Source organism: Ictalurus furcatus, chromosome 6 (assembly GCF_023375685.1).
Source record: "Ictalurus furcatus strain D&B chromosome 6, Billie_1.0, whole genome shotgun sequence".
In the NCBI taxonomy this organism is placed as follows: domain Eukaryota; kingdom Metazoa; phylum Chordata; class Actinopteri; order Siluriformes; family Ictaluridae; genus Ictalurus; species Ictalurus furcatus.
In genome coordinates, this window is record NC_071260.1 from 4596889 (window position 1) to 4668977 (window position 72089).

Sequence of the window (72089 nt, forward strand, 5' to 3'; positions counted from 1 at the left end):
CTCACTCCACTAATATTTGTTCAGTTAATTTCTGGATATATCTATCTAGAGTGCGCTACCGCTCTGTGTGTGTGTTTTTTTTTTTTTTTAAAGTAGCTAGTTACTGGAAAAGCTGTTTTATTTTGAGAATAGCTAAGCTATTTGCATGTTACTAAAAGCTTGTAGAGTCACTAGTTGTAGCTAGCTACTTCCCAGCACTGCAAGGGCGTTTCTAGGTTGTTAATTCAGCCTTTAGTGCTAATTTTATCCAAATGAAATTAGTGACGAAGAAAAAGAAAAAAAAAAAGAACGTGAATAAGTCGAAGGAACAAGGTGATCTTGGAAGAAGAAGAAGAAAAAAAATCAACAATAAATTGCTCGTGTGCTTATAAAAACACTAATTAGACAAGAATGATAGCATTTAGAGCACACCACGTTTCTGCCCTGCTGCGCCTAAAACCCCTAAATTCAAATAATCTGCTCATGATCAGCTTTTAGTAAGTTAGGTATTAGAGTGGAAAAATCACCAAACCGTGACTGCAGACACTCATTCAGCTAAATTCATTTTAATCCTACACACAGCACTGGGACTCACAAATCAGATGCACATTTGCCAGATTGGATTTTCTGTTGCCAACCTTTCATGGTCTAAAACCAGCCCAAACAGTTACTTTGCCAAATTAGATCCATCAGCCCAAGGCCATTTTTTTTTTTTTTCTTTTCAGCTCAGTGTGATTAAAATGAGCCAGAGTGGGCAGGGAATTACTGAATCTGGCAACACTGATCAGTTTTCCAATAACAGGAACTCATCTGGTCTTCAGAAAGAGCCTAGTGAGGACAGATGTACATGCAGTGGTGTGAAAAATATTAGCATCATGGAGAAAAAAATACATTCTGGTGTGAAGCTTTTTTTTTTTAAAAAAAAAAAAAACTAAGACCAATAGAGTTGGCTGTTTATTTCCCTGTGAAAGAGTCTCCACATTTATATGAAGCAGAAATGGAGACAAAAACATAAATGAACTTAGCGACTTACACAAGCCTAGGGTTTAAGTACAATCTTTGTGGCAGATTTAAACCCATAGGATTGAATGCTCTGTCCACTAGGGGGCATATCAGAGTGAAAATATCCCTCACTAGTACCAGAATATCATCTTTGACCATGACCTCTGATTTCGGACAAGATAAACAGTAAAATTGGTGGAATTTGAGAAGGCTCTGATAATGTGTATCTTCAAAGAATGGCAGAAACAGCAGCACTGGGACAAATGTAGATGGTTATCAGGTTATTAATCCAATTTCACTGCGTTAATGGAGTGCTGTTTCAAATACTGCCCCTACTGATTACACTGGAATTGCAATATGTGCATAAATTGGGTTGTTGGTTTTTTTTGAGAAATGCACAAATCACATCACAAATGTTCTGTACGGTAGCCATCTTGCATATGTGCATTAAAATCAAGTATAATCTTGGGGGAGAGATTAAGATAGGTGTTTGGCACAGGATGTAGAATTAGAGTTATGGTCTAGAGTTATGAGTTTAGGATGAGGTTTTGGGGTTTTGATTGCATTACCGTGGTTTAGATCTGGACTTTTGGTTTAGGAGTGGGTTTTATTATTGGAATTAGGGTTTAAGGTTGGAGTTAGGGTCTAGGGTTGGGGTTTATGGTTGGAATAAGGATTTAGGGTTGTGGTTTAAGGTTGGGGTTTTGTAGGGTTTTAGGGGTGGGGTTTATGACTGGAGTTAGAGTTAGGGTGGGGTTTATGATTGGAGTTGCGGGGGGCATGGTGGCCTAGTGGTTAGCACATTTGCCTCACTCCTCCAGGGATGGGGGCTTGATTTTGCCGTGTGTGCACGGAGTTTGCATTCTCTCCCTGTGCTTTGGGGTTTCCTTTAGGTAGTCCGGCTTAGAATTAGGATTGGGGTTTATGATTGGAGTTAGAGTTTATAGTGGGGATTAGGATTGGGTTTGGGGTTTATGATTGGAGTTAGAGTTTACAGTGGGGATTAGGATTGGGTTTGGGGTTTATGATTGGAGTTAGAGTTTACAGTGGGGATTAGGATTGGGTTTGGGGTTTATGATTGGAGTTAGAGTTTATAGTGGGGATTAGGATTGGGTTTGGGGTTTATGATTGGAGTTAGAGTTTACAGTGGGGATTAGGATTGGGTTTGGGGTTTATGATTGGAGTTAGAGTTTACAGTGGGGATTAGGATTGGGTTTGGGGTTTATGATTGGAGTTAGAGTTTATAGTGGGGATTAGGATTGGGTTTGATGATTGGAGTTAGAGTTTACAGTGGGGATTAAGATTGGAGTTCAAGTTTATGGTGAGGTTTAGAATTAGGATTTATGATTGGAGTTAGAGTTTACAGTGGGGATTAGGATTGCGTTTGGGGTTTATGATTGGAGTTAGAGTTTACAGTGGGGATTAGGATTGCGTTTGGGGTTTATGATTGGAGTTAGAGTTTACAGTGGGGATTAGGATTGCGTTTGGGGTTTATGATTGGAGTTAGAGTTTACAGTGGGGATTAGGATTGGGGCTTATGATTGGAGTTAGAGTTTACAGTGGGGATTACGATTGGAGTTCAAGTTTATGGTGAGGTTTAGAATTGGGTTTGGGGTTTATGATTGGAGTTACAGTTTATGGTGAGGTTTGTGATTTGGTTTTGGGTTTATGATTCACAAGAATGTGTGTGTCCCCATCAAAAAATGCACCCCTGCCATTGATTTCAGTGGAAGCGATGCATACACCGACAGTTCACACCAATTAATCTGAAAAAATAAATAAATAACAAAGATGAACTTTTGTCTGAATGTACCTGTACATGTACCTGCATCAGGCTTCAGGAAACAGCCTGGGTGATTCATACACGTCAAGTTTAAAGAAGATGGAGGAAAAACTGATTGTGGTTCACGGCTCTCGTTCAGAGCAAAAATCCCATAAGTGCAGCTCACAGCAAGACACTTTTTCATACCACTGTAATTCAGATCTCTCCATTAACCCAGCATGAGTTAATCCAAAATCCCACCAACAAAGTCAGTGATGAATAGCGTCATTACCGTAACGCACAGCTCTCTTGTGAGGGACGGGCCAAGGACGTGAAGGACGGCACACAAACTCTCTCTCTCCCTCTCACACACACACACACATCAATCCATCCATCTTCACTGCAGCCTGGAAAAATAACCAAGTTAGACTACTTATATTCAAGAACCAGTGAGCTGAATTCTGCTCTACATTACATCATGTGACTAGAAATAAAGATTTGTGGTGACCTTTAACACATAATGGATGGCAGTCCAGTGCAGGGCTCACACACACACACACACACCAAGCTCAAGATCAAACCAGGGACCCTGGAGCCATGAGGAGGCAATGATATCATTCACAGGTAGATTTCCTCAGTCTACCTGAAGCCAGGATTAACAGCAGACCATGTGGATCTGAAAAATCCAGTTGTCTGAATAATGAGAAGTTTTGAAAAAAGCTCGCGGTATTGTGTAACATGCACTCACTTACTTTCAGTAAGCTCTTTATTCTGAACAGGGTTGTGGTGGATCCAGAGTCTATCCAGGGAAAGGTGGGTTCACTCATTTCAGAAGTCAACAACAGAATTTTATATCAACAATGTGGCTTTAGAGAAATCACACAGCAAGGAATAAACTGATAACATATCATTTACAAAGCAAACAAAATCAAATATAAAGATGCAGTCACTCGAGGGTTTTTCACAACCTACCAACCTTAGAAATCTGCTTGCAGCCGTCGATAGCTTCCTTTTTCTGCCCAGTTCAGGTATTCCATATCTTTCTACCCCTAGCCTGTTCAGGTATTCCATATCTTTCTACCCCTAGCCTGTTCAGGTATTCCATATCTTTCTGCCCCTAGCCTGTTCAGGTATTCCATGTGTTCCAGCTCAAGCACACCTGGTACAACTAATGAAGCCCTTGATTAGTCAAATCAGGTGTGCTTGCGACAACACCTGTTTTGCATATTTGTGCTGTTGTGAGGGATTCTATTCAGGGGGTTGAATCATTTTGAAACTGGGGAAGTCCTTATAAGTCGCGTTTTCCGTTGAATTTTTTGGCAACCACTTGAAGCATGCGTTGTGTTGAACCATTTCAGCTGCTTTTGTTCAATTTGTTCATTGCAAACTACTGAAAGTCTGTACATTTTCACAATAAACCTCATTTGCAATGGGGGTTGATTCATTTTGATTGCAGCTGTATATATGTATTTAGTGTGTGCGCTGCATATAGAGGCCACATGCATGGATTACTCAGATGACATGCCCGGGCGGAAAATCAGTCCCACTCCGGCCCTGGCTGCTGACGCTGCTGACATTTCTACCTCTGGGTTTCTTCCAGTGTTTCCAGGTTCAGCGTGGTAACCTTGTCCAGTTTAGGCCACACCCACGTCAGGTTTAAACCTGAATACAGACATAGATACTTGATAGTTGCACTAAACAGCTTAGCTTAGAGAGCCTCCGGGATTTGTCGTCCATGTTGTCACCGCTTTAAACAAATCTCCGTTGACTTAATAAAAACGATGGGGATATCATGAGAAACAGGATGCTTTCAGCATCATTCTTTCCTCAGTGGAACATCCTGCTTTCTCAAGAACTCTATGAGCACCGTGTTCATTTAGTATACAGCAGGTCCTCCCTACACATCTCTATCCGTCCATCAGTCTTCGTGAAGCGACATCTGGTTCGCAACAACTGCATAGTTTAAGTTGGAGTTACATGCAAATTGAGCCTTCAAACCACAGCAGGCATACTGAATAGGGTTGTGTCCTAAATAGAGCTTGGAAAAAGAAGTGTGAACTGTGAGACAGACACACACACACATTGTCACATGGCTGTGAACGGCTGAGTCCTGTTTCCAAAAGAGTCTCCTGCTAATGGAGTGCTACATTCAGCACTGGGATGATAAATTCTCAACACAACTAGACAAAAAGTAGATGCTAAGTTCTCAACAAAAAGAAAATGAATCAGCAGCTCACAGTGACGCGAGTGACGGATGGGTTTGTGCTTGACCGATGATGAGGCAAACCGGATTTCTCTTTTTTTTTTCGATGAGTAGTCCGAGTCCTCCAATCCTGAGGTAAATAATTCTCTCTCACCTGATAAACTGTACAATGGACTTCAACACAGAACCTGTTTAAAAGGTGCAGTGAGATTATAAACAGGATTAGTGCAGATTAAACATGTTTACTTAGATTTCTTCCATCCATTTATTCTGTCTCCACTCCACCATATTCCATCCTTTTTATTCAGTTATATTAGTTTATCATCCATCAATCTTTCTACCGGTTCGATCAGTTCATCTTCCATCCATTATTACATTCTATTTTTGGTTACATCAGTTTATCATCCATCCACCCACCTATAATCCCACCCTTTTTTGTTCTATCAGTTTGTTATGCATCCATTCATATATTTCCCCACTTCCATCAGTTTATCATCCAACCATAATTCTATCTTTTTTCAGTCGGATCAGTTTATTGTCCATCCATCCATCATTTTTCAAGGTCCAACAGTTTATTACCCATCCCTCCTTTTCAGTTCTATCAGTGTCTTAATCATCCATCCATTCATCCATCTATTCATCCATCCTTTTGTCAGCTCCGTCAGTTTATTATACATCCATCCTTTTCAGTTCTATCAGTTTCTCTTCCGTCCATCTTTTTGTCAGTATATCATCTATCCATACTTTGTTTTGACGGGTTTTCCCCGTCATTCCATCGTTGTTTTCAATCAGTTTATCATCCGTCGATCCTGTATTCCGTTCTATCAGTTTATCATCCGTCTACCCTTTCACCTTTAACTACTTATATACTGAAAACTCCATCCTTCTACCCATTATAAATTCCACTGTTACATCCATCCAGTCACATCCTTCTATTCATCTAGACATCCTTCCTTCAACTCCTTCATTCTTTTACCCATTCACCCATCTACTCAGTCTTCAGTTTATCAACCCACTGATCTTTGCTCTATCAATTTATGATCCATTCTCCCAGCCATCAATTTTCTACCCTATCCATTTTCATCCATTCTCCCACCAAACCATCCTGCCATTCGTCTCGCACTCACATCCATCCCATACATTTCATGTTCAGCGTTGTACTTTATGTTCTACTTTCCCATCCATCCAGCTCCATTCTCAATTTATAGTCCATCCACCCATCCATCATTCGCGCTCCCATCCATCCATCCAGTCACAGTTTTATTCTCCAATCCATCCGTCTTTCCACAAATCTTCCATATATTCTCCACTCTACCAGTCTATTCTAGGTAAACGAAAACATACGTCTCAAGCTCCTGCCCAAATGTACATAAACTGCTCAAACACGCGTTGCAACACAATTCAACAAATAAATACTGTAAATAAAATGGACACCGACTAGCAGCTTTGCTATGGTGTAACAGCATCTCCACCGCGCCGTCGTGGATTATTTTCCTCTAACTGCATGGCCTCAAGTGTTTTACTCCTTATTTAATTAACACATTTGACTAAAAGATTACAATTTGCTCGTAGTGCCTTTTTAACAGACGGATTTAGTGATTCGTCATGAACGGTACGTGTGTATACAATTTGCACATCTGTACAATGGACACTACACAAGTGAGCATTAGCTAGCTGCTGTTACGACAAGCTTGGGCTCTCAACATTCAAATAAGTGTTCTGAAAATGCTCAAATAAATCAGTGTGAACTGGGAGCATGACATCGGTCTCCATGATGAATAAAAACCACCTTGTTAAGGGTAGGACATGTGCATAAATTGTGGCTTAGGTCAGCACAGACCTCCAAGGGGTAGAAGAGATCAGACTACATCATTATCCTGCATCCATTAGTGAGATAGCAATGCAGAGATCAGCCCAACTACCAAGAGCTTCCTAACCAGTGTGTCAAACACTTCTCGGTAGGTAACATTTCTATACAGATGATCAATTACACACAAAAAAAGTTTCCATTTTATGTTACATGTTTCATTTATATTCAGTGTAACGTTGCAGCTACAAATGACTCCATTATTCCATTTCCATCTACCAATTATCATAACCTCTTCAATCCATCTATTCATTTATCCTAAACTCTCATCTATCCGTCAATTAAATTAACACGAACTCTTCCAGTTGATTTTATCGTAAACTCTTAAATACATTTATTAATTTCTTGTGCTCTATTCCATCCACCTATTCATTTATTGTAAACATTCCCATTCATCCGTCCTTCCTTCCATTTACCATCCTCTGACAACTCTTCCACTTATCACCTATTCTCCTGGTCATCCCTCCATTCATCATCCACTCTTCCATCCATCCTCCCCCCATTCTCATACTTCAAACCATCATGCACTCTTCCATTAATTCCTCCTTCCATCCATTTATCATCCTGATTCATCTGATCCATGGAACAGAAATCCTGCTTCCTATTCCTTCCTCCATCTATCCAGCATTACATCTATTCATCACCAACTCCTCCATCCATCTATTCCCAATTTACCCATCATTCTCATATCGATCATTTAAAAATAAATAAATAAATCACCCTCTCTCACATACATCCAACTATCCACTGATCTCCCATCTCACCATCCTTTCCAATTGGCTCCAGCACACGTCGTTTACGGTGTACAGGTTTATGTCTCCTTGGAGGATCAATCACGTCTGTTTACCCATAATTCCCTCCGTTAAGTGAATGACTCGAGTAGGCGATCATTCTTATTTTCCTGCTGGCACACGTTACACTTATTTTATGCACTTTATACTCCGTATTGCACACAAATTTCACCATGGACATCAAGAGCGTCTACTCCTCAATTTATCTTTGAATTTTGTCGGAGCTCTAAAAACGAGGCAGACGCTGGTACGGCGTAAAAGGAAAAAGAAAAAAAGAAAAAAAAACAAAACAGAGGAACCTTTTCATCTGCAGTATTTACTGTCATAAACTCTGAAACCAAATAGGGACACTGAAAACGACTTCCACTGGTTCAATGAAGTCTATTTACCTGACTACCCATCAATCCACAGTGCCTCTGCTCTCTTATCCACATCCAGCACTCTAACTAGCCGGTGATCGGCTGCTGCGTGATCACAAAGGACAATCTACAGCCGACTACAAAGGCAGGACGCGTTTCTAGGATAGGCGTTCACCGTTTACCCTCCGAGAAGTGAACGAGGGCTTTATTAAAGAATGGCGGCGTTCTTTCCGAGCTCCTGGAGGGCAGAAAGGACACATCAGCGTCAGCGCTCGTCAGATTAGAAGCGACAGCGTCGGTTTGTGTGTCGTTTTCTTTACAGAATGAATAAGAAAAGGAGAGACGGGCTGTCTGGCAGGCTGAACGTTACATTTCCTGTCACAAAGCAAGCGAATAAACAAACCGATATTTAACGGAAAATTACAACCTTCTGCAATTATGGAATTAAGTCTGTCTCGTTCAGGATGATGTATTTATTTATTTTTTTTTAAATAAGAAAAATTCCAAACAAACGAATGAAAAAGGACAGGATTGACACTTCAACGTGTCAATCATGTAAAATGTGCAATAAAATGAAGCATTTAAGGATGTAACTGCCCGCTCTGTTGTACTGTAGGGGGCATTTATTTATTTCACCGGCAAGGTTTGGCTCCACGTGACCCTTTAGATGGACGAGTCCTCAGAAATCAGTACTCTATAAACTGACTCACCGTTATCTTTTATTGAAATGTTTCCGTCTTGGTGGGTGTGGTCTTTTCCCGGATGGCGCCGCCCCCATCTGCAGGGATCGAGGGCTCACTGAATGGTTTGTGCGCTCGTATTTATGTTCATACCCACATTCGATGGAACGTGAAACCTTTACGTGTGGAATCTAACTCCCCAAAAGTTACCCAAGTTGCAGGTTTAGCTCATTCATAAATCTTTAAATTGGTTTCATATTTTGCAGGTAGCCTATAGGTAAACCCCAGCAAGGACGTGTGCAAGGACGTGATCGTTTGCTGTTTATTCTGCTCTACGTGTAAACGTTGCTGGTGAGACTCGACATATTAACGAATCCAGTGCACGTTTCAAATTGAAGACGGAAGCTAGTCGTTTGATCGATTATTTTAATGGTCATATAAACACAAAACATTTTTAGGGAACTCAAAATACAAAATGTCCTCCAGGTTACAAACAAACACTTTCCTCCCATTTCTACAGTCCAGTGGGAATCTAAAACCATCCGTATTTCCCACAATGCACTGCTACTTTGCGAAGAGACACTGCATTTCGTGGTCCAAAGTTAAGGTTGCGACGTAATAATTCTGATTTTTCTCGTGCCGTGGGCTATCTGTGTCGCCTGGGTGATCTCTCTACACTCCTGTCCTCTCTCCTCCTGGAGCCTCTGTACCGGCTCTCCTTGTCCTCCCGCTCCACTCCGTTCCTGTACGAATCTTTGGAGGAAACGTCCTTGCTGCTTCTCTCAGGCGATTTTGACTTTGACCTCGCTTTCACTCGGCTGCGTCGGCAATCTCGGTCTCTCTGCGAGTCACTTCTGGTGTCCTTGTTTTTGCGCGAGTCCTCGGTCTCTCTGTTTTTGTACTGCCGGTCCTTGCGTTCTCCCCGGTCAGGAGAGTCCTTTCGCAAGCGTTCTCGCGCAACAGGAGAGTCCTTTCGCAAGCGGTCCCGCGCAACAGGAGAGTCCTTTCGCAAGCGGTCCCGCGCAACAGGAGAGTCCTTTCGCAAGCGGTCCCGCGCAACAGGAGAGTCCTTTCGCAAGCGGTCCCGCGCAACAGGAGAGTCCTTTCGCAAGCGTTCGCGCGCAACAGGAGAGTCCTTTCGCAAGCGTTCTCGTGCAACAGGAGAGTCCTTTCGCAAGCGTTCTCGCGCAACAGGAGAGTCCTTTCGCAAGCGTTCGCGCGCAACAGGAGAGTCCTTTCGCAAGCGTTCGCGCGCAACAGGAGAGTCCTTTCGCAAGCGTTCTCGCGCAACAGGAGTGCCACTTCGCCTGCGCTCTCTCACACCGGGGGAGTCTCTTCTCCCTCGTACGTCAGGCGAGACCCTTCTCCCGCGCTCTCGCACATTAAGAGCAACTTTCGCTGCACGCTCTCCACGGTATGGCTTTCCTGTGTGCGAGAGAATTAGCAAGTCAACTGCAGTGTATCTTACATCCATTACTGAGCAACTTACATCATCATTAGCTGGAGGCTAATGCTCAGTCAGGAAATCTTTGTGTGTATGTGAGTGTGTGACCTGATGTCCATTTAGACAACAACATACCATTAACAAGAACAAAAAAAACCAAAAAAAAACAATTAAAGCAATTACAGACGTCTGTGCAAGTTTGGTTTTACGCAAAGTGCACGCACGCACTCTTACTGCCTTCCAAATTCCCTTCACTGTATTTTAAAGCTCTAAAGAACTGAGCGCCTGACAGGCTGTAAATGACGAGGAGGAAATGATGAGTGTATGAGCTCAGTTTTCCTGTTTCTCTGGAAACTGATCTGTCGTTTGCTGCAGCTTTTCTCCTACAGAGCTGTGAAAAAGCAATTTCTTCTGTTTTTGTGTACATCTCGTTCAATTGTTTCAGCAAGTAAAACAAAACCTAAGATAAAACAAAGGCAACCCGAGTAAACACAAAATACAGTTTTCGAACGATGTAATTTATTGAAGCAAAAACGTTATCCAATACCAACTGGGCCTGTGTGAAAATGTATTTGCCCCCGTAGTTACTAATTCCCCAAATCTATGAAACTGCATTCATAATGGGGTTCAGCTGGACTAGACGCAACCAGGCCTGATTACTGCAAACCCTGTTCAATCACATCAACACTTAAATAGAACTTTTTTAACACACCCGGTAACACACTATGGAAAGATTTTAAGAAATTTCCGAATTGATGAGGAAGAAGGTGATTGAAATACATCAGTCTGGGAAGGGTTACAAAGCTATTTCAAAGGCTCTGGGACGCCAAAGGACCACAGCGAGAGCCGTTATCTCCAAATGGAAAAACTCAGCACAGTAGTGAACCTTGCCGGAAGTGGCCGACCTTCCAAAATTCCTCCAAGAGCACAGCAACTACTCATCCAGGAAGTCACAAAAGAGCCGAGGACAACATCAAAGGACCTACAGGCCTCTCTTTCATCAATAAAGGTCACTGTTCATGACTCCACTATCAGAAAGACACTGGGTTAAAATGGCATCCGTGGAAGAGTGGCGAGGTGAAAACCACTGCTAACCCGGAAGAACATGAAAGCTCGTCTGACTCTCAAACCTTTTGGGAGAATGTTCTGTGGATTGATGAATTGAAAGTGGAAGTGTTTGGAAGACACTGGTCTCGTTACATCCGGCGTAAACCAAACACAGAATTCCACAAAAAGAACATCATATCTACAGTCGAGCATGGTGGAGGTAGTGTGATGGTGTGGGGATGCTTTGCTGCTTCAGGGTCTGGGCAACTTGAAATAATTGAGGGAACCTTGAATTCTGCTCTCGATCAGAAAATCTAAAGGAGAATGTCTGGTCTTCAGTCCGTAATTTGAAACTCAAGTGCAACTGAACTATGCAGCAAGACAACGATCCAAAACATAGTCCTAGGTAGGGTTGTCAAAAGTACCAGTACTTCGGTTCCAAGTCAATAGTAAAAAAGTTGACAGTTCCAGATTTTCGGGTCAACCCGGTAATGACGCGCTGCCTGACAGGTGGTCAGTCAGGAACTTCTCATGAGTGCACCGTGGAACAAGAAGACATTGGAAAAACATTTCTACTCTTGTCTGGATAACTCTAGTAGCTTTAATAATGATGTACTTCAAGTACACAGAATGGCATTTTTAAAAACACATTTTAAATTGATAAATAACTATTAATAAAATAGTGTGTTGTTCAATTAGCATGTTTTTGTGTTTTGCTTCGATAACGAAATTGGTACAGAGTACCGTGGATTTTTACTGGTACCGACTACTGAAATTTTGGTACCGTGATAACCCTAGTCCTAGAAGCAAGTGAAAGACTTCTCTCCAGTTATCGAAAGAGTTTGGTTGCAGTTATTGCTGCTAAAGTTGGCACAACCAGATTTTTAAGCTTAAGGGGGCAATTCATTTTTCACATGGGTGATAAGTGTTGGATAACTTTTTACTTCATTATAATAAATAAATAAAAACGGTATAGTGTGTTTACTCAGGTTGTCTTTGTTTTACGTTGTTTCTTTTGAAGATGTAAAACTATTTAGTACGAGATATACACAAAAACAGGATGGAGACAAATACTATTTCTTAGCACTGTATGTATTTTAGATAGATACATAGATAGATAGATACATAGATAGATAGATAGATAGAGGTAGTGTACTGAGAGAGGGACTAGGGATGAGAGTGTACGGAGAGAGGGACTAGGGATGAGAGTGTACTGAGAGAGGGACTAGGGATGAAATAGTGTACTGAGAGGGGTACTAGGGATGAGATAGTGTACTGAGAGAGGGACTAGGGATGAGATAGTGTACTGAGAGAGGTACTAGGGATGAGATAGTGTACTGAGAGAGGTACTAGGGATGAGATAGTGTACTGAGAGGGGTACTAGGGATGAGATAGTGTACTGAAAGAGGGACTAGGGATGAGATAGTGTACTGAGAGAGGGACTAAGGATGAGAGAGTGTACTGAGAGACAGACTAAGGATGAAATAGTGTACTGAGAGAGGGACTAGGGATGAGAGAGTGTACTGAGAGACGGACTAAGGATGAAATAGTGTACTGAGAGAGGGACTAGGGATGAGAGTGTACTGAGAGAGGGACTAGGGATGAGAGTGTACTGAGAGAGGGGTACTAGGGATGAGATAGTGTACTGAGAGAGGGGTACTAGGGATGAGATAGTATACTGAGAGGGGTACTAGGGATGAGATAGTGTACTGAGAGAGGGACTAAGGATGAGAGAGTGTACTGAGAGACAGACTAAGGATGAAATAGTGTACTGAGAGAGGGACTAGGGATGAGAGAGTGTACTGAGAGAGGTACTAGGGATGAGAGTGTACTGAGAGAGGGACTAGGGATGAGAGTGTACTGAGAGAGGGACTAGGGATGAGAGTGTACTGAGAGAGGGACTAGGGATGAGAGTGTACTGAGAGAGGGACTAGGGATGAGAGTGTACTGAGAGAGGGACTAGGGATGAGAGTGTACTGAGAGAGGGACTAGGGATGAGAGTGTACTGAGAGAGGGACTAGGGATGAGAGTGTACTGAGAGAGGGACTAGGGATGAGAGAGTGTACTGAGAGACGGACTAAGGATGAAATAGTGTACTGAGAGAGGGACTAGGGATGAGAGTGTACTGAGAGAGGGACTAGGGATGAGAGTGTACTGAGAGAGGGACTAGGGATGAGAGTGTACTGAGAGAGGGGTACTAGGGATGAGATAGTGTACTGAGAGAGGGGTACTAGGGATGAGATAGTGTACTGAGAGAGGGGTACTAGGGATGAGATAGTATACTGAGAGGGGTACTAGGGATGAGATAGTGTACTGAGAGAGGGACTAAGGATGAGAGAGTGTACTGAGAGACAGACTAAGGATGAAATAGTGTACTGAGAGAGGGACTAGGGATGAGAGAGTGTACTGAGAGAGGTACTAGGGATGAGAGTGTACTGAGAGAGGGACTAGGGATGAGAGTGTACTGAGAGAGGTACTAGGGATGAGAGTGTACTGAGAGAGGGACTAGGGATGAGAGTGTACTGAGAGAGGGACTAGGGATGAGAGTGTACTGAGAGAGGGACTAGGGATGAGAGAGTGTACTGAGAGAGGGACTAGGGATGAGAGTGTACTGAGAGAGGGACTAGGGATGAGAGTGTACTGAGAGAGGGACTAGGGATGAGAGTGTACTGAGAGAGGGGTACTAGGGATGAGATAGTGTACTGAGAGAGGGGTACTAGGGATGAGATAGTGTACTGAGAGAGGGGTACTAGGGATGAGATAGTGTACTGAGAGAGGGACTAAGGATGAGAGAGTGTACTGAGAGACAGACTAAGGATGAAATAGTGTACTGAGAGAGGGACTAGGGATGAGAGAGTGTACTGAGAGAGGTACTAGGGATGAGAGTGTACTGAGAGAGGGACTAGGGATGAGAGTGTACTGAGAGAGGTACTAGGGATGAGAGTGTACTGAGAGAGGGACTAGGGATGAGAGTGTACTGAGAGAGGGACTAGGGATGAGAGTGTACTGAGAGAGGGACTAGGGATGAGAGAGTGTACTGAGAGAGGGACTAGGGATGAGAGTGTACTGAGAGAGGGACTAGGGATGAGAGTGTACTGAGAGAGGGACTAGGGATGAGAGTGTACTGAGAGAGGGGTACTAGGGATGAGATAGTGTACTGAGAGAGGGGTACTAGGGATGAGATAGTGTACTGAGAGAGGGGTACTAGGGATGAGATAGTGTACTGAGAGAGGGACTAAGGATGAGAGAGTGTACTGAGAGACAGACTAAGGATGAAATAGTGTACTGAGAGAGGGACTAGGGATGAGAGAGTGTACTGAGAGAGGTACTAGGGATGAGAGTGTACTGAGAGAGGGACTAGGGATGAGAGTGTACTGAGAGAGGTACTAGGGATGAGAGTGTACTGAGAGAGGGACTAGGGATGAGAGTGTACTGAGAGAGGGACTAGGGATGAGAGTGTACTGAGAGAGGGACTAGGGATGAGAGAGTGTACTGAGAGAGGGACTAGGGATGAGAGTGTACTGAGAGAGGGACTAGGGATGAGAGAGTGTACTGAGAGAGGGACTAGGGATGAGATAGTGTACTGAGAGAGGGCCTAGGGATGAGATAGTGTACTGAGAGAGGGCCTAGGGATGAGAGAGTACTGAGAGAGGGCCTAGGAATGAGGTAGTGTACCGAGAGAGGGACTAGGGATGAGATAGTGTACCGAGAGAGGGACTAGGGATGAGATAGTGTACCGAGAGAGGGACTAGGGATGAGATAGTGTACCGAGAGAGGGACTAGGGATGAGATAGTGTACCGAGAGAGGGACTAGGGATGAGATAGTGTACCGAGAGAGGGACTAGGGATGAGATAGTGTACCGAGAGAGGGACTAGGGATGAGAGTGTATTGAGAGAGGTACTAGGGATGAGATAGTGTACTGAGAGAGGGACTAGGGATGAGATAGTGTACTGAGAGAGGGACTAGGGATGAGATAGTGTACTGAGAGGGGTACTAGGGATGAGATAGTGTACCGAGAGAGGGACTAGGCATGAGATAGTGTACTGAGAGGGGTACTAGGGATGAGGTAGTGTACTGAGAGAGGGACTAGGGATGAGATAGTGTACCGAGAGACGGACTAGGGATGAGATAGTGTACCGAGAGAGGGACTAGGGATGAGATAGTGTACTGAGAGAGGGACTAGGGATGAGATAGTGTACTGAGAGGGGTACTAGGGATGAGATAGTGTACTGAGAGAGGGACTAGGGATGAGATAGTCTACTGACAGAGGGACTAAGGATGAGATAGTCTACTGACAGAGGGACTAAGGATGAGGTAGTCTACTCAGAGAGGCACTAGTGTACTGATGGATGAGATACTGTATTATAAGTGGGACTAGTGTGTACCTGAAGATCCGGAACTGCTGGAGTCTGAGTCACTGGAGGAATCCGAGTCACTGCTGTCACTGCCCGAGGATGAGGAATCTGATGATGAGGACGAGGAGGAGGAGGAAGAGTCAGATGACTCGACATCCTGGTTCTGGGTCATGATCATCTTAGGGGCATTCTTCAGATGCTCTCTTAACTCATCTCTGTTAGAAAGAGAGGGGGGATGGGGGACGGTTGGTTAGCCAACAGTAGGCGTGATCCAGAACCAGAACCACGGTTGGTTAGCCAACAGTGTACCAGAACCCATGGGTCGCTATAGGTTAAATGACAGACCATGATATTCAAAATGCTTTAATAAGACACATAAAAACCCCTACAGATCTGTGTAAATATTTTTTTTAATCCGTGTTTAAATGTTGTCTGAACCTTAAACAGCAGCTGAGTTTTGTTCTGCCTCGTGCTCGTTAATGTTTATTTTTACATATTTAAAATGCTTTGGAAATTCCATCCCCTCACAGCATGCTCATAAGCCATTAACAGATGATGCATTCATAATCCAAAACACCTGACCTCTCCTCATAAAGCATTCATAAAGGCATCATTAGAGGAGTTATTCATATTTTGTAAAAAATGTGCAGTATTGGTATTTACTCATTACCACATACAAATTTTTTTAAATTACTTATTTTTATTTTTCCATAAAATGAATTCTCACTATCTTGACAAACGGTTTAGTCTACAGTCTATTACACCTTATGTAACAGTTGTGTACGAGTCCCTCGGTTGTCCTCAGTGTGAAAAGATGGCGCTCGACATCATACAGCCACGGTTAAGATTTAGCAGATTCTGCAAGGGGTGTGCAAACTTTTAGGCACAACTGTAAGTGTCCAGCCGCCAACGTTCTCGATTATTTATTTCGCTCTTGTTGGTTTGGATACAAGGCTATTTCTTCTCCAGGTTCATTTAAAAGACCCACCATCGTTCTAATTGAAATCCACTGCGCCGTCACTTGGCTTATTAACACGTTATATATCAGGCTACATGTTTGCATGGCAAGTCATGACCTTTAATCCGAGCAGTTAAACAGCGACTTTATTTCTCCCATTCTAAGCTTGACATTTGAATAGAACCGCCCTGTAAAAGGTTACCATTACGCCGGTACAGAGAGATGGAATATCTGCACGTGGCCTAACAGAGAAAAGGGTCGCTTCTTACGTGAGTCCGCCCAGGCCGATGGAGGTGAAGAAATTGATGGCGAATCTCGTGTTCCTCGGGTTGTCGCGAGGGAACAGGCCTTCGAAGAACGGCTGCAGGGTCCTGCAGACGAAACGGCGCCGTTTATACACTTATCGTTTACGTGTAGCGTCTGTGTGTGTGTTTCTGAGCAGAGCACGTCTAGCGCACAAATCCATCTGGGGGGCGGCAACTCACGTGTCCTTGAGTCTCTCGTTGAGCTTCGGAAGCCCCATGTAAGCGCACAGCTCCTGGAAGAGGATCTTGACGAAAATACGACTGGAGGACGTCGTCGTCTCCTCGCTCATTCGCATGCACTCTAGAACCTGAGGGGAATTACAGACCAGTCCAAAGCAAAGCATTAAAAATAAATACATTTAAAATAAATAAATATATAAATTAGTATTCGCCTCGGTATAGCAACCGAAAAATTGCTTTCTTTCTCCAAGGCAATTAATTACGATTTAAAAAAAAAAAAAAAACCCTGTTAAAGGCTTCTATACTGAGCACAATAGCGTCTTTGTGACTAAGCGCCGAGTCGTTTAGTCATCTCGAAGGGATTCGATTGATTATCAGGCAGGAAAAAACGATCGCCGCTCCACTCACGCTCCACGGGACGGAGTCTGTATAGAGGAGGTGCGCGAACATTCTAGCCACGTTGCGCAGCTTGTTGGTCTCCAGCCTGTGAATGGTGTCGTACTGCTCCTGGAAGATGGCCTCGAAGCTCTCCATGTAGTCCTTCTTCAACAAGCAGAACCTCTGCAGAGATCAACAACACAGACATGGAGAGACTGAGAGCAGGCAACAAAAACCGACAACGAGAGGAATCATCGCAGGTTGGAGGAAAGAACAGGCGGACGGACGGCAAGACGCGGACAAAGAAGTGAAACACGAACCAGGGCGGTGTGCGTAATAAACAATCTGCACGTCTCGTACGTGATAAAACACTCGCCCCCAGGCAATGACTTTCTAACAGCTTTGTTTTCAAAAGCGGTTTAAATCCCCTGGATGCAGCGGAGAAATAAACTCACCAAGTAGCAACTGGAAGGCATAAATAAATTCTGATGGAAGAAAAGGGGGGGTGTTGTTTATTTATTCCCCCCCCCCAACAGAATGATTCAAGATTCTGGCTTTTTTAAAGAGAGTGTACTTTTAATCTTTCCGGAAATGGAAATCGTTTTGCTGTAGGGGGTCTGTGCAGAACCTTTAAAGCTTAGTTCACACTGCACAGACACACACACACACACACACACACACAGACAGACAGGTTCAGAACGCTGGGAAACACAACCGTCAGACACCAACGAACTGTTTTACGGACAGTCAGACTGGTTTAAAAACGGATGGTCCTTTTACACCACGGTCCAAATTTTACCGCAACTAGTCGTTTCTTTACACGTCGTTCTCCGCCTGAAAGACAGAAGAGGGCGTGGGTGAAGCCTTGGTTGGCGCGACGTGAGAGACGGGGCACTCGCTTAAATTCATGCAGGGATCTGCACACAGAGGACGCGTGGAGCTTTCAGAATTCGGCTCGCTTTGCCCCCAGGCACTTCCGACGACATCTTAAGGTAGGCTTAAGCTGAGCTAAGCGAAGTCTACTTTTACGCGAATCTAAGCGGGGAAACATTTTGCCGATTACAACCAAAACACAAGAGTAGATGATCCTCACCTGGGGTCAAAATTAACCATTTTATTTAAATAAACAACGCCGACGCGTAATTTTTCCTCTTCTTCGCGATCGGTCCAGAAATCTGCCGTTTTAACGAGAACAACCGGCTTTCGCTTCTATGGAGTTTTCAGGGACGCTTGCCTCGTCGTCATGCCGACGCCAACAGACGCCGACAGGGTTAACTGCGTCTGTCGGTGCAGTGAGAACTAGGCTTACGGGTTCACCCAGAAAGAAAGAACACAGTGGGTTCTAGATTCGGCTTTCTAGGAGTTGTATATGGACATACACCGACGGACAGAAAGATGAAAAGACATACAGCAAGAAGGACAAAATATAGATGGGAGGGAAACAGACAGATACGGTGGTGCTTGAAAGTTTGCGAACCCTTAAATATGACCTAAACCATTATCAGATTTTCCACACAAGCCCTAAAAGTAGACGAAGAGAACCCAATTAAACAAATGAGACGAAAATATTATATTGGGTCGTTTATTTATTGAGGAAAACGATCCGATATTACATATACGCGAGTGGCAAAAGTATGTGAACCTCTAGGATTGGCAGTTTCAATTGAAGGCGAAATTAGAGCCATGTGAATTCAATCAATGGGATGAGAATCAGGTGCGAGTGAGTGAGCGCCCCGTTTTATTTAAAGAGTCCGAGCTTCACAACACGCGTCTGTTGGAAGTGTATCACGGTACGAATAAAGCAGATTTCTGAGGACCTCGTTAACAGGGCTGTTGATGCTCATCAGGCTGGAAAAGGCTACAAAACCATCTCTCAAGAGTTTGGACGCCACCAATTAAACTCTCGCGAACAGTTAAGACTTAGCTTTTGTGACACCAAGTTTCCCATTGGGGATCAATAAAAGTACTCTCCATCTCGATCTAAAAATGGCAGGTAGGTAAACCAACAAACAAACATGGGATGAAGATATGAGCCTCACCCCAGCCAGAAGACCAAAGAACTTCTCGTAGGTTCTCTGCTGGGCGCAGCAGTCCAGGATCATGTTACACAGCTCCTTCTGCAGAGACAAGGAAACACTGATGAGAACCGTTATTACATACACACACACACACACACACACCACCCAAATCCCTCAGAGATCAACACCAACCTGACACCGAACAACGGGACACAGATGTTATGACAGTGCGGGATCTCTGTTCCGTTCATATCCAGATGTCAGAAAAATCAATAAAATATAATAAAACTGTATCCAGCCTTATGGAACATACTCGGTGCGGGATCAACCGAGCTTTACGGATACCACTCTGGTAAAAGCACTGTTTTTTTCTCCCACCTTCCATCGTTTAATGATCACATCACCGCTCGATTTATTTTAGACGCAAATTCAAAACTCGGGGTTGCGGAGGTGGTAAGCTTGGCAGACGTCTCCTGCTCCCACGACACGTCCGCTCGCTCGTCGCCACGACAACGCCGTCGGCTAATCGATTCCTCAACACCGCACAGCAGTGGGAATCTACATCACGCCATCCGTCACCACATCAGATGCCGAGGAATTCACTCCAGCGCTGGACGAGTGAGTCGATGAAACATTCAGACGCCGAGGACGCACGTCCTGAAGACGGATGTAGATGAGGATCAACGTGACGGCTTATAAAGACCACAGACACAAACCCGACTGCGTAACGGCACCGAGTCAATGAGACCGGACCTGCTTTCTGCTCTTGTAGAGGTTGTGTCATCGTTCTGGGGGGGTTGGAATCGTGCTGATCGTGAATCATTGTGTTGTTTGACTATTATACATTTCCAATCCCACACAGCGACACACAAACACGAGTCAATATTAAAATGTAATAATACACACTCAGTTTTAACCTCCTGCAGAAGTCGATCATATCTGAAGGAAGTTCTTTCAGGTTTAGAAGATTTTTTGATTTTATCCTCACTGCCATCTGCTTTTAACCTACACAACAATCCAACGTACATATATTACATCTGTATACATATGTCTTTCTCTTATTTGCCTAATTTTTTTTTACGTGACTTCTAAGTAGAAACACTTCCGACGTCTAAAAGAGGACACGGTAATTAATAAAAGCATCACGGCTTACGTTATTTTACCCGTTTCTCTGGCCCACTCGGAGAGCCCGGTTAATTAAATCATCCCTGAACACACTGAAGCTGGTGTGAGAGATTAAATGGCTGGGTTTTACCTCAGGTCACTGATTCCCTCATTAACCGCCCTAATGCTCCATCCGGCTCTACGAACTGCAGGCATGTGGACGTAAAAAAAGAGGATATCTGCCTCAGGGAGGAGAAGGGGGGGCGGGGGGGAATCTCCAAGATGACAGAACAGAGCTCGGATTTAACGTCTAAAACGTGGTACCCTTAATGCATATAATACTAATCTCCAAATGATTGGTTTTTTTTTCTTCTGTTGTGAAATGAAATTCAGTATATTTAAATATTCAAAACTCAAACATTATTTCCCCATACACCCCCCCCCCCCGACAAAAAGCCAAAAGCAAAAGGATGACGCACACTGGGCCTGAAATAGTTTACATTTTAAATATGAACTGTATCTGATGATGAGGACCGCTGATACAGAAAGACAGAAAAAGACGTCATTTGGGATCACTGGGGTCTGGAGAGAGTACGGCAGCAAGGAAGGAAGGAAGGACAGAAAGGTGAAAAGGATTAGAAGAAAGAAGAAAGGCAGCAAGGAAAAGAGAAAGGAAGGAAGCAATAAAGGGAGGAAGACAGGAAGGAAGGAAGGGTAGAAGCAAGTGAGCAAAGAAGGAAACAAGGAAGGAAGGACGGAAGGAAGTGAGGCGGGAAGGAAGGACAGAAAGGGGAAAAAGATTAGAAGAAAGTAGCCAGGCAGCAAGGAAAAGAGAAAGGAAGGAAGCAATAAAGGGAGGAAGGAAGGAACAAAGGGTGGCAGGAAGCAATAAAGAGAGGAAGATAGGAAGGAAGGAAGGGAAGAAGCAAGTGAGCAAAGAAGGACGGAAGGAAGTGAGGAGGGAAGGAAAGAAGGAAGGAAGGAAATGAAGAAGCAGGGAAGGAAGGACAGAAATCGAAAAGGGATGAGTAGAGACAAGCAAGGCAGCAAGGAAAGGAGGGAGGAAGGAAGGAAGGAAGGAAGGAAGGAAGTGAGGAAGGAAAGGAAGAAGCAGGGAAGGAAGGACAGAAAGGGGAAAAAGGATGAGCAGAAAGATGCAAGGCAGCGAGGAAGGGAGGAAGGAAGGAACAAACAACTGGAGGAAGTAAGAGGGGGCACAAGAAAGGAAGGAAGGGAATGAAGGATGCAAGAAAGAAAGGAAGGATGAGAGGAAGGGAGGAAGGAAGGAAGGGAAGATGCAAGTAAGAAAAGAAGAAAGAATGAATGAAAGAAAGGACAAACTACAGACAGAAAGAGTACCAAAGACAGAAGGAGAGCGATCCAGACATCAAAGAAAGAGTAAAAGAAGAGAAAGTGTGTGTGCGCGAGCAGACAGAACACCACCAGCTGCTCCACTTGTCGTCATTAGTGTGTTTAACAGCTTCATAAGTGAGCAGCATTCGTCACTTTATCCCCCGCCCCCCACACACACCCCATTTCATTCTCTCCCCTGAACTCCAAGACGAACGGCCCATGAGGACCGAGCCCTAAAGCGGACCCATCACGCCGAGAGGATCGGTGAGAGCTCGGGAAACCACGACTGCCCCTCGTCTTAAATCCTCCGACGGAAACACCTTTCATCATCAAACTGGGCTCAATTCGCACGAAACCTCTTCACAGCACTCACATCTAGAACTTTTACTTATTTGTAAACAACCTGTATTTTCCTTCATGTACTTCGTTCTTACGAACACACACACTCGATCTGTTCATCGTGATATAAACACCTGAATAAAGAAGAAATGATCGAATAATAAAAACGTCCTAGGGCACATGAATTTAGATTTTTCATCATCATCATCATCATCATTATTATTATTATTATTATTGAATGAACAATTCATTTGGTTTCTTCAGATGATGAAGGCTCGGCATTTGGAAATGAAAGTTTGCTTCATAAGCCTGAAACAAAACTGAAAACGACTCATTATTTGTTTCAGTCTAAACACTGAAAAGCCGCTCAATTAAAACAGTGGAGAGTCACTGCTACACTCGACTGCGCTCAAATTGGAGCTCGTATCTTTTGAGCACAGGCGCCTTGACCTCTGAACTTACCCTGAGGACCAACACGGCGTGCGCTTAATGTAAGAAGCAGGTGCAGGAACCCGCACTACACCACATCGTGTCCGTCAGTGACCGGGAAAAACCCTCACATCGATAACTCCTAGCATCCTGTAGGAAACGTTCACAATCATCCCCTATAGAGTGAGGACGTGAGGACATATGAATGCTGGGTAAACATTCCACGTTAGTGGTTTTCCCTTTTCCAAATTTCCATCTTCAGGCATAAGACAACAGCGTATTTTGGATTGTCACATCGCGCACGATATGATCCGGCTGTGCGTGATCGCACACCGTCAGGATCGGTGTCCCGGAGCAGAGGTTTCCGACCGCCGAGCCCGAGATCGGCGCGGAGGCCGTGTGTCTCGATCGCACAGTGACCTGACGCGTCACATGACAGCTTAATGAGCCAGTGAAATTTATAACCCACTTCCTCACGAAACCCTTCATCAATCACATCATCATGACAGGAAATGCTGTTCAAATGCACAGCGCACTTCAACTGACACAGCTGGGAAATAAGCGTGTTCCCCTACTCAACCTCTGTCAAGAGAATCACGAGTGTTAGAACATGAAGGGTTTCGCTCAAACACGCAGAATACCCACTTTTAAGCAATTCTGGTAATTAATGACTTTTAAAATGAGCCCAATTCGAAATTTTCACCTTGTTCTCTGTTAGGTTTATTTAAGCGCAGGCGTGTGCACGGACACGTGTACATTCATGGGTGTAAAGATACCTATTGAGGTTTTAACAGTAAAGTGTGAAACATAAATAATAAAAAAATAATTATTCGTAAAATTATTTTTTCATTATTTATGTTTCCACATAAATTGAAAATGCCCATTTCCACCATCAGGGTAATAATTAAGAAGTTCCATGTTATGAATCGACCTGGAATTGGACGCGTGTCTATATCGTCTCGACACACTGTGAAGAGGACGGTTCGAGTGGCCAAAAAATCTCCAAGGAGATTGGGGTCAGAAAGTCTCCAAAACTACAATCTGAAGTCACCTACATCACCACAAGTTGTTTGGAAGGGTTTCACTAAAAAAGGTCTCTACTCTCATCCAAAAACAAACTCGAGCGTCTTCAGTTTGCCAGACACTACTGGAACTTCAAATGGGATCGGGTTCTATGGTCTAGAGGTGGTTTTGGCACACAGAGAGGCAGCCATATGGAAAAGTTCCTCATGCCCACGGTTAAATATGGAGGGGGATCTTTAATGTTTCGGGGCAGTTTTTCTGCCAGAGGACCTGGACATTTTGTTAGGATACATGGCATCATGGACTCTATCAAATATCAACAGATATTAAATGAAAACCTGACTGCCTCTGCCAGAAAGCTTCAAATGGGCCGTGGTTGGATCTTCCAGCAGGACAATGATCCAAAACATCATCAAAATCAACACAAAAATGGTTTACTGACCACAAAATCAAGGTCCTGCCATGACCATCCCAGTCCCCTGACCTGAACCCCATAGAAAACCTGTGGGGTGAACTGAAGAGGAGAGTCCACCAGCGTGGACCTTGAAACGTGAAGGATCTGGAGAGATTCTGTATGGAGGAACGGTCTCAGATCCCTCACCATGTATTCTCCAACCTCATCAGGCATCATAGGAGAAGACGGTCCTCTTGGCAAAGGGAGGTAGTACAAAGTATTAGCTAAATAATTTTGTACACCTATATTCAAGAAATATTTTTTTAAATAAACTTGTATTGTGTTTGCAATTGTTTGAAATCCATTTTAACCACAGCTCAAAAAGTTAAAAAATAAAGCCAATTTTTCACAGCCTTCTTTGCTCATATTTACCAAGGGTGCCAATATTAGTGGAGGAGTAGCTGACGAACTTCGAGATGTTCACGAGCAGTCTCGTGATTCAATCTGCAAAACGTTCGCAAAACAAACGACGTGTCCTTGATCAGCAGCTCAGGCTTCTTAACGCTAAACCTGGTCTTGAAAACTCTCCTATACGTCATGTTTGTATTCTCGTAATGTGACTGTGTGGAACTATAACGTTAAACACGGGAATATTAATGAAGCGATTGATTAGCGCCCCCTAGTGTCCAACAGCGTGTTTAAAATGGCACTACATTCATGAATTCATTACAGAATATCGAGTATTTAAGCAGACACCAGCGCTTTATCACAGTGAAATTCTCACACAGTGGGCTGTATTATATCCGCGAGTTATACTGCACACCCTCACACACACACACACACACACACACACACTCTCTCTCTCTCTCACTGTGTGTGTCTCTCTCACAAGCTGTTAACCCGTTCTATCTATTTATAGCCGCGTTCTTCCACATGATCCCCCGCTTACTTTGCCCTTTGGCTATGTATAGCGAATTCTCCTTTTTATCTTCCTGTGAATGTCAAGTACTCAAAACGGAGGCTAATTTTACTCTTAACGCTTTTAGCATTAATTTGTCACTTCTACTCAAGTTTGTCTATAAAACTGGTGATTAAATTCATGACATCATGTATTACCGCAGAAGAAAAGAACACCGCTGCTCCTGAAAACAAAGCTCACGGAAAGGAGTCTCCAGTGTCAGTGTTATTAACCATCCATCCATCCATCTTCTATACCGCTTCTTATCCTTTTCAGGGTCACGGGGAACCTGGAGTCTATCCCAGGGAGCATCGGGCACAAGGCGGGGTACACCCTGGATAGGGTGCCAGTCCATCACAGGGCACAATCACATACACACTCACACACCCATTCATACACTACGGACACTTTGGACACGCCAATCTCTGTCAGCCATGCGTTTGGACTGGGGGAGGAAACCGGAGTATCCGGAGGAAACCCCCGCAGCACGGGGAGAACATGCAAACTCCGCACACACAGGACCACGGTGGGAATCAAACCCCCGACCCTGGAGGTGTGAGGCGAACGTGCTAACCACTAAGCCACCGTGCACCCGGAGTTATTAACAGAACAGTTAAAAAATTGCAACTACTGTTGTATAACAGGAAGAGGGGAAAAAAAAAAAAACACTTCGGGATGTGATTACTTACTTTAAACATAGCAGGTTGGAAATATATATATATATATATATATATATATGACGCTGACACTACCATTTAAACGATGTTTACGGAAAACTCAAGATTCCCAGATTCAAGAAAGTCGTCTCCAAAACAGCGAGCTCATGTGGCACAAACGTAAGCCGTAGTATTAAATCATGAAGATCTAAAGCAGCGGCACGTGGATGTAAAGCAGACCGCACGCTCTGCTCGTCCTCTCTGCACTTTAGAAACCAGATGGAACACTAAACTGGGTCTGAATTCCCCGAGCAGCTTCAGGACCAATCGTCTATAAGCCACTTCTGGAGGAAAGCATGAGATCAGTTATAGTGCAGGAAAAGAGGAAACACCCAGAGCTGAGGATAAATGCTTGGGGTTTCTCCCCCGATCAGTGGCTGCGAAACACAGATATTAAGACAACTAAAGCACTCCTGAGAGTCTGCCGAGATTTAAAAATAGATAATGGAGACTAAAAGGATTTGGCGATCAGGAAAACGTACCGTCTGGCTCTCCGGGAAATCCATCTTGATCAGCTTGTGAGCGCATTCCTCAAAGTCCAAGCTGTGAGAATAGAAAGGAAAACACACCACAATGCACTAAACAGTAGGGCTGGGCGATATATATACATAAAATCGATAGAATATCCATATCGTGATGAATGATATTTCTACGAGATGCACTTTTCTGAAATATCGTTGGTATGGGGGTGATTTATTTTCATTTTTAAAAACGTTTTCAATTATATAAATTGGTACTGAACGGATGCCATCGATTTGACGTAATATTTTCTTTTTTTTTTTTTTTTTTTTTTTACAACTTAATCATTGTCTATGTAGGCATTAAAGAAAAGCATCATCAAACTCAGTTTAACGTTTTGATTCATTTTACTACTGGTTTGCAGACAGATTGTTAAGCAGATTAAATATCGTGATACGCATCGTGTATCGTAGAAATGTCCTCAAGTATCACGATATACGATCGTTTTGCCGTATCGCCCAGCCCTACTAAACAGCACCAATTCATATAAAAAGTGATTCCTATTTTAAGTAGCACCTGAAATTATATATATATATATATATATATATATGAAATATATATATATATATATATATATATATATATATATATATATATATATATATATATATATTTGAATATATATATATATATATATATATATATATATATATATATATATATATATATGAATATATATTTGAATATATATATATATAATTTTTCAGGAAAACAAACTGATGTATGAACATCTGTATTGTGCACACGTATATCAGAGTATCTTATATACGACTGTAAAAATAAAAACATTCGCTAGATGGACGTCAGAGCCAAAACATCCCTGACTGTCTGGCTTCCAAGTCGAACTGTAACGTTTAAGGGTTTCATGCACAGTGACGTTAAATTGAAGCTCCGTTTCCCTTTAACGCATCCTGCTGTCGTCAAGACTCCTTACTCACCTCCGAAAACCCAAAACATATTTACTAAATCTAGAAGATCCGGAAGAGCGGCATGCTAAACTGACCTTTTGGAAGGTTTCGAGGTTTTTCAAATTGAAACTAACTGTAAAACAAGAGAACCTGTAAGTGTTCTAGAATGGTACATACGTATACGATCGGAGACGCAACTTTAGTTTGTCGGCACCCATCTTGCGTACGCGTGATACGTGCAGTTAAAAGCAAGTGTAGTTGAACTTTATTGGATTTACAGACCAAGCGCTAAACTAACAGCAGCAGCCTATAGAAGGAGGGAACGCCAATATTTGCGACGCACAGCATCTGTGCTCGTTTTCTGAATTAAGGCAGAATTAAGGCATCATGTCGTCTATGGGTCCTTATTTTCTATTCCATCTCAGAGAAGCCACTCTCATGCACTGCATTATTCTTGCTTTTCTTTAAGCAGCACACGCTTTAATGCCACACTCGCCCACTCCAACATCCTGTTTTATGAGTTTTAAAAAAAAAAAAAAAAAAAACGAAATGGGACACTATCTTTAGCTTTAGGGACTTCATAGCCTGCAGCTATGCGAATGCTCCTCATTTCCATACATACATATTCATGAGCTTTTTATGGCATTTTCAGGCATTCATCTATGGCAGATTGGTTACAGTGTAATTTTTAGACAGTAATCTGTGTCAGATTAGTTACCGTGGCATTTTTAGATGGTAATCTATGTCAGATTAGTTACGGTGGCATTTTTAGGTGGTAATCTATGTAAGGATTAGTTACGGTGTAATTTTTAGGAGGTAATCTATGTCAGATTAGTTACGGTGTAATTTTTAGGCGGTAATATATGTCAGATTAGGGGGTGATCTGTCAGATTAGTTACGGTGGCATTTTTGGGCGGTAATCTATGTCAGATTAGTTATGGTGTAATTTTTAGGAGGTAATCTATGTCATCTTAGTTATGGTGTAATTTTTAGTCGGTAATCTATGTCAGATTAGTTATGGTGTAATTTTTAGGAGGTAATCTATGTCAGATTAGTTACGGTGTAATTTTTAGGCGGTAATATATGTCAGATTAGGGGGTGATCCGTCAGATTAGTTACGGTGGCATTTTTAGTCGGTAATCTATGTCAGATTAGTTACGGTGTAATTTTTAGGAGGTAATCTATGCCAGATTAGTTACGGTGTAATTTTTAGGAGGTAATCTATGTCAGATTAGTTACGGTGTAATTTTTAGGAGGTAATCTATGTCAGATTATTTACAGTGTAATTTTTAGGCGGTAATCGGTCAGATTAGTTACGGTGTAATTTTTAGGAGGTAATCTATGTCAGATTAGCTTCGGTTTAATTTTTAGGCAGTAATCTATGTCAGATTAATTACGGTGTAATTTTTAGGCGGTAATATATGTCAGATTAATTACGGTGGCATTTTTAGTCGGTAATCTATGTCAGATTAGTTTCGGTGTAATTTTTAGGAGGTAATCTATGTCAGATTAGTTTCGGTGTAATTTTTAGGCGGTAATATATGTCAGATTAGGGAGTGATCTGTCAGATTAGTTACGGTGGCATTTTTAGGCGGTAATCTATGTCATTAGTTACGGTGGCATTTTTAGGCGGTAATCTATGTCATTAGTTATGGTGGCATTTTTAGGCGGTAATCTATGTCATTAGTTACGGTGGCATTTTTAGTCGGTAATCTATGTCAGATTAGTTACGGTGGCATTTTTAGTCGGTAATCTAAGTCAGATTAGTTACGGTGGCATTTTTAGTCGGTAATCTATGTCAGATTAGTTATGGTGGCATTTTTAGTCGGTAATCTATGTCAGATTAGTTATGGTGGCATTTTTAGTCGGTAATCTATGTCAGATTAGTTATGGTGGCATTTTTAGTCGGTAATCTATGTCAGATTAGTTATGGTGGCATTTTTAGTCGGTAATCTATGTCAGATTAGTTACGGTGGCATTTTTAGGCGGTAATCTATGTCAGATTAGTTACGGTGGCATTTTTAGTCGGTAATCTATGTCAGATTAGTTACGGTGGCATTTTTAGTCGGTAATCTATGTCAGATTAGTTACGGTGGCATTTTTAGTCGGTAATCTATGTCAGATTAGTTATGGTGGCATTTTTAGGCGGTAATCTATGTCAGATTAGGCGGTGATCTCATGCACTTATCCGCATTTTCTCATGCACTGCGTTATCTTTTTTTTTCTTTAATCGGCACATGCCTTAATGCCACACTCGCCCACACTAACATCCTGCTTTATGTGTGTTTTTTTTTTAATAAGACAGTATACTTATCTTTAGCGACTTTATAGCCTGCAGCTATTGGAATGCTCCTCATTTCCATACATACATATTCATTAGCTTATTTCGGTCACCACACGGTTAAAATAAGATCCTTAGAGTGTATGAGACCTACAAGTGAGAGACTGCTGAAGAGAGAACAGATGTTTCACTGGTTTTGGCAACGAAACCACTTCATGCTGAGGGACATCAAGACACAACAGCCCTCCTGTCTGTCTCTGTCTCTCTCTCTCTCTCTCTCCCTCGCTGTTGTCACCACAGGTCTGTAAAAGTTACTAGGCAATCAATGAGCTGGCAAATTCCACCTCCCAAACACAAAACGCAGGCACAGGAGACATTTTCCTGACTAAAACCCATTCTGTAATTACAGAGTGCATGCTAAAAGCCACGCAGGCCACATCTCTAGCGTTCACTAAACAGTTCAGTACTTTTCATCACTCAAATGTGGCCAAGAACTACCTTTTTCTTTCTTTTTTTCCTTTTTTTTAAAAAGATGTCGTCATTTGATTGCTATTAACTGAACAACTGTAAACGCAGAGAACCAATCAGACTGCAAGCTTTAAGATTCTGCAGCTGGTGGTGAGAAAAGTGTGCAAAAAAAGATGCATCTCATCTGTTGCATTCGTTAGAAGACTGGAATCAAACCCCTGCGCGGCAATACTGTACGCGTAAGGAATAACACGCAGCGCGTTACGGTTACAGAAAATTAAATCGACACATTGAGAGTGACCAATCAGAATCGAGAACTTGACAGTGCTGTGGTGGAAGTCTATAACAGGATATTCCTTATGGAAAAAGTCCCTTCCACTGGACAGATTAAGGACGCCAGCAGTCTCACAGTTCGTACCAGACGTTCAGTAAAACTCAGCCTGGACACGTGTACTAACAGAAACCGTCAAAGAGCATGCACCGAAGAAATCCAGGTCAAGTAAAGAATTTATTGAGATACCCTGAGAGACTGCGCTTTCTGAGGCTGATCATGTGATCACTGGGTCGCACCTCAGGGGGCATTTAAAAGGTTTGACACACTCAAATGGCAGTTCTGCTTCAGAGGGAAGCTAAAACCAGGCCACTGCTGCTGGAGAGAGAGCGTGAAAGAAAAACAAAAAACAAAAAACACGCACACAAGGAACCCCAAAAAAAACCCCAAAACGTGTAGGATAAATCTCAATTTTCTACTTCAGGAGCATAACAGAGCAGTGGGATTGTTCTCCTCCTCTGGACCCTGCAGTGTGTTTAATGTGTATAGTGTGTGTGCGCGCTCACCTTGACTGAATGGCCAGATAAATGGTGCGGCGAAACGATACCAGGTTCACCTCCGTCTTGTCGAAAATGGTGACTTTGTCTTCATCTGAGGACACGAATCAAGAAAGAGAGGATGAAAAGAGACACGAGGTCAATAACGACAAAGCCGAGATCCAGTCTCCTCGGCAGAGGTCGACAGCACTCACTCGCTGATCTTGGAGCTTGATCATTTATTTATTTATTTATTTATTTATTTATTTATTGCACCAGCAGCAAGGTCGATTTTCCTCACAGAAGCTAATAACGAGGCCGAGCTCACACAGCCTGAACTGTGCTTTAGGTCTCTGCGCGGATATAAATACTGTAGACGTCTGTATGAACAAAGACGTTTATCGTTCGGGATGACACTCGGCCTCCGAGAACTCTTCCCGAACGCAGCGTTGCGCTACCAAACCTCGTCTTTCCCACTTTTGCGCAGTTAATCGTTATTTAAAACTGAAACATTATTAACTAATAAAACCTATTTTTACCTGAATATCCGCTTTACACGGCACATTTAACCTCGTTACCTGGATTTCAGAATGAATGACTAATGTCTGATTTTTATTCTAAGTCGTAACACTAGACTCCACCTAAATGAATAATGTGAACAATTACTTAATGGATTAAAATAATGAATAATTCACAGTTCAGCTTAGACAAAAAAATAAAATTCTCTCGTATTTAATAAGTGATCGAACTTCCTTTAGCAGCAATGACTACCAGCAAACGTTTCCTGTAGCTGCTGATTAGATTTGGCCAATTGTGAGAAAGAACACTGAAGCATGGTGGTGGGAGCATCGCAATACAGGGGTGTTTCGCTGGTGTTTTAATGTCATTTAGGGAAACAAGGAATTCAGAATATGATGGTAGCAGTCCATTTCCTAACACTTAATAAAATTTCGGATACCTTCTCCGGCTTCTGCATCTTCGTCTTCCTCCTCGGCATCCTCTTCGTCGCTGCCTTCTGCATCGTCGCCCGAGTCGCTGCTGCCCTCGTCCAGAATTTCTGTTTAATTAAAAACAACAACAACAAAAAAACATTAAGGTTTGTTCCTGTTATCAACACATCCTGTATCCTGTTACAGGTGCTATAAACCATCGTCAAAATTTGCCCCGCCTCTTTAATATTGGCAAACTTTATGTAAATATTACACATCACATCACCAACATTAACGTCCTAAAAAAAAATGCAATCACACAAGTTTTAAATTAAGTGTACTGAATATTCAAAATAGCAGTGGGCGGGGCTAAAAAGTAACATTTAATTATTAGATGGATTAAAATGGAATTTTCACAGGCTACTGCAATGAACCAATCATTAAAAAAACAAACAAACAAACAAACAAACACATGCTTTCGGCTACAACGAATGAGATAATGCCCAAAATCGACCAAAAAAAATAAATAATTTTAAACATCGGTATCAGTGAAGATTTCGATTATCGTCCAGCTCAATCATGCTCATTTCTACTCTCTCAAAATACATTTTTTTGTATTTTTTTTTATTTATTATCGGCTCACTTATATGAAATCATGAATTAAATTTTATTTATATTAAATTACCCGTCTTTGTACAACTCTGTGGAGAGTTTTGAATTACTAATGTGCAAAAATATCCTACACAAATAATAATCACCCAATTAAAACGTAAACACCGTCCTGGAAAGAGTCCGAAAATGATAATAAACGTGGTCAATTCTGAGCATTTGACGATTCACAAATCCCCAAATTACCCTTCTTAATCGCCTTGTACTTCTCTTCATTCTCCACGAAGTCAGGATCCATCTTGAAGACATCTGTAAAACAAAAGAAAACAAACCATGTGTTGTGTTTTAACACAAATCTTTTGCAACTGAAACATTTCAAAAGGATTAAGTCTCTCGCCAGCTCGATGTAATCAGAGGCAATTGCCCACAGAGGACCGTGCGTGTGGCACGATTCACAAAAAGACCCTAATGTGATAATGGCTGTTTATGCACCCTGAAGGCCCGAACCGTACGCCTTTTCAATTACACTCTATTGTCGCAGAAGGAAAACAACATACTGACGCGAGCCAAACGGAAATAAGCCGCAAGAGGGGTGTAAAGGTCAGAAGTGAGAATGTGAGGGCCTCATACGGAGCAGAGAATTTACTCAGTGCCAAGTCAGGATGAGAAATCAGTAGGGCTGGGACAATACGCCTACCTCCTGAATCGATACGAGCACAATACCCGTGTGTCGAATCAATATATATTGCGATTTTTAAGAATTCGCTATTGTGTATTGTGATTTTTTTTTTTTTTTAAAAAAACAATGGACCACAGGAAAAATTCGATCATACACTTATACAGACGAACACATTCATTGCATCTTTCCGAGTTTTATTTCAGGAGCATCATACAGTACTGTATTACAAAACGGGCATTTCAAAACCCTGGACTTAAAATATGTACAATAGAACGAATAAAAAAAAAATTTACTTTTTGAAATAAAATAAAGTGCTACATTAAGTTGTTCCTGCTCATCAAGCAGGCGCCATAAGAAAACAGGAAATAATATAAGCCAAAATCAACACAATATGATACCATTGCATGACAGTTTACATACTGATTTAGCCATGTCTAGCTCTGCATTTCCATGTAATGTGTAAAATCCAAAATGGATTTGGTTACAGTGTCATTTTTGGTTGGTAATCTACGCCAGATTACTTACAGTGGTTAGTTTTTTATGGGTGGTAATCTATGTCAGATTAGTTACAGTGGCATTTTTTATGGGAGGTAATCTATGTCAGATTAGTTACAGTGGTTTTTTTTATGGGTGGTAATCTATGTCAGATTAGTTACAGTGGCATTTTTTATGGGTGGTAATCTATGTCAGATTAGTTACAGTGGCATTTTTTATGGGTGGTAATCTATGTCAGATTAGTTACAGTGGTTAGTTTTTTATGGGTGGTAATCTATGTCAGATTAGTTACAGTGGCATTTTTTATGGGAGGTAATCTATGTCAGATTAGTTACAGTGGCATTTTTTATGGGTGGTAATCTATGTCAGATTAGTTACAGTGGTTAGTTTTTTATGGGTGGTAATCTATGTCAGATTAGTTACAGTGGCATTTTTTATGGGTGGTAATCTATGTCAGATTAGTTACAGTGGCATTTTTTATGGGTGGTAATCTATGTCAGATTAGTTACAGTGGCATTTTTTATGGGTGGTAATCTATGTCAGATTAGTTACAGTGGCATTTTTTATGGGTGGTAATCTATGTCAGATTAGTTACAGTGGCATTTTTTATGGGAGGTAATCTATGTCAGATTAGTTACAGTGGCATTTTTTATGGGTGGTAATCTATGTCAGATTAGTTACAGTGGTTAGTTTTTTATGGGTGGTAATCTATGTCAGATTAGTTACAGTGGCATTTTTTATGGGTGGTAATCTATGTCAGATTAGTTACAGTGGCATTTTTTATGGGTGGTAATCTATGTCAGATTAGTTACAGTGGCATTTTTTATGGGTGGTAATCTATGTCAGATTAGTTACAGTGGCATTTTTTATGGGTGGTAATCTATGTCAGATTAGTTACAGTGGCATTTTTTATGGGAGGTAATCTACGCCAGATTAGTTACAGTGGTTAGTTTTTTTATGGGTGGTAATCGACGCCAGATTAGTTACAGTGGTTAGTTTTTTTATGGGTGGTAATCGACGCCAGATTAGTTACAGTGGTTTTTTATGGGTGGTAATCTATGTCAGATTAGTTACAGTGGCATTTTTTATGGGAGTTAATCTATGTCAGATTAGTTACAGTGGCATTTTTTATGGGTGGTAATCTACGTCAGATTAGTTACAGTGGCATTTTTAAGTAGTAAACTAAGTCTGATTAGTTACAGTGGTTTCATTTTGTTTGGTAATCTACATCAGATTAGTTAGTGTTTTTTTTATGAGTGGTAATCTACGTCAGATTAGTTACAGTGGCATTTTTTATGGGTGGTAATCTATGTCAGAGTAGTTACAGTGGCATTTTTTATGGGTGGTAATCTACATCAGATTAGTTACAGTGGCATTTTTTATGGGTGGTAATCTACGTCAGATTAGTTACAGTGGTTTTTTATGGGTGGTAATCGACGTCAGATTAGTTAAAGTGGCATTTGAAGGTAGTAATCTAGGTCAGATTAGTTACAGTGGTTTTATTATGGTTGGTAATCTACGTCAGATTACTTACACTGGCATTTTATATGGGTGGTAATCTATGCCAGATTAGTTACAGTGGTTTTTTATGGGTGGTAATCTACGTCAGATTAGTTACAGTGGTTTTTTATGGGTGGTAATCTATATCAGATTAGTTACAGTGGTTTTTTATGGGTGGTAATCTATGTCAGATTAGTTACAGTGGCATTTTTTATGGGTGGTAATCTACGTCAGATTAGTTACAGTGGCATTTTTAACTAGTAAACTAAGTCTGATTAGTTACAGTGGTTTCATTTTGGTTGGTAATCTACATCAGATTAGTAACAGTGGCATTTTTTATGGGTGGTAATCTACGTCAGATTAGTAACAGTGGCATTTTTTATGGGTGGTAATCTACATCAGATTAGTTACAGTGGCATTTTTTATGGGTGGTAATCTACGTCAGATTAGTAACAGTGGCATTTTTTATGGGTGGTAATCTACATCAGATTAGTTACAGTGGCATTTTTTATGGGTGGTAATCTACATCAGATTAGTTACAGTGGCATTTTATATGGGTGGTAATCTACATCAGATTAGTTACAGTGGCATTTTTTATGGGTGGTAATCTACGTCAGATTAGATACAGTGGCATTTTTTATGGGTGGTAATCTACGTCAGATTAGTTACAGTGGTTTTTTATGGGTGGTAATCTACGTCAGATTACTTACAGTGGTTTTTTATGGGTGGTAATCTATGTCAGATTAGTTACAGTGGTTTTTTATGGGAGGTAATCTATGTCAGATTAGTTACAGTGGTTTTTTATGGGTGGTAATCTACGTCAGATTAGTTACAGTGGTTTTTTATGGGTGGTAATCGACGTCAGATTAGTTACAGTGGTTTTTTATGGGTGGTAATCTACGTCAGATTAGTTACAGTGGTTTTTTATGGGTGGTAATCTACGTCAGATTACTTACAGTGGTTTTTTATGGGTGGTAATCTACGGCAGATTAGTTACAGTGGTTTTTTATGGGTGGTAATCTACGTCAGATTACTTACAGTGGTTTTTTATGGGTGGTAATCTACGGCAGATTAGTTACAGTGGTTTTTTATGGGTGGTAATCTACGTCAGATTAGTTACAGTGGTATTTTAAGGCGGTATGAAGTGTGGTTGGTTACAGTGGCATTTATGGTCAGAAACTGTAATCTGAATGGTTAAATTGCTTCTAATAAATTACAGTAGTTTGGGTGGAAATTTGGTGTAAAGTGTGACCTGATTGTTTGTTCCCTTTTTCTGGTCTGAGTGCGAGCGTTCTTACTGAGCACGTCCTCCGTGTTGTAGTCATCCTCCAGAGGAAGCATGTGAGTGAACTGGTCCTCTTCCTCCACCAGGTCCAGGCCTTCTGGAATTATGGGATGGTCCTTAAAGCCATCCTTCCTGATAGCAAACATCACCTCAATCATGTACTGCACACGCTTATCGACCTCTGACTCGTGCAGGATGTTCCTCAAGCGCTCAAAGATGGCTAAGAAAAAAAAAGAAAAAAAAAAACCACATTAGAAGCAGGTCTAATTACAGAAATTCCAAACGCGTCCAACACATGACCCTTCTCTAAAAATGCACCGCTATGCTAATCGTAACGAAATCCGTTTGAGTTACTTTTTTTTTTTTTTAAGTGTGTAATGTTACATTACAGGCAACACATACAACAAGCTAGCAGATTTTTTAAAATGAAAGCCTAAGTAGCAGAGTTACATCTCATTAAGTTCACAATCAACACGTCTGAAAGCTCTTACATCAGAGAGATTAATGAGGCTTCACAGCAGAGCTGCAAATGATGCAATAAATTATTCACGTTAGTTCTGTCACCGTAATCAGTGCCTAAGATGAAGGTCAAACACATAATTGTCCTACTTTTCAAACTTATAGCACGACTTTTTTTTTTTTTTTTTTAATATAAGTGGTCCCAATTAGAGTTTACTATAATGTATGCATGTATTATACTTATAGAATATATCATATCATACACCCCGCCACCCCCTCCCTCGGAGGATTTCAGAACCAAGTCAACGCAAAGGTTTTCAGTATGAGGGTAACTGCCCCCAGTGAAGCTAAAGACGGTATATGTATGAGTGCTCTATACAAGGTACGTGGAAACGTGTACGTGTAGGGGGGACGAGTTTAAAATAGAGCTCTCTTCTAGGATTGGGAATGTACCATTAATGCCACGGGGGGAAACCTCTGAGAGTTTCAGGCCGCACTCCTTCAGGAAGCTGATGGACACCTCCACGCTGTCATCAGTGGGACGCTCCAAGAGCAGAGTCAGCATCTCCAAACACAGCACTTCATGAGCCTTTTCCACACACACACACACAATCACAAAATCAAAAGATCTGTCTAGCTATCTGTTGCCTTACGTCCACCTTTGACTATGTATCCGTCTGTGTAGCTGTGTCTAATCATCTGTCTGTGTCTGCATCTGTTCATATCTGTCTGTCTGTGTCTGCATCTGTCCATATCTGTCTGTCTGTGTCTGCATCTGTCCATGTCTGTCTGTCTCTCTGCATCTGTCCATGTCTGTCTGTCTCTCTGCATCTGTCCATGTCTGTCTGTCTCTCTGCATCTGTCCATGTCTGTCTGTCTGTATGTATGCATGCATCTGTCCATGTCTGTCCATGTCTCTCTGCATCTGTCCATGTCTCTCTGTCTCTCTGCATCTGTCCATGTCTCTCTGTCTCTCTGCATCTGTCCATGTCTCTCTGTCTCTCTGCATCTGTCCATGTCTATCTGTCTCTCTGCATCTGTCCATGTCTGTCTGTATGCATGCATCTGTCCATGTCTGTCTGTCTGAATCTGTCCATGGCTGTCTGTATGTATGCATGCATCCGTCCATGTCTGTCCATGTCTCTCTGTCTCTCTGCATCTGTCCATGTCTGTCTGTCTGTCTGCATCTGTCCGTTTCTTTCTGTCTGCATCTGTCCATGTCTGTCTGTCTGTATGTATGCATGCATCTGTCCATGTCTGTCTGTCTGAATCTGTCCATGGCTGTCTGTATGTATGCATGCATCTGTCCGTGTCTCTCTGTCTCTCTGCATCTGTCCATGTCTGTCTGTATGCATGCATCTGTCCATGTCTGTCTGTATGTATGCATGCATCTGTCCATGTCTGTCTGCATCTGTCCATGTCTGTCTGCATCTGTCCATGTCTGTCTGTCTGTATGTATGCATGCATCTGTCCATGTCTGTCTGCATCTGTCCATGTCTGTCTGCATCTGTCCATGTCTGTCTGTCTGTATGTATGCATGCATCTGTCCATGTCTGTCTGTCTGTCTGCATCTGTCCATGTCAATCTCTGTCTCCAATAAATCACATGGGTGTGGAATGTCGAAGCTGAAGGTACGCACCACGTTCTGATTGATGAGGTGAGCCACAAACTTAGAGGCTGTGAGACATTGTTGCTGTGGGAAGAAAAAGAAAAAAATATATATGGCTTTATATATTAATTTTTTGTTTTGTATAATAAAACACTTTCTCTTAGACGCTGAAACTTTTAATGCAGAAATTTATTCACACATTATTCACAGCTGGTGCATGGATTCTCAAAAAAACATACTATATGTAGACCATATACTGGACTATAACGATACTGTTGTGGTTATATGGGGTCTTCGTCAAGATAAAGGTCACTAAAAGCTTCGAAGAGACACTTCAAAATCTGCAGCAAAGTACCGTCTATCAGTACAGGACTAGTGTTCAGGTCGTGTTAACCGTGTGGGAGAAAAAAAAAAACACGAAACACAAGCTACGTGTGCATCATGATGATGAGAGACGTTTACTTTGTCGTTTCGTCTGTAGCCTTTGCGGAAGTTGAGGATGAGCCTCTTGAGGATGAGCTCTCCGATCTGCGGGAATTTGGAGTTGATGATGGCCACCACGGCGGCATAGACGTGGGTAAAGATAGGAGAGGCGCCCTGAGCCTGAAGCACGGACCTCGCCAGCAGACCTCTGAAAAACACACAAACACACGCGTGTTTTTTCCTGGCACTAAAAGTTGTTGTTCTAAAATAAAAAAAACATTTTTTGTATAGCAAAAAAAAAACCCAAAAGCAACCTGTATGAGAAATCAGATACAAGTTTACGAAAGATGCATTAAAAGAAGAAAAATAAGAATAAAAGCCACTAGCATTAAAACTACAGAGCACAGACTATAAACATTTTTAGCTTTAAGTCTACATGCATACGCCTTTGAGCCTATTTTAATACAAGCAAACTGTATTAGTTAAATAATAAGTAAATATTCATTATTTTCCTAGTTGTAGCGAGAACTAGTGCTAGTCCAGCCATAGAACTGGGGGGGGGGGGGGGGGGGTGGAGGGGTTTATCAGATAACAGTAAAAAATCTACTGTAAAATTGTTACGTATTTTAACAATAAAGAAATGCAGACCTCTGTATACAAGTCACTAAAGTACCCCAAATGTAGTAAAATCAGGCATGTTTGGTGTCTGAAGTTTGTTTTTCTTTTGCACTGGAGCTGCGAGATTAACACCTTGAATTAGATTTCATTTCTTTAATACGGACTTGATACATTATGAAACTGTTGACGAAACGCTCAGCTAACGCCTCTAACTTATGAGCGAGATGAGAACTCCAGCAAGCCAGTAGAGTCTGGTGTGGTTTGGTTACCTGCCGCGGACGATGTTCTCCTGCAGCAGCTCCTGGATGATGTTGCCGATGTTGGACACGTTTACTTTGTTGATGAGACCGTTGATGGACTTCTTCAGCGCTTCCCAGCTCATCCTCTGGTACGCCAGACTACAGGGGGGTGGGGGGGGTGGGGAGGAGAATAATAAGCCGGAGGGAAAAAATAGCACGCCTGACGCTGAGAATCTGAATTTTGAACAACCTTTATTAATGTTTTGGTTAAGAAGTCAGTGTGGCTGTTTCAGTGATCGCTTATGGCTCAACGGCAGGAAGAAGAAAAAATTTAAAATCACAAAAGCTAGTTCATCAAATCAATTAAAACTCTAGATATTTAAAAATATATTACGCAATTCATTCTCGACGCCCGTTTGTCATGTAGACACAAACCAATCGCGATGTGGGACAACAAGCTCAAATTTCATTGGACAACGTGGAGCTGAGTGGTAATTTCCCCCGGTCCAGTTACTATAGTAACTACACTTCAAATCCGGTGGAACATTTTAGTTTGGTCTGGCTTACGCGAACATTTACACACAAACTTGATGTCTCTGAGTGTCTGAAATTGATAACCGAGGCCCACTGCTCACGTTAATACTGACAACTCCAAAAAAAAAAAACAGTTTTTCCCAATAATTACTGTAAAACCTTGTGTCACGTGACAGGAAGTCAATTTCCCGAACCTCAAACTGTCAGACGTGCACTACAGTGAGAAACGAGGCACTAGCACCTTCCATGTTGATGTTGTCCTTCACTGCAGGTGGGGTTAAAACCATCTGTAGCTAACTGTCTCAACAAGAAGCTCAGGCTGGAACACGAGGACTCCGCTGCAGCTATAAAAACCCACCCAGTCCCCGGGAGAACCTCCTCGTGCCCCAATTCCAATCTACCCCTTCAATGAACTCCTAATAACACCTTCGCTGCAGACATCACACTTCATTTCCACAGCCTTCAAAACGCCTCTGGATAGTCCTGTGTAAATGTCGTCGTCCCCCCTCCCCCCCCCCCCCCCCCCTCCCACACACACACACACACTTTTTACCACGTTGATTAAATGATTTACACAAGGACAGACTCGACTATCGCTTCTAATTTTAATACATGTTCTTGCCCTGGAGGAAACAAAACGAGTGAGATGAAAGTTTGAAGCTATGTGTCGGAAAATTCAAGATGGAAATGTATTAGCCAAAAACATTTTAGCCGTAGGGCGAGAAAATCATTTTAGTCTTCAAGACACATTACACTTAGGCCCATGTCAACTGGGCTGGACAAAATAAATAAATATATTCTAAAAAAAAAAAATCAGTTTGGTGACCAATAACACATCAACAACTCCCCTTAAATGTGTCTGATTCAGATTTACCCTCAAAACTGTCTAATTCCTGACCTGCTCTTGTCGGTGATTTGGGCCTGCATCATGCGCAGCTTGGCCGGGGGGATGTACGCTCCTCCGGTGCGGGTCAGGATGGGGTCCAGCTCCTCCTTCCTCTTCTTAACTGGAGGCTCATCAGCAGGGGGTTTCTCTCTCTGTGATGGAGACGCAGATCTTTCCCTTCTGGACCTGAACCTCTCTCGAGCTCCATCTCGCTCACGGCTGGAGCGCCGATCGGAACGCCGGTCTCCATCACGATCTCGAGACCTGGCGAGAACGAGTGGGGAGAGGGGTCATTGATTTTGTATCTGGTTTAAAACGTTTTCTGTATAAACAGTTAGTGTGTCAGGAAGTCTCTCTCTTTCTAACTTCCCACCTCTGTCCACCTGGACACACCCCATTTCCCCCCACCCCCACCAAAACATGTCCTCAATCAGACCCCCCCCCAAAAAAACATGACCTCATCCAGACACACCCCATTCCCCACCCCCAAAATATGGCCTCATCCAGACACACCCCAAATCTCCCCCACACCCAAAAAAACATGGCCTCATCCAGACACACCCCATTCCCCACCCCCAAAATATGGCCTCATCCAGACACACCCCAAATCTCCCCCACACCCAAAAAAACATGGCCTCATCCAGACATACCCCATTGCCCACCCCCAAAACATGGCCTCATCCAGACACACCCCATTGCCCACCCCCCCAAAACATGGCCTCATCTAGACACACCCCATTCCCCAGCTCCCAAATCATGGCCTCATCCAGACACACCCCATTCTCCCCAATCCTGGTCTCATCCAGACGCCCTGTCTGCAAATACAGGCATGCCCTCATCCACATATCCCATTCCCCGAAATACCCATACAAACGAACAGGAACTAGAGCAGAACAGAGAATGGAGAATGGAGCTGTGCGTCAAACTCCTCATTCGCCCTCACCTGCGGGCTCGGTCTGTGCGTCTCTGTGGAGACGGAGATCTGGAGCAAGAGCGGGAATACGACCTTCCACTGCCTTTCCTGAGAAAGCAGAAAGGACAGAATAACTTTTGTGCAATTCAATAATGTTTGCGTGTTCACACTTGCTCCATGTCTACCTGTCCGTAGAGGAACTCCTGCGTCTGGCTCTGCTGCTCTCGTCCTGAGCATCACGCTGCAACAGGAAGAACACACATCAGAGAGGACCGCGAGACACAGTGGAACAGCAAGTAGGTGTGCAGTGTGTATGTAAAAGCCATGGACACTGAAAAGCTACGCTGACCCTGATGTGTGCCACGCTGCTCTTCAGTTTGTGCATCACACCATCGTCGCTGTCCTCCTCACTGCTGCTGCTGCCACCGTCTGAGCCGCTGGACCTGGACGACCGTCTCGGTGATGCGTCTTGATCCGCTTGTTCATCTGCGCCGTCTCTTCTTCTCTCTGGAGAAGGACTACGCCGTTCTCCGTCTACAAAACAAAAACAGTCCGAGTGAGACACTACCTTACAGGGGTAGATCTTCAAAATGTCTAGTGATTAAAGAACACTTACCGTTCCTAACTAATATCAGGTAACTAACTTGCCTAGCATGCAATCTAGATAACATTATTATTATTATTATTATTATTATTATTATCAGTGACTCAAATGAAATAAAGATTGGTGTAACCGGCGATGAGGAAGGGGTTTGTCTTCGCTTAACCCGGAGTTTTCACACTTGGTACGAATACTTGAGTTTGCCCTCAACCGTTTCTGGGCTCGTTCTGGGGGGCGGGGCTTATAATCGCAGGTTTGCTTCCACATAGAAGAAACATCTCTGCTAAATGTCATATGATTCCAATTTCGTATAAGATTTTTAGCCATATGGGGTGGCATGAGTGATTTTTTTTTTTGTTGTTGTTGTCGTCCTATTAAAGTCTGGCTTTATCCGCTATATAGCCAAATGTTTGCGGACACCTGACCATTACAAACATAGAAGGGTCTTGCCACAAAGTTGGAAGCACACAATTTCCCTTCACTGGAATCAACGGGTCTGAACCTGTTCCAGCATGACGACGCCCCTGTGCACAAATCGAGCTCCTTGAAGACATGGTTTGAGAAGGTCGGAGTGGAAGATCTCGAGTGTCCTGCACAGAGCCCTGACCTCTACCCCACTGAACACCGACTGCACCCCAGATCTCCTCACAAAACATCAGTGTCTGACCTCACGAACGCTCTTGTACATGAATGAACACAAATCCCCACAGCCACGCTCCAAAATCTACTGTAAAGCCTTCCCAGATGAGTGGAAGTTATGTTAAGGATGTTCAACAAGTACATACGGAAGTGCTGGTCAGGTGTCCAGAAACTTTTGGTCAGATTCTCGGAAAACTCGGGATCTTTATCGAGGAGCGCAAACGGCTCCGTAAAATACCGCCCACCTTCCTTAAGTGTGTGTGTGTGTTGAATTTAAAGATGCGCTCTGCAGAGGAAGCGAGAACGCTCCACAGGAGGCTGGTTAAGACGGTCTAGAGACGGAAACAGCCGGAAGGTCGCTGGAGGAGCAGCGAAAGGTCAGTTACTCGGAGCCGAGGAGCACAGAGAGCCGCATGAAATAATGATAAAGAGCAAAATGTTTCTGCTGGGAAGAAATACCCAACACACACACACACACACTGCACAAACCCAAGGCACTTAGTTTGCTTTAGAACATATTTAAACCTTTATTTATAGGCTTCCTTGCCCTTTTGGGACAGACTCGCTGTAAATCAAGTGTGTGTGAGAGAGAGAGCGAGAGAGGGAGAGAATAATGAGCAATGAAACGGAGGTTTAATAGATGACGGACCTAATGTCACCCTAAACAGCCGATATTTAAAGAGCTATATTGTAAAATCACGAGGTTTAGAGTAGGCCTAGTGTAAAACCACTGATGACATTTTGATTTTTATTACCTTGCCCGAGCGAACCGTTCCAGAGGATTATCAGGGTCGGTGGAAGCGAGGGGACGGGAGACGCCACAACAGGGTGGGCCATATGAGGCAAATATACCGTATCACGATTCTCAAAGGCGTTTCTATGACGCACGACACGGAGGAGCTCCCCAACGAGATTTCCTGCTGGTGTGGCATTTCGATTTTTGTAAACTTGTTTGATGACACTTTTACTACGTTATTTAACGCCTGGCTCAATAAATAAAACGTTGTAATGTACCATGATATCGATATTATAATCGTCACGTCACTCAGCCCCAGACACCACCGAGTTTCTTTTCCATCCAGTACCAAGACTTATCCCAGTGCCGATAATAACCATAATGAACTTTCCTTTACTTTCACACGATCCGTTGTTACCCGGATGAGGACGGGTCCCCTTCCGAGTCTGGTTCCTCTCAAGGTTTCTTCCTCATATCATCTTAGGGAGTTTTTCCTCACCACCGGCTCGCTCAATAGGGATAAATTCACACTTAAAATCTGTATCCTGTGTTTATATATTTCTGTAAAGCTGCTTTGAGACAACGTCCATTATTAAAAGTGCTGTACAAATAAAATCGAATAGAGTTGAATTGAATACCAGTACTAATGTTTTTTATTATGGTGAGGATTTGTAAATCTGGATGGAGTGGGAGTCCAAAGCACAACTCCAAAATATCCAAGAAGTACAATATTAAAAAGCAAAATATTAGTAGGACATTTTGTATTTTAAATCTGGACGTCAACAACAAACCGAACAGGAAAAAACAAACAAACGTAAAATTAGATCGAGAACGAAAAATACCTTGCAATGAATTCCGTTACGGATCAGTCGTATGGTGTTGTAAAGCATGCTACGTCACTTCACGTCGGATAAAAACGCTGGTTTCAAGCAGCCAAGTATGTTAAAACAGAATACCTCACGTGTAGGACCTCTTTACACTACGCAGCTGGCCTCATAACGTTTCCACGAGAGTAATATCTCACTTTGTCAGTTCTTCCAGGATTTTGCGATTCAGAGGAATATTCGGAGGAACTTGCGATTTTTAAAATACTACAGAAGATCTGGGCCAAGACGAGTCACGTGACGTCACGACGTGCGCTCGGCCGAAGCCCTCTTTGATTCAGGTGCGTCGAACATGAGTACAGATGAAAAGGTCTCATTTACCAACAAACACCGCTGTGAAATTTCGCAGATTCAAGTAGTTTTCCACAAAAATCTCCGTAAATTACGTCGTAGATTTTGAGAAAAAACCCGCAGCAAAAGCAAGCATTTTTGGCCGGAACGATCACGTAAACCACGGCGAAATCCTGTACGTACTGATTTGTAATCGTTTGTTGGAACACGAGAAACTGTGAAAGCGAAATCCGAACCACGGTTATTAATCGAGTCGGCCTAGCTTATCCAGTTCTCTAGCTGTATCACACATCTACGGTCGTATTTAACGATCCTTCCCGTGCCGTTCTCAGGCCGATTAACCTACAATGAGATTCGTTGGGAGTCGATTTGGGAGTCGCGCTGAAACCGATTCGCCTTAAATTCATTTCGCATCTGAGAGCTTCACTGAGTGACAGAAGCAAGATAAATATCCACTCACCCAAGCTATTCTGAACTTGTCCAGTTGAAACCGAATAAAAATCGAGTGCGGAAAAGACACAGCGTTGTAAGGAAATGTGTGCTGAATCATTTGGTGTCTCATTTGATTGACCCGAATCACCTGACTATATGATCCTGCTGTGACAGATTATCTGATCAATGTCAGCAAGTGTGCCAGTTTTTACATTAATACGAACAGTAAGTAATTCAGAGGAGTTTAAATGTGAATGCGGGACAGAGCGGAAACCTCAGGAGGACCGAATTAAGACCTAGTAAAATTTCCTGGGAAGGGATCACGTGTGTGAGAAACTTCAAATATCAAAGATGCGTGCAGAAATAAGAGCGAGTAAGAAACATTCGTCTCTGACGGATAACACTGCAGTGACGCGCTTTTTCAATTCCCACATATGTTTCAGGGTTTTGTTCAGATTATGAGTTGCAGTTGGAGTGGTCATCTTACCCCTCCTTCCCATGTGCTCGTCTCCATCGCTGTCGCTGTCATCTGAAGAACTGGAGCTCCTCGTCGTCTTCTCAGGATCACGCGCTCCTCCTGGACTGGAACGCTGGAGTAAGAGAGAGCATGAAAATGACGGACAGGAACAGAATGAAAAGCATGAAAGGTATAAAGAAACAAGGTACGGTCAGTTCTGCGACAGTATTTTTGACGTGCTCGGTTCAGTCTGCTGAAAGAGTTTGCCGGGTCAGGACCGCAGTATACCAGGACCCAGCGTAAGATCACTGTGACCAGTGCTGACAAGTTACAGACTCTGTCGCTAGATTTGGTAACTTTTTAGTGAGTTTTTGAATAGATGTTAGAGACCCAATAAGGCTCTCCAGAGCACATCACAGCTGTGATAGATGAGTACAGAGAGCAGGTTCACTCGAGTCAATCCAAATCACTCACCATTAATCCCAAACACCCATCACCATTATGCCCCATTACTCCCAATCACCATTTATCCCCATTACTCCCAAACACCCATCACCATTATGCCCCATTACTCCCAGTCACCATTTATCCCCATTACTCCCAAACACCCATCACCATTATGCCCCATTACTCCCAGTCACCATTTATCCCCATTACTCCCAAACACCCATCACCATTATGCCCCATTACTCCCAGTCACCATTTATCCCCATTACTCCCAAACACCCATCACCATTATGCCCCATTACTCCCAATCACCATTTATCCCCATTACTCCCAACCCGCTCGTCACCATTACTCCCAATCACCATTTATAACCATTACTCCCAAACCGCTCGTCACCATTACTCCCAACCCGCTCGTCACCATTACTCCCAATCACCATTTATAACCATTACTCCCAACCCGCTCGTCACCATTACTCCCAACCCGCTCGTCACCATTACTCCCAACCCGCTCGTCACCATTACTCCCAATCGCCATTTATAACCATTACTCCCAAACCGCTCGTCACCATTACTCCCAACCCGCTCGTCACCATTACTCCCAATCACCATTTATAACCATTACTCCCAACCCGCTCGTCACCATTACTCCCAACCCGCTCGTCACCATTACTCCCAACCCGCTCGTCACCATTACTCCCAATCGCCATTTATAACCATTACTCCCAAACCGCTCGTCACCATTACTCCCAACCCGCTCGTCACCATTACTCCCAATCGCCATTTATAACCATTACTCCCAACCCGCTCGTCACCATTACTCCCAACCCGCTCGTCACCATTACTCCCAATCGCCATTTATAACCATTACTCCCAACCCGCTCGTCACCATTACTCCCAACCCGCTCGTCACCATTACTCCCAATCACCATTTATAACCATTACTCCCAACCCGCTCGTCACCATTACTCCCAACCCGCTCGTCACCATTACTCCCAACCCGCTCGTCACCATTACTCCCAATCACCATTTATAACCATTACTCCCAACCCGCTCGTCACCATTACTCCCAATCACCATTTATAACCATTACTCCCAACCCGCTTGTCACCATTACTCCCAACCCGCTCGTCACCATTACTCCCAATCACCATTTATAACCATTACTCCCAACCCGCTCGTCACCATTACTCCCAACCCGCTCGTCACCATTACTCCCAACCCGCTCGTCACCATTACTCCCAATCACCATTTATAACCATTACTCCCAACCCGCTCGTCACCATTACTTCCAATCACCATTTATAACCATTACTCCCAACCCGCTCGTCACCATTACTTCCAATCACCATTTATAACCATTACTCCCAACCCGCTCGTCACCATTACTCCCAACCCGCTCGTCACCATTACTCCCAACCCGCTCGTCACCATTACTCCCAATCACCATTTATAACCATTACTCCCAACCCGCTCGTCACCATTACTCCCAACCCGCTCGTCACCATTACTCCCAATCACCATTTATAACCATTACTCCCAACCCGCTCGTCACCATTACTCCCAACCCGCTCGTCACCATTACTCCCAATCACCATTTATAACCATTACTCCCAACCCGCTCGTCACCATTACTCCCAATCACCATTTTTAACCATTACTCCCAACCCGCTCGTCACCATTACTCCCAATCCGCTTGTCACCATTACTCCCAATCACCATTTATAACCATTACTCCCAACCTGCTCGTCACCATTACTCCCAACCCGCTCGTCACCATTACTCCCAATCACCATTTATAACCATTACTCCCAACCCGCTCGTCACCATTACTCCCAATCACCATTTATAACCATTACTCCCAATCCGCTCGTCACCTTTACTCCCAACCCGCTCGTCACCATTACTCCCAACCCGCTCGTCACCATTACTCCCAACCCGCTCGTCACCATTACTCCCAATCACCATTAATAACCATTACTCCCAATCACCATTTATAACCATTACTCCCAACCTGCTCGTCACCATTACTCCCAATCCGCTCGTCACCATTACTCCCAACCCGCTCGTCACCATTACTCCCAATCACCATTAATAACCATTACTCCCAATCACCATTTATAACCATTACTCCCAACCTGCTCGTCACCATTACTCCCAATCCGCTCGTCACCATTACTCCCAATCACCATTTATAACCATTACTCCCAATCGCTCGTCATCATTACTCCCAACGACCAGTCACAGATCACCAGTGTGTGTCCCACCGTTGCACATCTTCATTCTTTAAACTCTCCTTTTGGAGATATTTACAAAAAATAAAAGTTGTAGGCAGAAAGTTTAGTATTTTGTGAAAGTGTCAAATTTTAAATCGTGGTGCCGTGACCAAAGAAGACTTCTTTCTTTAAGAAATAAAGATCTAAACTATTACTTTCTACTCAGATAAAACTAAATTCTATTCTGTTCCAGGTGAAAACCTGTACCCGAATCTGTAATTTGACCATCCCAATGATCACGAGGACTAAATTAATATGCAAAAATATCCTATGACGTCGATGAGCGACTTTTTTTTTTATGGCGCTTTAGCTACTTTCCCCTGAAAAGACCTGACCACACTGCAGTCTGACAGAGACAGGGTTATTACTCACTGCGACACCTACTGGACAACAGAGCACTACATAGTATGCAGATTTCATACCCTGTGTAGGACACCTACTGTATCTAGGGAAACTTCTATATTATATTATATTCATTTATTCCTATATATAAGCACGTTAAGTCAGCACTGATCAACACCACATGAAAACGGTCTCAAACCCAGATTCAGGTACAAAATAATCCCAGGGAAATCAATCAAAGCACTGGGACAGACTCGGATATCTATCAGGTTGTGTTGTTGAAACTCACTGCTAATTGCTAAGCGAATCATCGCACTCATACACCTTTATAACATCAACTATCTATAACAAAAACCCTCAATGTACTAGATTTATCCTAAAACAAAAATAAAAGAGTTCAATCTCAGCATTTCAAACTTTACATAACAACAAGTGATGATCTTTCTAAGGCGCCATTATCCAAAGCACCGCGCTCAATGTGCGTGCGTGTTAGCTCAATGCTAACTAGCCAAGGCCCATAACAACACTTTAACCAATCGGAATTTAAATCCAACACCACTACACGCTATTAAAACCGTATTTATACGACACAATCAAGACAATACCCGAGCTTCGTACCTCATCTTTTGAAGGCGAACTCAAATCCATCACCGCTTCGTGTTCCGCCGCCATGTTTTCCTATCTCTCTTCTCTACCGGAAGTGATTCTACGGGAGCCTGCGAGGTACCTTTAAAAAAAAATACGAAACGCGTTTTCTTTCAAGGCTAGGAACCGTTTAGTCAGAAATACTAAAATGTACACAATACATAAAAACTTCATTACATTACATTTCCAAATGCAGTCATATTAGAAATGTTTGGTTTGCAAGGATTTATTATTTTGTTAGTTTTGTACTTTATTACCAGTTTAGCATCATACCAGTTAAGATTAGCATGCTTAAATCAACACACCTTCAGGTAAATAAAAGCCTCAGCAACACAATTCAGTAACACAAGCTGCAGTTTATTAAAACAAAAATAAATAAATGTAAAAAAAAAAAAGCAGAATTACTTTGAATGAAAAGACAAATTGCTTTAAACTGAATCAATTCTAATGTGCAATTCTGCGGTCAGTGTTTGGGCCACATCTCATAATGAAGGACAGCAAACTACATGCTAAGATGGAAAATGATCACAGTTTTGAATTATTATGATTTTTTTTTTTTTTTTTTAGCTTTGTTATGTTCTTTAGTGTAATTTTTATGTGTGCCAGGATAAAACCGAAACCACATGAGAAAACTTGAGAAACTGAACTACTCATCGAGTGTGTGATGATAATCTGGAGCCTATAATGTTCTCCAACTCCTACATTAGCCTAGCAAAATTAAAGAAGCAAACTTAAAACTCTGAACATCTTGGCAGATTGACTTGAACTGAATTGAGGTTCAACTTTAAACTTAACTTTTAAAAAAACCCAAAAAACTGAAGTCTTCCTTGTTGAAAACTAAACAATAGAAACCATCACATAAATTATAATGGTTTCCACTACAAATATAAGCCATCAGCTAACCATTAAAACTATTACTATTACCATTATTGGTCCTTAATGGTATCCACTAGACGTACAGTTGGGAAAATAAGTATTGAACACGTCAACACTTTCCAGTGAACATATTTCCAATGAGGTTATTTAGATGAAATTTTCACCAGACATTGGTATTAACTCAAGAAAACCGCACATATAAAGAAATCCAAACATTAAAGTCTATAAATGAAGTTATGTGTAATAAAGTGGAATGATACAGGAAAAAAGTATTGAACACATGAACTGAAATGTATTTAATACTTAGTGGAGAAGCCTTTGTTTGTAATTACAGCTACAAGACGCTTCCTGTATGAAGAAAGTAACGGACCGCAGTATTCAGGTGTGATTTTGGTCCATTCTTCTGAACATATTGTCTTTAAATCTTGTTGAATTGGATTCGAGTCAGGTGATTGACCGTTCTAACACCTTGATTTTATTTTCTCTGAAACCAATTGAGAGTTTCCTTTGCTGTATGCGTTGGATCGTTGTCCTGCTGGAAGTCCACCCACGTCTCATCTTCATCATCCTGGTGGATGGCAGCAGATTCTTCTCAAGAATCTTCCAGTAAAGGGCTCCATTCATCGTTCCTTCAATTATATGAACTCTGCCAGTACCATGTGATGAAAAACAGCCCCACACCATGATGCTTCCAGCTCCAAACTTCACGGTGGGAATAGAGTTTTAAGGGTGATGTGCAGTGCCATTTCTTCTCCAATCATGGTGTGTAGTATGACAGCCAAAAAAGTTAAATTTTGCTCTCATCTGACAAGATTACACTCTCCCAGTATTTCATAGGCTTGTCTTGTCCAAATGAGTTGTAGCAAACTTTAAAAGAGCTTCACAATGCCTTTTCTTTAGTAATGGAGTCTTGCAGGTGAGTGTGAGCAGTGGAGTGCATTGCCTATTGTTTTCTCTGTGACGATGGCACCTGCTGCCTCCAAGTGTTTCTGGAGCTCTTTCTGATTCATCCTTGGCTCTTAGGCTACACTTCTGACTATTCTTCTGACTCCCTGCTCAGAAATCTTGTGAGGAGCTCCTGTGCGTGGCCGGTTGATGACGGAGTGATGTTGCTTCCACTTGCGGATAATGGCCCCGATGGTGCTTACTGGAGGATTCAGAAGTTTTGAAATACGTCTGTATCCGATCCCATCAATATGTTTTGCAACAATAAGGTTGTGAAGGTTTTGGGAGAGCTCTTTGCTTTTACCCATCATGAGATGTTTCTTGTGTTACACCTTTGTAACAAAAAGCCTTTTTTATAGACCATCAATTTACTAACCCAGGTGATATTCATTTGCACAGATAGAGGGTATAATTGCTTATGGATTTCAGTGGTTCCTTGCCTTACCTTGTCTTGGAGAACTGCTTTTTCTTAGCGTATTCAATACGTTTTTCCTGTGTCATTCCACTTTATTACACATAACTTTATTTATGGACTTTAATGTTGTGAATTCTCTATATTTCCGGATTTCTTGAGTTAATACTGATGTTGGTGAAAATTTCATGTGCATAGCCTCATTGGAAATATATTTACTGAAAAGAATGTTGACGTGTTCAATACTTATTTCCCCCACTGTATGTCTGTTTGTTTAGTTTTTTGTCTATTTACTTTGCACTTCCATAAACAGAGGGAGTTATTAAGAGCAAAAAAGCTTTTAGTGGGCAAAAATATTGGCCTTTACACTGTCACATTCCTGAAATGTATCTTTATTTTCTCTTGCACTTTGCTGAAATTAAAAACAGAACTGAAGCACATTTCTAAAAGCCAGTTGATTAACACAAACACATTGCCTCCACAATGAGTCATCAACAGCTTGGGCTCATTGAGAAGCAAACACACCACACACACCTACTTCTGATCTGGTTTCACACACACACACACACACACACACACACACAGCCAGTGTGCAGATGATGCTTCAGTATGTGATGTGGAAGATCAGATGTTTACATGTCAGCTGCTGGAATAAAAAGCATGCCATCTTTTATAGACATGATTGTGTAGAGGGAATTGATTTGATTAAACAGTACACACAAAGCACAGCTGATAGACATGTTACCAAGCTAAACACAGGCAAATGTTAATTTACAGATAAAGATATAAGAATATAGAGGACTTTAACTCTTATACTGTAAGATTTATAAGTTTTATTTGCCATGTCCTGTGTGTGAATGTTGATAGATAGCTAGCTGGCAAAAGAACTCATTTTTCATTTACAAATTATAACAACTAGATAGATACTTACAGTTAAAGAGAAAAGTTGTTTGCATGCTTCTGAGATGTCATTCATCCATCCACCCATCTTCTACCGCTTACTCCTTTTCAGGGTCACGGGGAACCTGGAGCCTATCCCAGGGAACATCAGGCACAAGGCGGGGTACACCCTGGACAGGGTGCCAATCCATCGCAGGGCACAATCACACACCCATTCATACACTACAGACACTTTAGACATGCCAATCAGCCTACCATGCATGTTTTTGGACTGGGGGAGGAAACCGGAGTACCCGGAGGAAACCCCCGCAGCACAGGGAGAACATGCAAACTCTGCACACACACACACACACGGCCACGGTGGGACTCGAACCCCGGACCCTGGAGGTGTGAGGCAAACGGGCTAACCACTAAGCCACCGTGCGCCCGAGGCGTCATTCGAAAGACAAAGAAACAGGATTTTTACCAAGACATTATTACGTCAACTCCAACCAGATCTCATGAGAAATACATATCATTTCCAGCAAGCTAGCCTTGACCATAACTTGGCCTTAAGCTTAGCTTTTGGTATGAATCATGCAAATTGTTACCATGCTGAACTGTTCAAATAGCATATGTTAAGATGTTCATTTCTGAAAACAAACACAATGATATCGATTCAAACCTCTGCATCTCCCATTCATTCGTTTATTCATCTTCAGTAAGTGCTTTCTCCTGGTTGAGGTCGCTGTGAATCCGGATTCTGTCTTAGGAACGCCGAGCGTGAGGTGGAATGATGTGGGAATGCACCCTGGATGGGACGTCAGTTCTTCCCAGGGCGCCATGCGCACACACACATACATTTACACACATTCACACCTCGGGGCAATTTTGGAAACCCATGTGGAAACTCCACTCAGTGAGTAACGTGTAAGTCCTACTTTTGCCTTTATACCTCTAACCGCTTTCATATCCCCTGAACCATTTTCAGATCCTCTCAGTTGTAATATTCATCTCACGCACAATTTCATTTTTCTTCACAGATGTTATAAATCTGCCAGATGTCATATTCAGTCTTTTTCAAACCAGGCCTAGAGTTCTAGACTAGAGAGTCATGGCAAAGCCTTACCTTCTTTCTGTTGGTGATTTTGTGTGATATTTTAGATTTTCGTTATTATACCTTGCTGCAGGATACGCTCATATTTTATTTTTAACATCCAATTTTTTTTTTTGGGGGGGGGGGTGTATAGATGGAAATGTAGAATGGAGATACATCGTCATTTGAGATTTTATTGCGTATTACCATTAACCAGGGGAAGTGGTAGATCAGTGGTTAAGGTGTTGGACGTCTGATCAGAAGGTTATGAGTTCAAATCCCAGCCCCATGACGCTGTCACTGCTTGGCCCTTGAGCAAGACCCTTAACCTTCAGTTGCTCAGTTGTCTAAATGAGATAAGTGTAAGTCGCTCTAGATAACGGCGTCTGCCAAATGCCATAAATGTAATGTAACTGTTTTATTAATAATAATTATTAGGGGGCCAAGCACTATGTGCTTGGAACCCTATTGTTTTTGCTAGGATTTTTAGGGGTCCAATCACCATAGGTGCTGTAAACCTATTGTAATTGTTAGGGGGAAAATATGCATTAAATAACACGAGCTCTTATTATGCAATCACCACCAGCCAAAGGTGAGAGGTAAAAGGTGAATAATTAATGCCGTTACTGTGTGTTATTTATAATCCCACATAACCTTGCACTTTAACGCAGTCATGACATCATCATTGCATCACCCAGAATCTCTGAAGAAAGGAAGCAGCGGAAGGAAACAAACGATTATGACCCACTTTTGTAAGACAACACTGCCATCTACTGATTCATAGAAACATCCACAGTGTGTCTACTTTATCTTTATAACCCAAAATAGAAACATGGATGAGAAGTAAATTAAATTAAATTAAATTAATTTCAGCTCTTATACCAGCTCTATTTTGTCTACATCCACATGACATACCTTATTATTATTCATCTTGTTTTCAATCATATGTTTGTGTATTTACACAGTCATCTTACATTGTTTATATGTTTTTTCTATACGTAGTGTCTGTTCACCATTCTCTAGCCTTCAGCCGGGTCAGTTTCCTGCCAAAACACGCTGATGGATGGAGATTTTTGGTTGCAAAGTATTCTTAGCCCAATAGTCACATTACGTTAGTACTGAGAATGATCTTCTGAATGATGTCTGCTCAGTGGTGGTCCTGTGACACTTCATTGTTCAGGAATTAGGCACAAATGAACTCCCAGGGATGAATGAACTACAGTCTGAAAGGTTCAGCTAAATCCCAAGACAACAACAGGTGAAGGAACAAGAACAGGTGAAGGAATTAATGAGGAATAGAGTCACCACTAAGAGAGTCCTGCATCACCATGGCCTGAAAGGCTGTCTCACAAAGAAAAAGCCCCTATTCCGAGACCAGCTAAAAAAAAAAAAACAGTTTTAACCATAATGATCAACACTCTATATGGAGGAAAAAGAGTGAGGATTTCATTCAAAGTACACCATCATAAATGTGAAGCATGGGGGTGGCAGCATCATGTTGTGGGGGTATTTTGCTGTAAAAGGGACTGGTGCAGTTCAGAAAATAGATGACATTATGAGGAAGCAGGATTGTCTAAAAATACTAAAGAAATAGCTCAGCAAAATACCCCCACAACATGATGCTGCCACCCCCATGCTTCACATTTATGATGGTGTACTTTGAATTAAATCCTCAAGAAATCAGCCAGAAAGTTAACCGTCCTCTAACCTTCTGCCAGTTTTGCTGATGGACAGACATTTCCATCCATCCATCTTCTATACCACTTATCCTTTTCAAGATAAGGGAGCCTATCCCAGGGAGCATGGGGCACAAGGTGGGGTACACCGGGGACAGGGTGCCAGTCCATCGCAGGGCACAAGCACATACACACTCACACACCCATTCATACACTACGGACACTTTAGACACACCAATCAACCTACCATGCATGTCTTTGGACTGGAGTTCCTAGAGGGTACTCTCGCAGCACGGGGAGAACATGCAAACTCCACACACACAGGGCCACGGCGGGAATCGAACCCTGACCCTGGAGGTGTGAGGCGAACGTGCTAACCACTAAGCCTCACACTAACAAATAATAGATAGGGTAGCAAATAATAGATAGGGTAGAGGTGAATATTACAACAGAAAGGGTCCAGAAGCTGTTTAGTATATACGAAAGAGGAGCATGTTAATCTTCATGAATTCCCCCTTCACATCATGTCTTTTCTTTTTTCTTTTTAAACACATACATTACAATTATGGTCTAGATGGTGTTTGAGAATCTTTATCTCACATTCAGCAAGGCTGATCCAACTGACATCATTTTCATGTGTTCCTTTTTTTTTTTTTAACATTTTTTAAAAAATATATAATTAATTAACATCTCTAAAAGACACCACAGTAAATATTCTTTTGCTGTAAATTTAAATTAATTTATTCTGGGGTATCTTTTGCACACAATTGTTTACTTGATAAACCAGAAACTCACTGTAGGCATCAAAACAGCAGAAGAAAATTTCTTATCCCACAAGATGTTTCTTCAGCACTCACATAGGTCTAAAAGGCAGGCTGAATGATTTGTCTGATCCGACTGGAGTCGACCTATCCCCCCCTACACACACACACACACCCCAACGGAAGCGGTAAAGTGAGCACAACATGGTGATCATAACTGAGAGTTCCTCTTTCAGTGACCTGTGGATACAGTCCACACTCCAGTGATCACAGCTCAGAGGAATAGAGAGAGAGAGAAAGAGAGAAAGAGGAGGAGAGTTGATGACAGCGTCCTCATATCTCTTCTCTTCTACCTCGGTGAGTGTATTTTTTTTGATGTAATCACCTTTTTATCAAAGAACTCTATGAAACTTTGTGGCATCTATTAAACATTATTGTGTCTATTGTAGAGGTCCACTCACTAGTCCAGTGACGGTATCCAATGACGTGGTAGAAGGATTCTCACGTGTTCCTGTCTTTAGAAGCGATGTGAATATATTTCAATTTGTCATTCCAATTCTGCTTGACTCTCTCTTAAATTAAATCTGACTCCAATTGTAAATACCTCGATGTTGTGTTTATTTCTTAGTTATTCATATTTTGATACTTTTGATCTTCTGTACTTGATTCCACGTCGAGTCTCGTGCCGGTCGTGTGCGCGTTTCTCATGGTCACAAACTCGCCAGTCTTGGTCATTAGCCAGAGGTAATTGACTAATACTATTTAGATGACCGCCCCATGCTTACCCTTTCCTAAATAGTACTTTATTTAGTCCCCTTATATAGTAACACTTAGTTATAGTAACGTTATCTCTAGTCAGAGGTCATGACCACTAAAATCAACAGAGACAGACCAATAATATCTAAGTAAAATTAGCTGTATATAATCATGCCATAGTTTCCTATGTACACGTTAACTAGAGTAAGATTACAATAACCAGACGTTTAGACTTCCCCCTGTTTAGACTTGCTCGATCAACTTTATATTGTCCTAAATGGATATTTCCTATCGAGCCTGTACACACTAAGTACACTTAACTAGCGCCAAGTAATTAGCATAGTCTCTTAGATCCCTTAGTTAGTAACACTTAATGACAATAACGTTATTTCTAGCCAGAGGTCATGACCACTAAATTTACAAAGATAGACCAATAATATCTGAGTAGAATTAGCTTTATATAATCATGCCATAGGTTTTCTATGTACACGTTAGCTAGAAGAATATTACAGTAATCAGAGGTTTAGACTTCATCCTGTTTAGACTTGCTCGATCAACTTTATGTTGTCCTAAACGGATATTTCCTATCGAGCCTGTACACTCTAAGTACACTTAACTTAATGCCAAATTGTTAGCCTGTACTAACCTGGTCGCAGATTTGCTGTAACGAGGACTTACCGTAATTTACTAGAGACAATAATTTCAGAATAATTCCGAATAACAGCCAATAAACATCCAAATCCAACACTACTATTGATAATAATACGAAAGAATTACATGCAACGTTACATTCCGATCAAATCCAGAACATAATAATACAACATAAGAGAGACAATACTTACATACCTGCAAGAGAAAAAACTACACACGGTGATCGTGTGGGAGATCTGTCTACAGATTCCCTGACTCTTGGCCAGCTCTCCCCTAAATACCCAGATGCTCTGTGGGTCCACCAAAAGCTGCTGTTTGTGATTATAATTTGATGTCTGTGGAAGGATGTACCTTATTTACATACCGGAGGTAATTTGAGTGAGGGACCTTGGGAGGGTTTGCCTCGAATGGCATGTAATATTTTATTTAAACTGCTGTTGAGGGAATGAGACCATATTTCCCAGTCACACTGAGACCTTTTGTATAATACAGTAAACATGTATAGGTGACATCTTATTCGCATTAAAACATGTTATGTAATGTATATAGACTTTGGGTGTGTTTAGGGTGATCTTGACACAGAGAGAGAGAAGGGTGTGAGGAAACAGAGTAGTGACGATTTCCTGGTCTCTTCGCAGCATGATGTGCTATCTCAGGTGTGGATGGTAATTCTGTGGGAGAAAGATTGAGTGTTCGTTCTCGAAGTAGTCCTTTGTCCTCAGAGAGTAGTTCTGTCTAGGTTCAGACATCTTGGCACCAGCCTTACACTATGAACTTGAACTGTATTGCGTTTTTTGCTTAGTAAGTGTCTCATACTTCTCATTCTTCATACCAGGTCAGTTTCTGCATCCGTCTTGTCTCCTCTGAGTATCCCACTTCTACAGTGCTTCTGCCTATGTGCCACTAGCATGGTTAAGTGATTTTCTACCAATTCTTTGTCAGAGGAGCACAGGGATGCTATTTTTACAGCTACACCCTTGAGCTTCTTCCAGGCTGATAATGATCTTGCCGTAGAAGCAGTAGAATCTTTAAGGCCCGCCTCAGCTACATCTAAAAATGGTTCTGGGTTGGACTCGGCTAACTCACAGGAACTAAACTAGCAGAGGCTCTCCGTCACTCTTAACATGGCGAAGCACTGAATATAGACGTGTAGATTACAATGCAATGTGAACTAACGATACAGCATTGCTTGGCGCATGCACTGGCAATATACTATACTCTTTTACTGTTAGCACTGGAGCAATTGCTCCAGTGTACATTAGCTATCCCTCTGTAAGAAAGCTAATTGACACCTTGCTCGTAATCTTGCAAAATCTGACCCTTGTGCTAGGGTTGCTACTTGGTCCTGCCACCAAAGAATCCCACCACAGGAGAGTTTTGGACTGTTGCGTTGGAGGTATTGGGGTTTTGGAGTGTTGGGGTGTTGTGATGTTAGGATGGGGAGTGTTGGGGTGGGGATATTGAAATGCTTTGGTATTGTGAAGTGGGTGTTGAGTTGTTGTGGTGGGGGTGTTGTAGTGTTGTGATGGGGTGTTGGGTTGTTGTGGTGTTGATATGGGGATGTGTCATAGCCTAAAGGTCATATAAAACCTTTGGGTTCTGTTCAGGATGCTAGGACTCATGACGGAAGCTGCAGTTTTTTAGAAGTAGGTTATCAGTTTTGACTGGACCCCAAACACCACCGAGACCTGTTCGCAACTTGACAGGAGTTCCACAGATTCCACAAAAAGTGTTTACTTATGGGTGATCATAAGTAAACGGAATCGGAAAGCAGTAGTCATCATGGACGCTACCCCCACAGGCTGGGGACCAGCATAGTGCCACGGGGGCAGGAAGGGTGTGGGGCCACCTGATATAAGATCAGAACACATCAATCAGCTAGAATTGAGGACTGTCATCTGGCATGCAAGCTCATTTGACTGTTTCTGAGACATTGTTCCATAGCCCTTTTAATGAGTTCATAGCCCTTTCTTTCAAAGTCATCTGCTCCTGATCTTACAGCTATCATTACAAAAGTAGAAGTTTTTTTCTGAGATCAATAGATTCTTGAAAATACATTTTATCTAAAAGTTTATAAATTGCATTTACCTGTTTGAATTCATTTGTCCCTTAAAAATGTAAGTCAGCATTAATTAAGTTTTAGTGACTTTGATTTCTGCTGACCATGGCGTAAATGCGAATGTATTTCCAGTCACTGTAACTGTTCCAAAGCTGTTGATGCTTTAACGTGTGTAGGTTTTTTTTTTTGAGGAGTTACTTTATGACTGGTGTTTGCTGCATTATTCCTTAAACCTTCTGATTTTTCATATATCAAGCACTTTTATAATAATTGTTAACAGAAATCAGCTGTAACTGTAACATTTCTCAGAAATATAAAACATATGAAAAGAAATTAGAGGGAGGGAGAGGGTGAAACAGATGGCAGTGAACATAATGGCTTAGATAGATGTCTGAGTCATTCTCTCATTTGCATGAATAAAAATTCCTTTGTTTGGAAAAATCAGGTGATCTGACAAACCTCGCTAACTTTTCTTTGAACTAAGCTCGAAGGTGGGGTGAGTGTGCCAGAAGCAAAAAACACTATAATAAAACACTCCGTCGTGTAAATGTATTTGCTTTCCCTGCGTTGTTCCTTGCTGTTTTAGTCTAAATAAATGGCAAAGGCGTATAATAGTAGATAATTGCATGATAGAAGGGGGTCTAAGTCATTCAGTAGCTGAATTTAACACAGTGGCGCTGCATATGGAACATTTGGTGCTAATGCTTTTTTGTTTGATATCTATGAGTGCAATAAATCAATACACAAAGGCCAGGGAGAAAAAAAAACGCTTTGAAGTGACAAGGTATTTGATCTGTGGGAAAATGCACAAAGAGGGATTTATCAAAGGATTCCCAGTGGGGCAACGAAAATGACTGATTATGAATTAAAAATAATCAAATTTTCTAAGGACTCAACGTTCCGGAGAAGTCACAGAGCAGATACACAGGAAGAGATATACACGAACAGAGTGGAAGCAGATATTCCACATGAAGCATTATGGGATTGGTTTGTGTCAGAGAACAAGACATTTCTATAAAGACACTGCTACAGACTTTACCTTAGGCAAAACAAAAATATGACACTGAATAAATAAAATGTTGTGGTGGGTGGTGGTGTAGCACTCGGGTTGTTGTGGTAGATGTTGCGGTAGGGGTGGTTTGGGTGTTGTGTTAGGGCATAGTGTTGGGGTGTTGGGGTGGGGGTATTAGGGATTTGGAATTTTGGGGTGTTGAGATGGGTTGTGTGATTATTAGGGTGGGAGATGTTGAGGTGTTTGGATGAGGGGTGTTGTGGTGGGAAGTGTTGGGGTGAGGGTGTTGGGGTATGGTGTGTGTTTGTTACTGTATTGGGGGGGTGGATGTTTGGGTGTTGAGATGGGGTGTGTTGTTATTGGGGTGGGAGATGTTGGGGTGTTGTAGTGTTTGGGTGAGGGGTGTTGAGGTGGGAAGTGTCAGGGGTAGGGTGTGGAGGATGTTGTTGGGATGGGGGGTGTTGCGGTGAGAAGTGTTGGGGTGGGGGTGTTGTGGTGAGATGTGTTGGGGTGGGGGTGTTGCGTTGAGAAGTGTTGAGGTGGGGGTGTTGTGGTGAGATGTGTAGGGGTGGAGTTGTTGCGGTGAGATGTGTTTGGGTGGGGGTGTTGCGGTGAGATGTGTTGGGGTGGGGGTGTTATGTTGAGAAGTGTTGGGGTGGGGGTGTTGCGGTGAGATGTATTGGGGTGGGGGTGTTGTGGTGAGATGTGTTGGGGTGGGGGTGTTATGTTGAGAAGTGTTCAGGTGGGGGTGTTGCGGTGAGAAGTGTCAGGGGTAGGGTGTGGGGGGTGTTGTTGAGGTGGGGGGTGTTGCGGTGAGAAGTGTTGGGGTGGGGGTGTTGCGTTGAGATGTGTTTGGGTGGGCGTGTTATGTTGAGAAGTGTTCAGGTGGGGGTGTTGCGGTGAGAAGTGTCAGGGGTAGGGTGTGGGGGGTGTTGGGGTGGGGGGTGTTGCGGTGAGAAGTGTTGGGGTGGGGGTGTTGCGTTGAGATGTGTTTGGGTGGGGGTGTTATGTTGAGAAGTGTTGGGGTGGGGGTGTTGCGGTGAGATGTATTGGGGTGGGGTTGTTGCGGTGAGATGTGTTGGGGTGGGGGTGTTGCGGTGAGGTGTGTTGGGGTGGGGGTGTTGCGGTGAGATGTATTGGGGTGGGGTTGTTGCGGTGAGGTGTGTTGGAGTGGGGGTGTTGTGGTGAGATGTGTTGGGGTGGGGGTGTTGTGGTGAGATGTGTTGGGGTGGGGGTGTTATGTTGAGAAGTGTTGGGGTGGGGGTGTTGCGGTGAGAAGTATTGGGGTGGGGGTGTTATGTTGAGAAGTGTTGGGGTGGGGGTGTTATGTTGAGAAGTGTTGGGGTGGGGGTGTTGTGGTGAGATGTGTTGGGGTGGGGGGGTTGTGGTGAGATGTGTTGGGGTGGGGGTGTTGTGGTGAGATGTGTTGGAGTGGGGGTGTTATGTTGAGAAGTGTTGGGGTGGGGGTGTTGTGGTGAGATGTGTTGGGGTGGGGGTGTTGCGTTGAGAAGTGTTGGGGTGGGGGTGTTGTGGTGAGATGTGTTAGGGTGGGGGTGTTGTGGTGAGATGTGTTTGTGGGGGTGTTGCGTTGAGAAGTGTTGGGGTGGGGGTGTTGCGTTGAGAAGTGTTGGGGTGGGGGTGTTGTGGTGAGAAGTGTTGGGGTGGGGGAGTTGTGGTGAGATGTGTTGGGGTGGGGGTGTTGTGGTGAAATGTGTTGGGGTGGGGGAGTTGTGGTGAGATGTGTTAGGGTGGGGGTGTTGTGGTGAGATGTATTGGGGTGGGGGTGTTGCGTTGAGAAGTGTTGGGGTGGGGGAGTTGTGGTGAGATGTGTTTGGGTGGGGATGTTGTGGTGAGAAGTGTTGGGGTGGGGGTGTTGCGTTGAGAAGTGTTGGGGTGGGGGTGTTGCGGTGAGAAGTGTTGGGGTGGGGGTGTTGCGGTGAGAAGTGTTGGGGTGGGGGTGTTGTGGTGAGATGTGTTGGGGTGGGGGTGTTGCGGTAAGTGTTGGGGTGGGGGTGTTGTGGTGAGATGTGTTGGGGTGGGGGTGTTGTGGTGAGAAGTGTTGGGGTGGGGGAGTTGTGGTGAGATGTGTTTGGGTGGGGATGTTGTGGTGAGAAGTGTTGGGGTGGGGGTGTTGCGGTGAGAAGTGTTGGGGTGGGGGTGTTGTGGTGAGATGTGTTGGGGTGGGGGTGTTGTGGTGAGATGTGTTGGGGTGGGGGTGAGGGTGTGGGGGGTGTTCTTGAGGTAGGGTGTGTGTTTGTTGTATCTGAATGACTCATTAAAATACAAGTTAAAAAATGCTGGAATGTCATTAATCACTCAGAACACTTCAATGATTGTTTAAAGCAAAACTTTCTTCAAAGCATCTTGTATAAACAGCACACAGAGGATCATTTAGCCTAAACTCATCAGAGTCAGCATCACGTAGAGCCAACATCATCTGCACTGCAGGTATAAACACACCACTAACCATCACCAAGACAATTATTCTGTGAAAATGGAAATCAAAGAATACCATCAATCTTTCTCACTAGAAACATTCAGTGACTGAGTATGTATTGGTGCAAAAATGATCTGCCTTGTTTCAGAATAAAACAGTGGAATTTGATTCTGTCTGGGTAAAAATGCATACACCTACTGTACTTACATCAATGACCACTGAACCTTTAATACTCCAACAAGTGCAGCCAATCATAGCAAAACTGGAGTCCTATAGCCACATCACATGGCCACAGCCATACCATACATGTGTATAATTATACAGGTGTCGTGGTAATGGTGTGTTGGAGTGTCAAGGAAGGGGAGTGTTGGAGTGGTTTAACTGTTGGGGTGTTGGATGGAGTGTTGCAGTGGGGGGATGCTGTAATGTTAGGGGTTTGGTGTGGATATTTTTGGGTTATTTGGGTGTGGAGTGCTGGGGTGAGGGGTTTTGGAGCATGTTGTGGTGTTGTATTCTGGTGGGGTATTGGGGTGTTGGGTTATTGTGGTGGTGTGAAGGGGGTGTTGTGGTGTTGGGTTATTGTGGTGGTGTGAAGGGGGTGTTGTGGTGTTGGGTTATTGTGGTGGTGTGAAGAGGGTGTTGTGGTGTTGGGTTATTGTGGTGGTGTGAAGAGGGTGTTGTGGTGTTGGGTTATTGTGGTGGTGTGAAGGGGGTGTTGTGGTGTTGGGTTATTGTGGTGGTGTGAAGGGGGTGTTGTGGTGTTGGGTTATTGTGGTGGTGTGAAGAGGGTGTTGTGGTGTTGGGTTATTGTGGTGGTGTGAAGGGGGTGTTGGGTTATTGTGGTGGTGTGAAGGGGGTGTTGTGGTGTTGGGTTATTGTGGTGTTGTGAAGGGGGTGTTGTGGTGTTGGGTTATTGTGGTGGTGTGAAGGGGGTGTTGTGGTGTTGGGTTATTGTGGTGGTGTGAAGGGGGTGTTGTGGTGTTGGGTTATTGTGGTGGTGTGAAGGGGGTGTTGTGGTGTTGGGTTATTGTGGTGGTGTGAAGGGGGTGTTGTGGTGTTGGGTTATTGTGGTGTTGTGAAGGGGGTGTTGTGGTGTTGGGTTACTGTGGTGGTGTGAAGGAGGTGTTGTGGTGTTGGGTTATTGTGGTGGTGTGAAGGGGGTGTTGTGGTGTTGGGTTATTGTGGTGGTGTGAAGGGGGTGTTGTGGTGTTGGAGTATTGTGGTGGTGTGAAGGGGGTGTTGTGGTGTTGGGTTATTGTGGTGTTGTGAAGGGGGTGTTGTGGTGTTGGGTTATTGTGGTGGTGTGAAGGGGGTGTTGTGGTGTTGGGTTATTGTGGTGTTGTGAAGGGGGTGTTGTGGTGTTGGGTTATTGTGGTGGTGTGAAGGGGGTGTTGGGTTATTGTGGTGGTGTGAAGGGGGTGTTGTGGTGTTGGGTTATTGTGGTGTTGTGAAGGGGGTGTTGTGGTGTTGGGTTATTGTGGTGGTGTGAAGGGGGTGTTGTGGTGTTGGGTTATTGTGGTGGTGTGAAGGGGGTGTTGTGGTGTTGGAGTATTGTGGTGGTGTGAAGGGGGTGTTGTGGTGTTGGGTTATTGTGGTGTTGTGAAGGGGGTGTTGTGGTGTTGGGTTATTGTGGTGGTGTGAAGGGGGTGTTGTGGTGTTGGAGTATTGTGGTGGTGTGAAGGGGGTGTTGTGGTGTTGGGTTATTGTGGTGGTGTGAAGGGGGTGTTGTGGTGTTGGAGTATGTTGTGCTGTTGTGTTCTGGTGGGAAGTCGTTTTCTGATGGGAGCATTGGAGTTGGGTATGTGTTTGTTGGGCTATTGGGGTAGAAGGTTTTGGGGGTTTCGAGCGTTTGGGGCTTTGTAGTGTTGGGGTTTTGGAGTGTTGTTGTGTTGTGTTGTTAGGATAGTGCTGTTGGCTTGTTGTGGTGTTGGTATTGAGGGGGCATGTCATAGCATAAAGGTCATATAAAACCAAACCAAAATAAATACCAAAAGGTCAAAACCTGCCCAAACCTCCAATATGCATTAAATAAAGAAGAATATGACATTGAGCTGATGAATCCCCTGACATGAACACACTCATATATAAACCCACTGTAGATAACATAACAAAAGAGGCACAAATAATCGATTAGAACTGGATATGATGGTGAGTTAACAGTTGAGCGGCTGGCTGTTTATGTCACAGGGTGTCCTTGTCACTGTCTTACCTTCTGGCTTTCCCTTTTAGTTAGGCTGGCATACTGCTGGTGTTGCTGGAGTCCCTGCTTGCATTCTGCTCACAGTGTCCGTCATCTTAAAGCATTACAGAACATTACTGTAATACATCAGGAGTATCCCCCCACCAAGAATGTACAGATCACCAAGGATTTACTATGGATGATACCACACAGACACCATATTGATGGCTGTGGATGTTCTTTCTTGGATAGCCATAAGACAGCAATGGCTAAGAACAGTTTACCCTCAAGTCTCCATCATTGAACAGTTGACAACGTCAGTTTGATACAAGAAACTTCAAGCTGAAACTATAATAATGCTCGTACTCAAGTTCCTTTTAACACACTTAGCACTTTTTTTTTACTGTATAGTATACTGTACAGTTATAGAAGAGGAATGATTTATGATTTATAATCACACCATTCGGTGTCACCCAGATGAGGACGGGCTCCTTTTTGAGTCTGGTTCCTCTCAAGGCTTCTTCCTCATGTCCTCTCAGGAAGTTTTTCCTTGTCACCGTCACTTCCGGGTTGAGCATTAGGGACAATTAAATGAATTTAGATTGTAATAAAAATGTTATATCTGGATTCCGGTAAAGCTGCTTTGTGACAATGTCCATTGTTAAAAGCACTGTATAAATAAAATTGCATTGAATTGGATATGACATGAAGCTAGAGAGACGGTAAGAAACATTAAAGCAGAAAGTGTTTGTGTGTGTGTGTGTGTGTGTGTGTGTGTGTGTGTGTGAGAGAGAGAGAGAGAGAGAGAGAGAGAGAGAGAGAGGTACCAGTTGTAGGGCAGTGTATTTTTTCATTTTTATTGATTTTTTTTTGGAATTTCTTATGTACTTATTTCTGTAATTATTTTTTTATTCTATTTTTATTATTATTATTATTATTATTATTATTATTGTTCAGATTATCATTTATTATTATTATTATTATTATTATTATTATTATTATTATTCAGATTATCATTTATTATTATTATTATTATTATTGTTCAGATTATCATTTATTATTATTATTATTATTATTATTATTATTATTATTATTATTATTATTATTATTATTATTGATTCTTTGGCAATATTGTAGGTAAACAATCATGCCAATAAAGTACTTTGAATTGAATTGAGAGAGAGAAAGAGAGAGAGAGAGGTAGAGGGGGGAGGGAGAGGGAGAGAGAGAGAGAGAGAGGGAGGGAGACAGAGAGAGAGGGAGGGAGACAGAGAGAGAGGGGGCATGAAAGAAAGTAAGACAGACAGCATGTGATGGAGAACTGAAGGAGAAACATAAAAGAAAATGTATATATGAAAAAAATACAACAGAGAGATAGAGAGGATGTGTTGAGACAGAAAAGAGGCAGAGATAGAGGGAAAAGGAAAGCAAGAGAAAATGAGAGAGAGAGAGAGAGAGAGATAAAAGAGATAATGGTAAGACAGAAAAAAGATAGTGAGAAAGAGAGAGAATGATATAGAGAGAAACCAAATAAAAATGAAACCTGATAAGACAGAAGACAAGTGATACAGAAACAAAGAGAAAAAAACAGCAGAGGGTAAAAATAATAAATCCTTTATTTGTCTTCAGGGAAGCATCTCTCTCTCTCTCTCTCTCTCTCTCTCTCTCTCTCTCTCTCTGTCTCTGTGTGTGTGTGTGTGTGTGTGTGTGTGTGTGTGTATACTGTGTGCCTCTGCTGTTGCTTCATTTTTGCTGTAATTACATAATCACATTCGGCTGCCAGGCAGCAGCACCTTTTCATTAAACGCAATTTAATGGAATTTGCAGTTACACTGCGAAGTTTCAGCACGACAGAATTTCACCAAACGCACTCTGCTTTAAAGGAACAAACTACTGAACGATAAAATATACCCAGTTCACCCTTTTTAGCTCAAACATACTGACGCAGCTAAGACATATCTGGTGTGCGACGGTTGCTTCTTTGGATTTACACTGGAGCTAATACACAAATAAAAGTCTATCACAGCGAGAATCTTTACGGATCCTGGCTGAAGCTTCATGCACTCATTTCCAGCAACGTGATTAAGAGATGTAATCTATTTATAAATTGGCAAGTTTGTAAACTAGCAAAAAAAAAAAAATAACGTAACGTAAACGTAACTACACCTGCACTGTCGATAATTCGGTTGAGAGTCATTTCTAGAAACTGCATTGATGTATAGTTAAAATGTACATTTATACAGAAATGATCAACAACAAAAAGACAATCTACATAAAACAAGTATTTATTGCTATTTATACATTTAGAGATGAGATTAGCGATCAGATATATTTATTGTCATCCTAGCTGCATACACGTACACCGTCGAATGAAATGGTATTATTCAAGGCTCCGGTGAAACATTACAGAGTGACGGCAGAGAAACGCTGGAGAGCATGGAGCACAAAATTAGACCGGTCTAAGTACAAGATCATCTAAAGAGCAAGAGCAAGCTGAGCAAGAACCTGTACAATTAAGACATTACAATAAATACAGCACAAGACATTATATACAACATAACACACAATACAAGCATTAGAACCACTCTAACAGTATTACATACAGTGAGTGGGTTGAATAAATTTAAATAGATTTACATTTAAAGATTATACATTACATTTAATTTATTAGCTTAATAATAGAATCATAAATCAGTCATGATCCAAAATCAGTTTATTACGTCATATTACACAAATTTGTCAATAAAATCAGAAAGAATATATTTATTGTACAATAACGTGAATCTATTATATATATATATATATATATATATATATATATATATATATATATATATATATATATACAATAATTCATCTTCAGTAACCTCTGGATCTGGAATCTATCCCATGAACACTTAAGATAATACGTTATCGTTTCTATAGTAACAGCTCATTCACAGAGACTTGTATGGCTGACGCTCCACATAATAATTAGAACGATTTAAAGATGTGTTCTTTCTTTATTTAACACAGAAAAACGCAATACAGTTAATATAATGACGTTATAGTTATAGTGACACTGATTTAGCATTTTGGGAAGGAGTCTCCGGTGTCAGTGCACTGTAACAGTCAGCTGTAACTTTTTATTGTCTGGTTCAAGAGAAATATTCAAGAGATGCTGATGAGGGATCGACTGTTTATCAGTCCCTCCGAGGTTTTGTGATTTTTGTGATGGCGGAAATACCGCAATATTCGGAGGAGCGTGCTATTTTTCAAAATTACCGCAGATTTGGGTCATGTGATGTCATCACAACACGCATTCAAGAGGGCAAACGCCCTCTTCTTCACGTGCGTGGGGACATGAGTACAGCTGAAAGGTCTCATTTACCGACAAACATCACTGTGAAAGATCGCGCGAAAATAATTTTGTCCAATTGCAATTTCACCAATTCAAGTAGTTTTCAGCAAAAAAAAAAAAAAAAGCACAAAAAACTCAGCACATTTTGCAAAAAGCTGCAGCAAAATCAAGCATTTATGGCCTCAACAATCACACAAAAAGTCCGCCTATACGCACTGGTTTCTTGTCGCTACTGTATAGCGTAAGTGATAACGAGCCTCATGGACACTCCACAGCATTGACAAATACTGACAAATGGCTAAAAAGCATGAAGTGTAGTTCACTAATAAATGTAAATATGTAATAGTTGGGGGGCGCACGGTGGCTTAGTGGTTAGCACGTTCGCCTCACACCTCCAGGGTCCGGGGTTCGATTCCCACCGTGGCCCTGTGTGTGCAGAGTTTGCATGTTCTCCCCGTGCTGCGGGGGTTTCCTCCGGGTACTCCGGTTTCCTCCCCCAGTCCAAAGACATGCATGATAGGCTGATTGGCGTGTCCAAAGTGTCCGTAGTGTATGAATGGGTGTGTGAGTGTGTATGTGATTGTGCCCTGCGATGGCTTGGCACCCTGTCCAGGGTGTACCCCGCCTTGTGCCCGATGCTCCCTGGGATAGACTCCAGGTTCCCCCGTGACCCTGAAAAGGATAAAGCGGTATAGAAGATGGATGGATGGATGTAATAGTTGGTGTGGTATAAGAGGAATAAAACATGTCAGGGTGTGCCGTTTCTGGAAAATAATCAACTTTGAGGTATTAGTAGTAACTCTCTTTTGTGTCAGAACACATCGCACCACTCTATTGTCGATTATTTTCCTATAACAGCACAACCCAAGTGTTTTAGTCCTTAGACTTTGCGATAAAAGTCTTCACAAGCACTTGCAACAAGTAAGTGGTCTGATTTTGCTCACATTCGCATTAATAGACATGAAAGTAGCTACTATAACTGTCGAGCTGCGCGTTGTGAACTATAAAAAGTTCACAGTGAAATATGCCACCTTCAGCTTTAACATTAACTTCTGATATTACGTTTATGAGCTACTCTTCACACCTACAAGTGTAGTAAAATTACGCAGCATCTATTTCACTTTTATTATGGATATTAAGTCGAGAAAATGGTTATGACTGTTCCAGAGAGAGAGAGAGAGAGAGAGAGAGAGAGAGAGAGAGAGAGAGAGAGTGTCTCGCAGTCTGTAGACTTTACTCTTACTCAGAGATGGATTTCAAATCTGAGGAAATCAATCAAGCCACAGAATAAAATATTTCTCTTTCAGTTAACATTCTACAAGAACGGGTGTTTTTGTAGTTCATTCTCAGTTGTCAAGGATGTCGTTTCGATTTTAAATGACAGAATAGCCACAAAGTAATGGGTCCTTCTTATCCGCTCTTCAACATATAATGGCTCTATAATGTAACCACTGTAATTAATTGGTGGATGATGTCTTGTTTTATCCCTGACTGCTCATAGCCGATCTTTTCCCGTTTTCTTTGGAAATCTTTGCCGATAATTAACGATGTTCCGCAGTAAACTATTGATCGTCAATTCCAATTCAGTTGAGTCACTACAGCCATTAGAGTGTTGCATAACAGCAGTTATTACATTGTCTGACCAATTATTATGTGTGATTGAAATGTTTTCAACTGCATCATCTGCTTGCTAATCATCCTCATCAGACGAGCAATCAGAAAGGCCAGCCTTAGCCTTAACACACACACTGAGCACATTCAAAGTGCATTAGCCTACTATCTATCAAGCTAATTAATACGACAGACAAGACTCATACTGTGACAGTGAGGTTATTTCATGTCAGTAAAATCAGCTTCAGAGGCATTACAGTAATCTGAGTGTAGATTTCATTAGGTTTGAATAATGGCGCTAATGACTCGGAACAGAACGTTTAATCCACTTATGATGAAGCGGCCTGATAGATGATTGTGCTCGATGAACGGTCTCGTAAATCACACCGGAGACGCTCGAACAGGGGTCTTAAGGCTCCTGAATAACTCACCACCGCTAATGCAAATGAGTGGCTGTTTTTCCACCATTTGTCCTTCATGAAGAATATTTCTTCTGACTTGAAAATCTTTTTGTAAAAAAAAAAAAGGGGGGGGGGGGCAGTTTTAATTGGGAACTTTGGTGTTCAATAGCACGAGTTAAAACAATCCTGACCAGTGTTAAATCCATACTTGTAAACCAGAAGACAGTAAAATATGAGTAGAAGAAGTACTGGACAAGAAGTAGACTAATTGTACACGGAAGTACACGGAACACCATCTGGGTGACCAAGTAAAGAGGACATTGGACGAAGAAGAAACCAAGAGGTCAATGGTTACTCTGAAGCTAAACAGATAGACAGCTCAAATGTGAGAAGCTGTTTACAGGACAACTGGGCTTCATGGAAGAATGGCATGTGCCAAAAAGCACATTGGAGACTACGGAAACGTAGTGGGAAAAATAGGATCTCTTGTCTGGTGAGTCCAAAAGTGAACTTTGTGTCTTGGGCAGAAAGCACAGTGTTTGGCAGAAACCCAACCCTGAGAACACCATGCCCACAGTGAAGCATGGTGTTGGTAGCATCATGTTGAGCGACAGCCAGGTTGATATCTCAGGGCTTTTAAGTGACCTTCATATGTATAGGGAATTGAATATATGCCTTCAAATGATTATGAAGACAAGACATAGCTGAATACCCATCACATCTACTAAGTGCTCAACGTTGCTATCTGTCAGTTTTATTTTTTAGCTGAATTGCATCAAATTGTTCTCCAGATGAGGTCTAAAAACACATTGCAGTCCACTGTTAGGGTCAGTTCTCAGAGCAACACGCTCGTGATAAGTTTTGCAAAGTCAGCAAACCGAAACCTTTCATGTTTCACTCAAAAACCTATTAAATTGAGCACGGAGATGACGTCATCGAAAGAGCACTAGCCAACACAGAGAGTTATACACAGAGAGACTGGAAAACACTCACCCCGCAACTTTTATCCCATTTTCTTTCTTTACTCATAAAACCGAATTTAGTAAACTACTGGCTAATATGTTACCTTTTCCATGTAGGTTGTGTTGAGTGGAAATGCAGCAAATGTGCACGAAAACAGCAACATAAAAACCCAAATGCCTGTTTGCTGTTGTGAAGCTTCCTCTGATCCTTCTATCTCTAATACAAGGAGACACCCTGTTCAAACACGATGTCCAGCCACAGCTGGTTAAACACAAGTGCTGTGTGGTTGGCCTGAATCCAGCACACACTCAAATTATCTCTCGGCTTTGGCAGTTAGTGGGAATAAACGCAACACGGACAATAACCCACAGCACCGGCACAGGGTCTCGGCTGAGCCTCACACCATGCTGTAATCCTAATTATTAATAATAATTGTTCCTAACCATTATGTAAGAATGAGGACAAAGGGGCTGTAATGGA

At 42.4% G+C, this 72089-nt stretch overlaps 1 protein-coding gene across 1 annotated transcript; it reads right to left on the minus strand.

Annotated features, from left to right (window-relative positions):
- Positions 1-5674: 5674 nt before the first annotated feature.
- Positions 5675-49631, minus strand: cwc22 (CWC22 spliceosome associated protein homolog). Its single transcript, XM_053626268.1, has 21 exons — positions 49529-49631; positions 45877-45979; positions 42156-42340; positions 41992-42047; positions 41837-41914; positions 40906-41157; positions 39504-39632; positions 38656-38824; positions 38224-38277; positions 37038-37173; positions 36139-36345; positions 32413-32475; positions 31587-31685; positions 30659-30743; positions 26128-26188; positions 19351-19428; positions 17342-17494; positions 16934-17061; positions 16718-16819; positions 15521-15705; positions 5675-10068 (listed from the first exon to the last, which is right to left on the minus strand). Exons 1-21 carry the CDS (start codon positions 49580-49582, stop codon positions 9290-9292), a joined length of 3156 nt encoding a protein of 1051 aa, XP_053482243.1. The 5' UTR covers positions 49583-49631; the 3' UTR covers positions 5675-9289.
- Between the last annotated feature and the right edge of the window lie 22458 nt (positions 49632-72089).

What these genes read in the sequence shown, in the direction of transcription:
- cwc22 (XM_053626268.1), bottom strand. Translation starts at nt 49,582, where the DNA reads ATGGCGGCGGAACACGAAGCGGTGATGGATTTGAGTTCGCCTTCAAAA. An exon ending in CAAATCACCGACAAGAGCAG is followed by an intron (nt 39,633 to 40,905) that starts GTCAGGAATTAG and finishes ACCCCCCTGTAG; the next exon opens with TCTGGCGTACCAGAGGATGA. An exon ending in ATCGGCCTGGGCGGACTCAC is followed by an intron (nt 15,706 to 16,717) that starts GTAAGAAGCGAC and finishes TCTTTCTAACAG; the next exon opens with AGATGAGTTAAGAGAGCATC.